At 44.6% G+C, this 72,089-nt stretch overlaps 1 protein-coding gene across 1 annotated transcript; it reads right to left on the bottom strand.

The window, feature by feature from the left end:
* Nucleotides 1–43,355: 43,355 nt before the first annotated feature.
* Nucleotides 43,356–69,981, bottom strand: STEEP1 (STING1 ER exit protein 1). Its single transcript, XM_071089294.1, has 7 exons — nt 69,801–69,981; nt 65,099–65,216; nt 50,622–50,663; nt 49,487–49,625; nt 47,022–47,111; nt 45,845–45,937; nt 43,356–45,269 (listed from the first exon to the last, which is right to left on the bottom strand). The coding sequence occupies exons 1-7, from the start codon at nt 69,922–69,924 to the stop codon at nt 45,207–45,209; spliced, it is 669 nt and encodes a 222-aa protein (XP_070945395.1). The 5' UTR covers nt 69,925–69,981; the 3' UTR covers nt 43,356–45,206.
* Nucleotides 69,982–72,089: the final 2,108 nt, after the last annotated feature.

Raw genomic sequence — 72,089 nt, 5'->3', positions numbered from 1 at the left:
TACATGCTATTTATTTATTTATTATTTTCATTTTATTTTATTTTATTTTATTTTTGAGATGGAGTCTCACGCTGTTGTCCAGGGTGGAGTGCAATGGTGCAATCTCAGCTCACTGCAACCTCCACCTCCTGGGTTCAAGCAATTCTCCTGCCTCAGCCTCCCAAGTAGCTGGGACTACAGGTGCCCACCACCATGCCTGGCTAATTTTTGCATTTTTAGTAGAGACAGGGTTTCACCATGTTGGCCAAAAACTTCTGACCTCAGTTGATCTATCTGCCTCGGCCTCCTAAAGTGCTGGGATTACAGGCGTGAGCCACTGCGCCCGGCCTACACATGCTTTTTAAACAAAACGAAAAATGTCCATGTCAGTGGTTCCTGTATTAGATGCATGTCCCTCTATTCCCTGGCTATAAGTTTCAAGGTTTTCACTTACTGATCTTGGGCCCTTTGGTGCGTTTTTTTTTTCCTATTGGGAAAAAGCTAAATGTTGTCTTGTATGGTGCATTTCTTACACAGAAAGGAAAAACTAAAAAATAGCCTGTATCTAGGCTAAAATTCCTGTGTAAAGGCAAGATTGTGTCATCCAAAGTTCTTACTACACTTTTTCCTGGTGCTGCTCTTGGGGCCCCCACTCTGCCCCGAGAGGGCTGGTAAGAGTCCACAGGGGAGCTTCCCCCGCCCGGGCCGTCTAGGAAGAGTTGCTGTGGCTACTGAGCTGATCAAAGGTCTCAGCCTCCACAGAGAAGCATGTGCTGCTGTGGCAATGGGCCTGAGGATACGGGGCCCCGGGGTTGCAGAGCAAGACAACGATCCAGAATCCAGCTGTTGTCTCAGCCATCATCTGAGGTCATTCTGCCAGATTGGCAGGCTGTGCCCTAGACCACAGAGGTGGCCTCTGCTCTTCAAAGGGCTGGATTGTCAGCCCAGCCCCTCCTAGGCCTTCTCTCCAGCCTTCTTCTTTGTACATTATCCCAACACAAACAGCTTGACTTGCAAGTGACATTGCACCAGAAAGACTTCCAAAGTCAGCTCACCTAGCCTAGGGATCTAGCTTTGCCAGGGGCTCCTATGAGGGATTCCGTAGGAGGAGCCAGAAACTGTCATCTAGGAAAGCTTCAGAACTTCAGAATAGGTCCTGGGCAACCCTTGATCACCCTCAGAGACTCACTCAGGTTTTGGTGTGCCTCAATTACGGAAACCCTCCTGACCCTAATCACATTGCAACTGCATTTCCTTCCTGTGCCTCGGGCTCAGTCAGGGTTGGGCCCTGGCATGCCAGAACAGCAGGAGTTCAAAGAGCACATCGCCTGCTTCTCAGATCTTGCTCACTAACAGTTCAGTGCAGTTCTATGCAAAGGAAAAAAAAGTGTACCCTTAACAACCAATATGCACATACAGACTCATTCAGTAAACATTTGTTGAGTTCCTGTACCTTATGAACAAGGTCCCGTACCAAGTACCAAGGGGAGGGGAAGAGGATGCAAAGTCGATTTAAGCATAGTCCTTTCCCTTAAGGACTTTGTCCTCTGCCAGAGAAGCCAGTCACACATATATAAATGGAATTCGTTTATTAGTTTAATAAAGTGGAATTAAAACGAGCTGTACCATAAGATCAAACTATTTATTGACTTGACATTTGCTGAACAGATAATGTGGGCCAGGCACTGTACTAGGAGCAAGGGATACACAGCAAAGAAGAAGAGAGAAAAAATCCTACCCTTGTGGAGCTTATATCCCAGTGAAGCAGGCAGAGAAGTAAGAATTAAAATATAGTGTTGGCCGGGCGTGGTGGCTCACGCCTGTAATCCCAGCACTTTAGGAGGCCGAGGCGGGCGGATTACGAGGTCAGGAGATTGAGACCATCCTGGCTAACACAGTGAAATTTTGTATACTAAAGAATACAAAAAATTAGCCGGGGTTAATGGCGAGCGCCTATAGTCCCAGCTACTCAGGAGGCTGAGGCAGGAGAATGGCGTGAACCCAGGAGGCGGAGGTTGCAGTGAGCCAAGATTGCACCACTGCACTCCAACCTGGGCGACAGAGCAAGACTCTATCTCAAAAAACAAACAAACAAACAAAAAATAATTACAATATAGTGTGACAAGAGTGTTAAGAGGGGTCAGCAGTCTGAGATTTCAGAGCAAAGAAGGAAGAATGTTTAACTAACTGACATCTGGGGAATCTGGGAACACTTCCGAGAGGAAGCTCCATCTCGGCCGGGCGCGGTGGCTCATGCCTGTAATCCCAGCACTTTCAGACGCCAAAGCGGGCAGATCACTTGAGGCCAGGAGTTCGAGACCAGCCTGGGCAACATGGCAAAACCCTGTCTCTACTAAAAATACAGAAATTAGCTGGGTGTGGTGGCACACACCTGTAATCCCAGCTACTCGGGAGGCTGAGACAGGAGAATTGCTAGAACCTGGGAAGCGGAGGTGGCAGTGAGTCAAGATCTCACTACTGTACTCTAGTCTGGTTGACAGAGCAAGACTGTGTCTCAAGAAAAAAAGGAAGTGCCATCTCAACCACAGCTGCCATGTGGCATGGCTACAATGTGAATGTTGTGCATTACCAATTGTAACAGTCCAGGCTGAAGGATAAATAGGAGTTAGCCAATAGTACTTAGCAGGTGTGGAGAACCAAAAATGGTTCAATATGGCTAGAGTGCAAGGGCCAACTGGCAAATGTGGATGGAGGGAGCATGAGAGTTAGAAACACATCATTTTGCAAATATCATTATAAAGATCGGATGAGCCAGATGTGGTGGCTCACGCCTGTAATCCCAGGCATGAGATTTAGGAAGCTTAGGTGGGAGGATCACTTGAGGCCGGGGGTTTCAAGACCAGCCTGGGCAACACAGCGAGACTCTGTCTCTACAAAAAATTAAAAAGATAAGCTGGGCAAGGCGGTGCAAGCCTGTAGTCCTAGCTACGCAGGAGGCTGAGGTGGGAGGATCACTTGAGCCCAGGAGTCAGAGGCTGCAGTGAGCTATGATTGTGCCACTGCACTCCATCCTGGGGGACATAATGAGACCCTGTCTCGAAAAGACAAAAATATCAGATGAAACACAACATGCCAAGTTTATACCAATAAGCAACTATATCAAAAAAGTATAATGATTTCAAATAAACAACCTAACGAGGCATCTCAGAAAACTAGAAAAGCGGCTGGGCGCGGTGGCTCACGCCTGTAATCCCAGCACTTTGGGAGGCTGAGGTGGGTGGATCACTTGAGGTCAGGAGTTCGGGACCAGCCTGGCCAACATGGTGAAACCCCGTCACTACTTAAAAAAAAAAAAAAAGTCGGGCAGTAGTGGCGCATGCCTGTAATCCCAGCTATCAGGAGGCTGAGGCAGGAGAATCACTTGAGCCCGGGAGGTGGAGGTTGCAGTGAGCCGAGATCATGCCACTGCACTCCAGTCTGGGCGACAGAGTGAGACCCTGTCTCAAAAAAACAAAACAAAAAAGGGAAATACTTTTTCTTTCTGGGAGACTCTAAAACCTCTCAGAGAATGAGGTGTACGTGAAGGATATGGCAAGGATGCCCACCTAGACATCTACGAAGGAAGCTCAGCACTTTACCTGAGATACAAATTAAACCCCTAGGAATAATGAATGCATTCCTTAGGACATGAATTTATGCCTGAGATGGGCTCAGTAGGGTGAGTACAAGTAAACTCCCATGGCTGCAGATAAAAGAAGATTACCGGAAGTGATACTGAGGCTCCTGGGAATGAAACTAACTCTTACCATGCAACTAACTTTTCCCATACAGATTATGCTAAAGGAAATGCTAAATCATCTTTCTATTCTTTTCGTAGGAAATGGTCTACAAATTATTATGGTATGAAGAGAATTTCAAAGAATAAAGAACAAAACAGAATAGCAAAAGCATAGCAGTATATCAGGCAGTCAATAAAAACCTTATGTGTGTAGATTTTTGAGATGTTTGTGATATATGTCAGTTTTTCAGGTTGTAATTTGTTGTGATATATTTTCTTATTCAAATAAATAGTCACCTTTGTTAAAAAAAATTTGAATCAGACAGGAATTATCAATGGATGCTAGATCTAGGAGGGATTTTGTTTTGTTTTGTTTTGAGACGGAATCTTACTCTGTCACCCAGGCTGGAGTGCAGTGGTGCAATCTCGGCTCACTGCAACGTCTAGGAGGGATTTTAAATGAGAAGCAGAATATGTGCATGATTTTAAAGTATCTCCCACAGCCTGCTTATTACCTGCAAGGGAGGAAAAGATGTAGCCATACAGTAGAGAAATTGGGCACCACCTTTAGTGATCAAAATTAACATCACTGATGAAAGACAGATGTATATCAAGTGCCTGTAGATAAGATATCGTATTTACCTGTGCAGTGTGCCAGCAGACATGCATGTCCCCAATCTAATCAGGAGGAAATATCAGGCAATGCTCTGTTAAAAAATGCTAGCAGGAGAAAGAACTGTATTCTTCAAAACTATCAAGGTCATAAAACACACACACACACACACACACACACACACACACACAAATGCTGTGGGCCAGGCGTGGCGGTTTATGCCTGTAATCCCAGCACTTTGGGAGGCCGAGACGGTTGGATCACCTGAGGTCAGGAGTTTGAGACCAGCCTGGCCAACATGGTGAAACCCCGTCACTACTAAAAATACAAAAAAAAAAAAAAAAGATTAGCTGGGCATGGTAGCGGACGCCTGTAATCCCAGCTACTTGTGAGGCTGAGGGAGAAGAATTGCTTGAACGTGGGAGGCAGAGGTTGCAGTGAACCAAGACCGTGCCGTTGCGCTCCAGCCTGTGTGACAGAGCGAGACTCCATAAAAAAAAAATGCTGTGGGAATGTTCTTTAGAACACTTTTTTTCCTCTCAAGTACAGGAGCTACTCTAGGGTCAGGTATTTCATTTAGCTTTTTTTAAATCTGGAACAGGATATCTCTATTGTTACGAAATGTACACTGAAGTGTAGTAGTAAAGGACCATGATATATACAACTTATTCTCAAATGGTTCAGAAAAAGCGTGTGTGTTTATAGTATGCATATAAAATGTATATACATAATGCGTATATATTATGTGTGTATGTGTATACGTGTATACATAGTGTGCATGTATAAAATGTATATACATAATGTGTGTGTGTATCTGTATGGAGAAAGAGCGAGAAAGAGAGAGAACACAAATGATAAAGGAAATGAGATAAAATGTTAAAAGCAGATGAATCTGGGTAAAGAGTATACAAATGTTCCTCGTGCTCTTTTTATTTTTGCACATTTTATAAATTTGAATTATTATTATTTTTTTTGATGGAGTTTCACTCTTGCCCAGGCTGGAGTGCAGTGGTGCAATCTTAGCTCACTGCAACCTCCACCTCTCAGGTTCAAGTGATCCTCCTGCTGGCTCCTTTTTTTTTTTTTTTTTGGCATTTTTAGTAGAGACGGGGTTTCACCATGTTGGCCAGGCTGGCCTTGAACTACTGAGCTCAGGCGATCCACCCGCCTCGGCCTCCCAAAGTGCTGGGATTACAGACGTGGACCACTGCACCCGGCCTGAAATTACTTCCAAATAAGGAGTTTTTTAAGTATAGGACGGGAGTGGTGGCTCACACCTGTAGTCTCAGCACTTTGGGAGGCCCGGGCGGGGGGATCACAAGGTCAAGAGATCGAGACCATCCTGGCCAACATGGTGAAACCCCATCTCTACTAAAAATGCAAAAATTAGCTGGGCATGGTGGCACGCGCCTGTAGTCCCAGCTACTCAGGAGGCTGAGGCAGGAGAGTCGCTTGAACCCGGGAGGCAGAGGTTGAAGTGAGCCAAGATCATGCCACTGTACTCCAGCCTGGTGATAGGGTGAGACTCTGTCCCAAAATAAAAATAAATAAATAAATAAATAAAAGTATGGCAAGACACAGAGTACCAAGGATTAGGGAGGGAGCGGTGAGAAATGAAAGCAGAAGCTAGATCTTGAAGAGACCTGCTCACCATGGTCAGAATCGGACTTTGGGGCAATAAAAGGTGTATTCTCAAAGGAGTCAGGCATGGTGGCTCATGCCTGTAATCCCAGCATTTTGGGAGGCCGAGGTAGGAAGAGCTCTTGAGGCCATGAGTTCAAGACCAGCCTGGGCAACATAGAGAGACCACCCCCCCGTCCCTACAAAAAAATACAAAAATTAGCCAGGTGTGGTGGCACGCACCTGTAGTCCCAGCTACTCAGGAGGCTGAGGTGAGAGGATCAACTGAGCCCAGGAGGTCAAGTTTCAGTGAGCCATGATCACACCACTGCACTCCAGTCTGGGCAACAGAGCAAGACCCTGTCTCCAAAAAGCAAACACAAGACAAAAAACAAAAAGGGTGTAGGGAAAGGGGTTGACCTTGGAGGAAGTACCAGGATGCAGAAAAGATGGGCATTTTGCAGGCTGAGTAGCAGGATGCATGGTGGTCATCTTCTTAGCTCTGGTTGTGTTTGAGCAACACATCACAGTACAGACACAAAGATGAATGAGGCACGGTGGGCTCTTCCCAAGAAGTCTGGTGGTGTCACATCCTGGAGGACTGGTTGGGGCAGTGTCCTGGAGATGTCAGAGGCAGCCACGGAAGAGCGTGGGCGTCAATGTCACCTTGCAGGACTGGAGAGGGGTTGGTGCAAGCTATATCTTATAGGGGGCTGTCTCTCCAGCTGGCCTAGAGGATGGGGGTTAAGAAGAGACTTGAGTTTTGTAAGAGAAAAAGCCTCCCTCAGACTCTGAGGAGGATCAGGATCTGCCCACCCAAAGGAAGAAATGTGTGGCTCTGTCAGTTTTTCAGAGAGCTATTTGCTGGCTCTCCCCACAGAAAGACCTTGGGAGGGGAGGACAGTCACCTGTCATGGCAGGAGCTGGCAAGCTGAGACCTCTCCCTTCCACCGGCCCTGCCTTCTTCGGGGTTGGGCTTCCTCATGGGCTGTCCCTTCAGAACCCAGCCCACACCTTTTCAGGAAGCCACTCCCCAAAAATCCCCTCTGGTCCTATGAACATGCGCATATCCTTCTCTGGGCCTTCCCCTGACTTCCTCATTGGTGTCAAAACTTTTTTTTTTTTTTTTTTTTTTTTTTGAGATGGAGTCTCGCTCTTGTTGCCCAGGCTGGAGTGCAGTGGCACGATCTCGGCTCACTGCAACCTCCACCTCTTGGGTTCAAGCAATTCTCCTGCCTCAGCCTCCTGAGTAGCTGGGACTACTCCTGAGTAGCTGGGAGGCACGCACCACCATGCCCAGCTAATTTTGTATTTTTAGTAGAGACGAGGTTTCACCATGTTGGTCAGGCTGGTCTCAAACTCCTGACCTCAGGTATTCCGCCCGCTTCAGCCTCCCAAAGTGCTGGGATTACAGGCATGAGCCACCGCGCCCAGTCTCAAAACTTTCTTCTCAGTTCACATTTCTTCCTTTCTGCCAATGCCAATGCCAGTAGGGTGAATCAGATAACCTAGAGTGGTGAGCTAGCTAATACGGCAGCGCTGTCCCCAGAAACTACTGGAATAAGGGGGAACATCAGGCACCTACAATCTGGAGAGAAAGACTTGTTTGTCAGGCAGGTCTGCTTCCTGCTGCCTTGGGCACTTCCTTTGGGACTGGTTGGTTGAGAATGGATTGGAGGGTGGGGTGGGGATACCAGGGGAACTGGAGGCAGGAAAGCTCATCAGGAGGCGTTGCTGCACTTCTACATAGATGGAGGCCTGACCTGAAGACTAGGCCTATGGGGGTGTGAGACGAGTGTGTGCCCAGATTTCCTGCTTGGCCAGATGGGTGAGTGGCAGTGCCACTCATTGAGAAAGGGATCATCAGGCAGGACAAACTGTGAGTTTGAGGGGCAAGGAAAGGATGACAAGTTGTGTTGGGTAGATTCAATCTGAGTTGCCTATAGGACATGTAAGTGGGGCTGTCCAGGAGGCCCTTGGATGGAAGTGTGTGTGTTTCGAGCACAGGAGCAAAGTCTGGTCTGGAAACAAGAGTATTAATTTTCTCTGTCTCTCACTGTCTCTCTCGCTTTCCTTCACACACACACACACACACACACACACACACACACACACACGTGCAAACATCAGAACTTTCAAAGCTGGGTGCACTCAGAGGGTCATAAAGCCCAGGACATGTTGACAAGGGTGTGGAGGTGTAATCCTCGGGGACATGCAGGGAGGGTTCCTGGACAGTGGTTTTTACATCGCCTCCTTAATTGTCCGTAACCATAACCATGACCCATAGCCATAAGGACAACAGGAATTGTGGTCCCCCAGAGATTTTTTTCCTACTGAAACTCCATAGTCACACCTCTTTGCAGACTTTATGGCAGGCCTTCCCTTTTTTCCAAACCCCTGTGAATAGTGTCAGACAGCATCTGCTGGAGGATGTGTGTGAATGCTGGGATGCAGGCGGCATGGCAGGGAGTGGCACACTTGTAATTCTGTTGAGGTTGGAGCCCTCCCCTTTCAGAGCGCATTGAGTTCTTAGTGTCTGCACCCTCGCCCCAATCAATTCCCAATCCCTGTGTTGCAGGGAGGGCAGCACCACCCTCTTAGTCGCACAGGATGTTCTCAGGCTGGTGCCAAGAGCAAATCGCTCCCAGCCAGCACACTTCTGCCAGCCCTGGTAGGCACAGCGCGTAGCGGTGCACGTGTGAGTGGGGACAGAGGTGACTTTTCTCATAGATTGGGAGAAAAAAATGGCATCTGAACTTCCTGGTTACAGAACATTTGGCTAGTAGAAACCTTTGTGTGTGTGTATGTGTTGGGCACGGGGGGATTAGTGAGGTTCCCCTCCCCCCAAGTGTTAGCAGTAATGAAGGACACTCTTTGTACAAGACGCCAACACGAGCACTTCCACACAGGATTCCACGCTGTGCTTCTGTTTCACCAGGAAGAAATCCTGAATGTCAGCCAGGCTTGTACTCATCAATTCATTCAGCCAGTCTCTGAGGGCTGGTCCTTCTACTGAGTGCTGCCTAGGGTGGGGCTGAGGACTGTGCCCCTGGAGAGCTGCCAGCCTAGGTGCAAACACAGAACCTTCATTCATGCAATGACATCAGAGCAGCCCATCACAACACTGCCCCAACTGCATCAGAGCAGTTGCACCTGATAAGTTTCCCAGGGGTTACCTGAGGAGCAAAGACAAGTGTGTGCGGCCCAAAGGAGACAGCATATAGGGCCTGCACGCTGAGGACCGCCCCAAATGCTGGCCCAGCTTTCTTCACCAGGGAGGGTCAGATTCCAAAGCTGACTAAGCCAGTCAGCATGAGGCCCAGACCCAAATCCCACTGCCAGCCACTTCTGCTGCTGAAAAGGAAATAGGACCGAAAATGTAGACTTCAAGGGCAAACACTGGATCACCCTTGGGAGTAGCTTCCAGAGCTCTGGGTAACATCCTGGAGGCAGAAGAGAAAGGTTTGCCCTGCCCCCCAGCCCACAGTCTCCAGCATCACCAGCCTTTCTGGAAAGCCTTCCAAAATCAATTTCAGCCCAGCCAGGAGCAGGGCCAAGTTGACAGAGGGCTGAGCCAGAGCTCCCGTGCACTCACACCTTTATCTTTCTCTTCCTCTTAGACTTGAGTGCTTGCCAGGTGTGCATTCCAGAGTCAGTGCAAGTGTCCCTGGCTCTCTTTCATCCCTTCCCAGGCAAAAAGAGGCCACCCACCCATGGAAAAGCCACTGTTGTCAATCTGTCCCCAGAACTCTTGCTCAAGGTGGCAGTGAGGCTTTGGTGCCAGCCAGGGTTTGCTTTGGAATCCGGGAGCTCCCATCAAAGGTGGTGGGCTATGGGGCCCTAAATGAATGGCAGAGGGGCATGGGAGTAGCGATAAGGGTCGTTCAGGACTTGGAAATATAGTTGGCCCCGGGTATGCGCTGGAGCTGGCTCCTTCTGGCCCATTAGCACCAGATGCTATATTTTCAGAAGTTTTGTGAGTCAGTCATTAAGCATAGCACTTATTTTAAAATATATAAAATTACAATTAAATAAATTATATTGAAAACTAAGGTAATCAATGTCCCAAAACTCATCATATCCTAATCATTTTTGTTTTTGTTTTTGTTTGAGACAGAGTTTCGCTCTTGTTGGCCAGGCTGGAGTGCAGTGGCACGATCTCAGTTCACCACAACCTCTGCCTCCCGGGTTCAAGCGATTCTCCTGCCTCAGCTTCCCAAGTAGCTAGGATTACAGGCATGTGCCACCACGCCCGGCTAATTTTTTTGTATTTTTAGTAGAGACGGGGTTTCTCCATGTTGGTCAGGCTGATCTCGAACTCCCAGCCTCTGGTGATCCTCCCGCCTCGGCCTCCCAAAGTGCTGAAATTACAGGCGTGAGCCACCGCGACCAGCCTTCATTTTACTATTACCTGTGCTCTTCAGATTATTTATGTCTACAGTATCTGTAGAGTTGAAATACTGTATAATAGTGTGCAGTTGCGTCTCTTCCCAACATCACATTGAAGTTAAGTGCTTGAAATCAGCCATGGTGGGAACACTTACAACTCAGAAATCAGCAAATGCTATAAATCAGGCTTGATCTATTCTTTTGTTGTCTATCTACAGGAAAGAAAGCAATAGAAACAATGTTAATAATGCAGATAAAACTCAAAGGTGTGCCATATCTATAGCTGTTAGATTGTGAGTCATACCAAAAAATGAGAAAACAGTCTTCCAGAGTTTGAAAACCACTAACCTATTCAGCAAAGAAATCGGCCACGCACGGTGGCTCACATCTGTAATCCCAGCACTTTGGGAGGCCGAGGCTGGCGGATCACTTGAGGCCAGGAGTTCAAGACCAGTCTGGCCAACATGGCCAAACCCTGTCTCTACTAAAAATACAAAACAGCCAGGTGTGGTGCCGTGCGCCTGTAATCCCAGCTACTCAGGACACTTAGGCATGAGAATCACCTGAACCCGGGAGGTGGAGGTTGCAGTGAGCCGAGATCACACCCCTGCACTCCAGCCTGGGCAAACAGAGTGAGACTCCATTAGAAAAAAAATAGAAATCACTCACATTGTGGACAAATGAATGCAGTTCTGACATCATTGTTTCTCACTTAAATGAAAATATGAACCAACATTCATGTCAGAATTACATTTGTTCAGCCAGGCACGGTGGCTCATGTTTGTAATCCCAGCACTTTGGGAGGCCAAGGCGGTTGGATAATTTGAGGTCAGGAGTTCGTTAGGCTGGCCAACATGGTGAAACTTCGTCTCTACTAAACATACAAAAAATTAGCTGGGCATGGTGGCACACCCCTGTAATCCCAGCTACTCGGGAGGCTAAGGCACGAGAATCGCTTGAACCTGGGAGGCAGAGGTTGCAGTGAGCCGAGATCATGCTACTGCACTCCAGCCTGGGCAACAGAGTGAGACTCTGTCTCAAAAAAATAAAATAATAATAATAATAATAATAATAATAATAATAATAATAATAGTAAAGTTCTGGGTAACAGTAGATTAAATGTTTATTTAATCCATTCATCCAACTAATATTTACTGAGCATCTACTATGTTTACTGAGTGTTGATTAGGTGCCAACCTGTAATAGCTGCTCAGGGGGCTGAGGCAGGAGAATTGCTTGAACCCAGGAGGCGGAGGTTACAGTGAGCCGAGATCGTGCCACTGCACTCCAGCCTGGGCAACAAGAGCAAAAATTCTGTCTCAAAAAAAAAAAAAAAAAAAAAAGAACAAAAAAGAACTACATTTGTTCAAGTGCAACAAGAGTTGGGCAACAATCGATGAAAGCATTCTGTGAGAATCACTTGGCTATATTGTATTTACAACAAATAATATTGTATATTTTATTGTTATGGATAATTCGTGTACTACATATCCTTTACATCAGTAAAATTTGTAATTAATTAGCTTATGTACATAAACATACACAAACATACACATACCTTACCCCACCCAGAGAGCTGGTCATTAAACATTTACAAACACACCACTGGTTAAGCCCAAGGTTCACAACTACTTTGGCACCAGAAACACAAGGTTCAAAGGTCCCAGAGGTACTCCAACCCTGACCAGAACATGATGGAGTACAGACAACGTGGCTAGAAAAAATCTACGTGTTAAAAAAGCAAAGCAAACAAAAACTTTTTTTTTTTTTTTTTTTTTTGCTCTCACTAGGCCATAAACTCCATGAAGGTAGGAACTTCATCTCTGTCATTCATAGTGGTATCTTTGGTACCTAGTCAGCTCAATCAGTTTTTGTTTTTTGGTTTTTTTTTTGGTGTGTTTTGTTTTGTTTTGTTTGAGATGGCGTCTCACTCTGTTGCCCAGGCTGGAATACAGTGGCCTGATCTCGGCTCACCATAACCTCCGCCTCCCAGGTTGAAACAATTCTCCTGCCTCAGCCTCCAGAGTAGCTGGGGTTACAGGCATGTGCCACCATGCCCAGCTAATTTTTGTGTTTTTTAGTAAAGAAAGGGGTTTCACTATGTTGGCCAGGCTGGTCTCGAACTCCTGACCTCGTGATCCACCTGCCTCGGCCTCCCAAAGTGCTGGGATTACAGGCGTGAGACACCGCGCCCAGCCAAAAGCCCATTACTGTTTTTTTGTTTTTTGGTTTTGTTTTGTTTTGTTTTGTTTTGTTTTTGAAACAGAGTCTCACTCTATTGCCCAGGCTGGAGTGCAGTGATGCAATCTTGGCTCACTGCAACCTCCGCCTCCCAGGTTCAATTGATTCTCCTGCCTCAGCCTCCTGAGTAGCTGGGATTACAGGCGCATGCCACCATGCCCGTCTAACCTTTTTTTTTTTTCTATTTTTGGTAGAGACGGGGTTTTGCCATGTTGGCCAGGCTGGTCTCCAACTCCTGGGCTCATGTGATCCACCCACCTTGGCCTCCCAAAGTGCTGGGATTACAGGCGTAAGCCACCGTGCCCGGACAGTTTTTGTTTTTGAGACAGACTCCCACTCTGTCACCCAGGCTGGAGTGCAGTGGTGTGATCTCAGCTCACTGCAACCTCTGCCTCACAGGTTCCAACAATCCTCCCGCCTCAGCCTCCTGAGTAGCTGGGATTACAGGTGTGCACCACCACACCCGGCTAATTTTTGTATTTTTTGGTAGAGATGGGGTTTCACCATGTTGGCCAGGCTGGTCTCAAACTCCTGACCTCAAATGATCCACCCACCTCAGTCTCCCAAAGTGCTGGGATTACAGGCGTGAGCCACCGCGCCCGGCCGGGAATTCTTATATACCAGAAGGAGGGCATCACTTGACGTTTGGGAAAGGTGTGTTTTGCGGTAAGTTGGAAAGAGGTTGTTTGTTGATTGGTTTATTTTTTAGAGATGGGGTCTCGCTATGTCACCTAGGTTGACCTCGAACTCCTGGGCTCAAATAATCCTCCGCCCTCAGCCTCCTGAGTATCTAGGACTATAGGCATGCACCACCACACCTAGCTTGGACAGGTGTGGTTTTATTTTCATTTTTTCACATTTTTTAATTTTTTTAATTCTTTTTATTTCAGTGGCTTTTGGCATACAAGTGGTTTTTGGCTACATGGATGGATTATATAGTGGTGAATTCTGAGATTTTAGTGCACCCATCACCCAAGTAGTGTACATTGTATCCATTTTACAGTTTTTTTATCCTTCACCCACTCCCACCCTCCCTTTCTGAGTCTCTAGTGTCCATCATACCGCTCCGTATGCCTTTGTGTATTGATAGCTTAGCTCTCACTTCTGAGAACATACAGTATTTGGTTTTCCATTCCTGAGTTACTTTACTTAGAATCACAGCCTCCAGCTCCATCCAAGTTGCTGCAAAAGACATAATTTCATTCTTTTTCTTTTTTTTGTTTGGAGATGGAGTTTTTCTCTTGTCGCCCAAGTTGGAGTGCAATGGCTCGATCTCAGCTCACTGCAACCTCCACCTCCCAGGTTCAAGTGATTCTCCTGCCTCAGCCTCCCAAGTAGCTGGGATTACACATACTTGCCACCACACCTGGCTAATTTTTGTATTATTAGTAGAGATGGGGTTTCACCACATTGGCCAGGCTGGTCTCGAACTCCTGACCTCAGGTGATCCACACACCTCAGCCTCGGGAGAATCGCTTGAACCCGGGAGGCGGAGGGTGCACTGAGCCGAGATCATGCCACTGCACTCCAGCCTGGAGGACAAGAGCAAAACTCTATCTCAATAATAATAATAATAATGGCCATTCTGGCTGGGGTAAGGTGGTATCTCATTCTGGTTTTAATTTGCATTTCCCTGATGATTAGTGATGTTGAGCATTTTTTATGTGTGTGTTGGCCGTTTGTATATCTTCTTTTAAGAAATATCTCTTCATGTCATTTGCCCCCTTTTTAATGGGATTATTTGTTTGTTCGTTTTTTCTTGCTGATTTGAGTTCCTTGTAGATTCTGGATATTACTCGTTTGTTGGATGCATAGTTTGCAAATATTTTCTTCCATTTTGTGGGTTCTGTTTACTCTGATGATTATTTCTTTTGCTGTGCAAGAAGCTTTTTAGTTTAATTAGGTCCCATTTATTTTTGTTTTTGTGGCATTTGCTTTTGGGGTCTTAGTCATAAATTCTTTGCCTGCCTAGGCAAAGAATGTCCAGAAGAGTTTTTCTTAGGTTTTCTTCTATAATATTTTATGATTTGAGGTCTTAGATTTAAGTCTTTGATCCATCTCAAGTTGATTTTTGCATAAGGTGAGAGATAGGGATCCAGTTTCATTCTTCTACATGGGATTAGCCAGTTTGCCCAGCACCATTTACTGAATAGCGTATCCTTTCCCCAACTCATGTTTTCGTATGCTTTGTCAAAGATCAGTTGGTTATAAGTATTTGGCTTTATTTCTGGGTTCTCTATTCTGTTCCATTGGTCTAATATAACTACTTTTATTTTATGTTTATTATTTGAGACAGAGTCTCTCCCTGTCGCCCAGGCTGGAGTGCAGCGGCGTGATCTCGACCCACCGCAACCTCCGCCTCCCAGGCTCAAGTGATTCTCCTGCCTCAGCCTCCTGAGTAGCTGGGATTACAGGCACGCACCACCACGCCCGGCTAATTTTCATATTTTCAGTAGAGATGAGGTTTCACCATGTTGACCAGCCTAGTCTCGAACTCCTGATCTCAGGTGATCCACACGCCTCGGCCTCCCAAAGTGGTGGGATTACAGATGTGAGCCACTGTGCCCAGCTAATGTAGCTACTTTTATATCAGTACTATTTTGTTTTGGTAACTATAGCCTTGTAGTATAATTTCAAGTCCGGTAATGTGATACCTCCAGATTTGTTCTTTTTGCTTAGGATTGCTTTGGCTATTCTGGCTCTTTTTTAGTTCCATATGAATTTTAGGATTTTTTTTTTTCTGATTCTGTGAAAAATGATGTTGGTATTTTGATGGGAATTGCATTGAATCTGTAGATTGCTTTTGGCAGTATGGTCATTTTCACGATATTGACTCTACCCATCCATGAGCATGGAATGTGTTTCCATTTGTTTGTGTCATCTACGATTTCTTTCAGCAGTGTTTTGTAGTTCTCCTGCTAGAGTTCTTCCAGAGAGGTATGTTTCTAATAAAATAACTTATCTTTAAATGGAAGCAAAAACGTGTAGAAAACATCCCAATTGGTGAGTCGGACTGAAAAGAAATACTGCAATTTCTGAAAGCTTTGGATTAATTCACACCTGATAGTTTACCAAAAGACTCAAAGATGACATTTGGGTCTTCATGTCCCATGATGACCTTGTCTGAGTCAGAGGAATCCATGGCTCAGCCACAGGGTGGCATTTTATGTTCTTGTGTTCTCACATCCTTCAAACGTCCTCACTGCTGCATATGCACACCCACACCTTCTTCACACATCCTGAAACCACTGCCCGAAGACAGGCCAGGTGATCGGCAAAATGAAGCCTCTCAGCTTCCAGTGAGCAGACAGAAGGCTACTTCTCAGCCCCTCCTTCCCCTTGCTACTTCCCAGGGGAGACACAGGCTGTGGCCCTGTGATTTTTAGGAGCAGTCCCTGTCCCCAGTTGCAGTATGGGTTCAACTCCCAACGATTTGTTAGTCTTAGGCCTCTTGCTCTGCCTGTATTTTATGATGTTCAGAACAACTCTATGAAAATGATAAGGCTGGCATTTTTCAATCCTGCCTCTGCACTGCAGGTAGGGGTGAAACCTCTTCAATAGTGTTTTCCTGCTGGGCATGGTGGCTCATGCCTGTAATCCTAGCACTTCGGAAGGCTGAGGCAGGAGGATTGCTTGAACCTAAGAGGTCAAAGCTGCAGTGAGCCATGATTGTTCCATTGCACTCCAGCCTGGGCAACAGCGTGAGACCCTGCCTGAAAAAGAAAAAAAAAAAAAAAAACAATGTAGTGTTTTTTTCTTACTACTTCTCTTTTCAGAATGCTTTCAGCTGGCTGCTATTTTGAGTCCAAATTCATGGCATGACCTTCAAAAACATGTTATCATTAATTCAGCACTTACTATGTGCCAGACGTTGAATCTCTTGTATCCCCTGAACCTAGTAACAACTGTAGGACAGGTATGCCACTGTCTTTCAAATGAGTGAGCAAATCCTCAGAACAGCCAGAAAAGCAGGTATTATGATTCCCCATTCTATTAATGAGAAGACTGAGGCCTAGAGAAGTTAAGCCATTTGCCTGAGGTCACAGTTAATAAGAAGAAAAATCAAGATTCAAACCCAGGTCTGTCTGATTCTAAATCTTGGGGATGCTATATATATAGATCTTTTTATTTTATTTTATTGTGAGATGGAGTCTTGCTCTGTCACCCAGGCTGGAGTCAGTGGCACAATCTCTGCTCACTGCAACCTCTGCCTCCCAGGTTCAAGTGATTTTCGTGCCTCAGCCTCCCTAGTAGCTGAAACTACAGGCGTGCATCACCACACCCAGCTAATTTTTGTCTTTTTTGGTAGAGACGGGGTTTCACCATGTTGCCTAGGCTGGTCTCAAACTCCTGGCCTCAACTGATCCACCCACTTCGGCCTCCCAAAGTGCTGGGATTACAGGCGTGAGCCACAGTGCCCGGTCATACATGGCTTTTTAAGTCTTCACCCTCAGCCTCCAGAGAGCAGGCAGACAGGAACGTTCTGGCCTAGCAGACACAGCCCTGTGATATTTTTGGTTCCAGTTATTACCGTGGAGATGGTCGCAGCTTTCCAGGCAGACGGAAGCACGCCAGCTGCCCCATCTAGACACCGCCCTCCACAAATCATACTCTGAGGATTGCCATATAATAAAGCAGCTGCCCCTGGGAACTCCCACAGCCTTCCCAGGATAAACACACCGTTGGCCAGCCCCAACCGCTGGTCCACCCCTGGAAGAAGGACTTCTCGGAAAACCTGGTGGTAGAAGGATTTCCTTCTAGGGAGCTGCTGTGCAGCCAGTAACCAGGGCTGCTCTCAGGGAGGATGGCTCCACCTTTCACTGTGAGGGCCTCCCTGTAGCCAGCTCTGTTCCTGTGGAACCTACTGACCTCTTGTGGGCAGAGTGTAAATGCGCTGCAGCTGGACAGCCTCAGAGGGTGCCGGCTTCAGCCAGCTCCTCGGTTTGATTTATCTCTGACAATGCTGGAGTGTGCTGGTCTCTTGACCTCGCTACGCCTTGGTTTCCTCACCTGTACAATGGGGATAAACAAAGATCCCTGTCCTACCTGAAAACATGAGAAAATACTTTTTTTTTTTTTTTTTTGAGACAGAGTCTCGCTCTGTTGCCCAGGCTGGAGTGCAGTGGCGCGATCTTGGCTCACAGCAACCTCCGCCTCCTGGGTTCAAGCGATTCTCCTACCTCAGCCTCCTGAATAGCTGGGACTACAGGCATGCGCCACCATTACCAGCTAATTTTTGTATTTTTAGTAGAGGCGGGGGTTTCACCATGCTGGTCAGGCTGGTCTCGAACTCCTGACCTCGTGATCCACCCGCCTCAGCCTCCCAAAGTGCTGGGATTACAGGTGTAAGCCACTGTGCCTGGCCAAGAAAAGGCTTTAATTTAAAGGAGGGAAATATATGAGTAAATTCAAGATGCCAAGGTCCCAGGTGGACACTCACAAAATTGCAGTACCTGACCAGAATGATTAGATATTATCCAACAGTGCTCATTAACCTTTTTCAGTTTGCAGCACACATAGAAAATGATATTTGTCTTGCACAAAGAAGGAGCCTTCTTGTGGCCAGAGCTGCCCCAGGGTCAGCCCAGCTTCCCCAAAGGCTGAGAGCCGCAACATCTCAGGATTCCTGGAATCCTTTTGCAGCCCGTGGGGTTGACAGATGTGACTGTATTATACAAGCAGCTGCAGAAGCAGTGAGCCTTGTCAGGATTCTCTTTCTCCTCTTTCCATATAAGTCAGTTAGCAAAACGTTTGGGTGGGTGGCCCTGCCTCTTAGACACCCACAGAGTCCATAGACACAGGTAGGAATCGTCATTGCACAGTTGGGCAAGGGTCTTATATGCCTGGCCCAGGCACAAGGCAGGGTTCCGCAGGCTCTGCATCCTTTGTGCTTCTTTTGTAATGCAGAGAAATTAAGAGATCACAGCAGATTGCATTTTGGGATAATCTAGGTCTGTCAGAGACCAAAGAGCCTCCTGCCTCCCCTCAAACCTCGTTTCCTTTTCTCCTGCTGCCTACTTGCACTTCATTGACTCATTCATCCGACAAGCACTTAATGAGTGGCAACCAAGAGCCAAACCCTGTGCCCGGTCATGGGATTACAGGATGAAACTGTTGCCTTCAAGGAACTCAGTCTCGTAGAAAGAAAGACACAGAAAGAGAGGCACTGGGTAGGCTGCAAGAGGTCCAGTGGATGTCTGTAAAGAGGAGAGGACGTGCAAGGGCCTAAGTCAACCTCAGAGAGTCGGGGACACTTGTGAAGACACCTGAAGATTAAATAAGGGGTGGGGGAGGGAAGAGTAACCAGGGAGGAACAAGGCAGCTTTGCAGAGAGAACATGTGCAAAGGAGGCCCCAAGACATGACAGAATGAAGCATGTTCAAAGCACTTCAAGTAGCCCAGTTGTGCTAGAATATAAAGTGTTAGATGGGGCAGGGGCGATGGAACCAGACAGGCAAGGGCCACATGAGAGGGGTGCCAGTTGAAGGGGTTTTTATTCAATACTTCATCATTTATTAAATAGTTCAGCCACAGGCACGGTGGCTTACGCCTGTAATACCAGCACTTTGGGAGGCTGAGGTGAGTGGATCGTCTGAGGCCAGGAGTTTGAGAGCAGCCTGGTCAACATGGCGAAACGACTCCCTACAAAAATACAAAAATTATCGGGGCATGGTGGTGGGCTCCTGTCGTCCCAGCTACTCAGGTGGCTGACGCACGTGAATCACTTGAACCCGGGAGACAGAGGTTGCAGTGAGCCGAGATCGCACCACTGCACTCCAGCCTGGGCAACGAAGTGAGACTCCATCTCAAAAATAAATAAATAGATAGATAGATAAATAAATAAAGGCAATAGGGGGCCACTGGGGCATCTTAAACAGAAGAGTGCCATGATCCAAATTAAATTTTTTTTTTTGTTTTTTTGAGATGGAGTCTGCTCTGTCGCCCAGGCTGGAGTGCAGTGGCGCAACCTCTGCTCACTGCAGGCTCCGCCTCCTGGGTTCAGGCCATTCTCCTGCCTCAGGCTCCCGAGTAGCTGGGACTACAGGCACCTGCCACCACACCCGGCTAATTTTTTGTATTTTTAGTAGAGACGGGGTTTCACCGTGTAAGCCAGGATGGTCTCCATCTCCTGACCTCGTGATCTGCCCATCTCGGCCTCCCAAAGTGCTGGGATTACAGGTGTGAGCCATCGCGCCCGGCCTTACATTTTGTTTGAGATGGAGTCTTGCTATGTTGCTCAGGTTGGCCTTGGCCTCCTGGGCTCAAGAGATCCTCCTGCCTCAGCCTCCTGAGTAGCTGGAATTACAGGCACGTGCCACCAAATTACTCTGGTTGTTGGGAAGTAAGTACTAAGGGAGAGAGACTGTGCTGAGGCAAATGTTTTCTCACTTGAGTAACCAGATACACAGTAGCATTCACTGAATCTGGGAACATAGGGAGGATCCAGTTCGAAGCAGGGAATGAAGACAAGAATCATTGTGAATACATTAGGTTTGAGATACCTGGAAGACATGAACGTAGGGGCTTCTAATGGTCACTTGGATATAAAAGTGTTTCATGGGTAGACACAGTGGCTCACACCTGTAATCCCAGTGCTTTGGGAGGCAGAGCGGGGAGGATTGCTTGAAGCCAGAAGTTTGAGGCTGTAGTGGGCAATGATCACACCACTGCACTCCAGCCTCTGCGCTCCAACCTGAGCAACAGAGTGAGACCCTGTCTTAAATACATAAATAAATAAAGTAAGTAAAATTAAAAAATAAAGTGGGAGAGGGCCAGATGCAGTGGTTCACTCCTGTAATCCCAGCACTTTGGGAGGCCAAGGCAGGTGGATCACCTGAGGTCAGGAGTTTGAGACCAGCATGGCCAATATGGTGAAACCCCATCTCTACCAAAAAATACAAAAATTGGCCAGGCGTGGTGACGGATGCCTGTAGTCCCAGCTACTCAGGAGGCTGAGGCAGGAGAAGCACTTGAACCTAGGAGGTGGAGGCTGCAATGAGCCGAGATTGCGCCACTGCACTCCAGCCTGGACAATAGAGTGAGGAGACAAGAAAGAAAGAGAAAAGAAAAGAGAGAAAGGGAGGGAGGGAGGGAGGGAGGGAGGGAGGGAGGAAGGAAGGAAGGAAGGAAGGAAGGAAGGAAGGAAGGAAGGAAGGAAGGAAGGAAGGAAGGAAGGAAGGAAGGAAGGAAGGAAGGAAGGAGGGATAGAAAGAAAAAGAAAGTGGGAGAGGGCCAAGTGTCCTAGAAATGAAGGGAAGAGGGGATGGACATCAGAGCCACACTCACACAGAAGTCAAATAAGACAGGGCTGAAAAAGGAGAACCATTTCAGCAGTGATGGAGACTGAAGCAAGACCGCAGTGGGCTTCTTCAAGAAGCTTAGACTGTGAAGGGGAGGAAAGAATGAAAGCTAGAAGTAGGCTCTGTGTCAAAGGAGGTTTTTGTTGAAGGCATTAGTTCAAATGTACATGCTGAGGAGGAGAGATGAAGAGGGAAAGGTTGAGGCTGCAGGAAAGAGAAGAGGTAAGTAATAGAGCTAAGTCCAAGGGGAAGTGAGGAGGACTGAACTGAACACATAGGTGAGGTGGGTGTCAGCCTGGGGCAGGAGGAGGGAGTTAGGGGAGGGGGAGAGGATGGTGCAGGTTGGATTTGCTGAGCAGACTCTGAGATGGAGATTAGCATGCAGGAGGTTTCTTAGGGAGTGCTCTTGGGATCATCAAGCGTGGAAAGGAAGAAATGGAAGCAGGATCGGAGAAAGGAGACATTGGGCTGCAGTGCAGATTCAACAAAGCCCTCAGCCAGACCTATGGGAAGCTCTGAAGCTGAGAGTGGGGACAAGCGGGCCAGGCCTTTATATCCCCGCATCAGTCATTCAATGGACACAGGCTGCCCTGGGAAGGAGGCATGCCCTTGGGCAAAGTGGGTCTCTTCAGCTGAGGCTGTCCCCAAAGGGGTCCACCAGCTGAGGGCTGTCTACTCTTAGGCACTGAGTCTTTCCGTTGTGATCAGGGAAGCACATTGCAGTGTCTCTTACAGAGAGGAAGAGGGCGCTATTGCATTTGAGTTGAATCTGCAGCCCAGTTGGTGTGAAGCTGAAGTTCATGCTGTTGGCTTGAATTTTGCTCCGTGAAAATGGAAATCAATCTTTCGGATGAAAAGGGGGCTAGCTTGGGTTGGGGGCTAGAGGAGAGTGAAATGATGATGAAATGGCTGCTTCAAGACACTGAAGATGTGCTGACCAGGGACATACAATAGGATTGCCAAGTGATGTTAGGGTCTTAGTTGAAACTAAAAAAATCATTTTAGCAGGCCCTAACAGTGTTGCGATTTCAAGGCTCTGTCATTCTTGGTCACTTGGATATCTGTCCTTCCTCCTGTGGATTTTGTTAGTTTTTATGAGGAAATGTCTATATTATTTAGAAGAGAACATTTTGTGAGAATCTGTTCCTAAATTCTGCAACTTTTTACCTAAACTACTTCCTGAACCAGGCCTAAATTCAAGGCCTTCAGTATATAATTATAATTTTCGCTACAACAATCTTTGCTGATGCTAATCTTGCTAGTGGCAAACAAAACTGTATGGATATTAAAATATTATAAACCAATTAGAAAATGACTTCAGGCCTGACAATAAAGAAGATAAACATTTGTCTACAAGTAGATGAATAAAAAATCAGGATTAAATCTAATTAGTAGACAAATACAAAATGTAGAAAATTACAAAGGAAAACGAAATTTGAAGCTTCAAGAAAAAAACGCTGCTATAATAACAAAATATGGAACAGGTGGTTCATCAGGTACTAAAGTGACAATAGCCAAGTACACCGTCCAATTAAACAATCAGCTTTTAAAATCCATACAGGAATTATGTGGATGATCATTCAAAAACAATGTCTCGCTGTTCTGTGAAGAAAGGGTCCCTTACATGAGGGGGAGCAGTTACAATGAGAATTCACTAGGCCTAAAGTGTAGGCTAGGTAAACAACCGTGCCTTGCTCACGAAACCAGCTTGTTATTCCTGAGTAACTATGAGCAAGCAACAAACATGTTCATAGTAGCAGTAGCAATACAGTTCTTTCGTTTTGTTTTTTTGAGACGGAGTTTCACTCTTGCCACCCAGGCTGGAGTGCAATGGCGCGATCTTGGCTCACTGCAACCTCCGCCTCCTGGGTTCAAGCAATTCTCGTGCCTCAGCCTCCCGAGAAGCCGGGATTTCAGGTGTCTGCCACCACGCCCAGCTAAGTTTTGTATTTTTAGCAGAGACAGGGTTTCAGCATGTTGGCCAGGCTGGTCTCGAACTCCTGACCTCAGATGATCTGCCTGCCTCAGCCTCCCAAAGTGCTGGGATTACGGGCATAAGCCACCACGCCCGGCCAGCAATACAGTTCTTAGGGAAAAGAATGAAATGTCCAGTTCAAGAATAAAATCAACATTCATGATGGGGCCTCACTCAGCCTCCCTGCACAGATTTGTCACCGAACATACATTGCAACAAAGGCTTTGGTGCCCAAGCGACTCCAATAGTAGAAATTTTAGGACATAAAAGATGGGAGACCCATAGGGAAACTCTTTAGGAGGAATTAACCAGATGTACCTTAAAATCAGTCTAGGGCCGGGCGCGGTGGCTCACGCCTGTAATTCCAACACTTTGGGAGGCCGACACGGGCAGATCACTTGAGGCCAGGAGTTTAAGACCAGCCTGGCCAACATGGCGAAACTCCATCTCTACTAAAACTATAAAAATCAGCCAGGCGTGGTGGTTTACTCAGGAGGCTGAAGCAGGAGAATCGCTTGAACCCAGAAGGCAGAGGTTGCAGTGAGTCAAAATCATGCTACTCATTAGGAGATATACCTAATGTAAATGACGAGTTAATGGGTGCAGCACAGCAACATGGCATATGTATACATATGTAACAAACCTGCAGGTTGTGCACATGTACCCTAGAACTTAAAGTATGATAATAATAATAATAAAAATCATGCTACTGCACTCCAGCCTGGACTACAGAGTGAGACTGTCTCAAAAAAAAAAAAAAAAATCACTCTAGATATGAGGAGAGTCAGTAGTCTTTCCAGCCCAACTTTAGAGAAGAGCTGGAGATACCCACAGCCTCCAAGGGTGGAACACTCCCAGCAAGTATAATCTTATAGCTCTTTTCTACCAGCCTGCCTGACCACTAGGCACTAATCCCAGGAGCTCCATCTACTGTTCCCCAATCCTATACCCCCTAATCTCAGAAAGACACACACGTACTGTCAACTTAAATAACAGAGAGAGACTAATAGAAAATGACATTTATTCGAGAATAGGGCATTGCATTGGGAATAATAATGCCATAGTAAACTATGTGCATATTCAGGGAGGTAAAGGAAGACAAAGGCTTTTAAAGGAAAAATGGGCCAGGCGTGATGGCTCACGCCTGTAATCCCAACACTTTGGGAGGCCAAGGCAGGCGGATCACCTGAGGTCAGGAGTTCAAGACCAGCCTGACCAACATGGAGAAACCCCGTGTCTACTAAAAATACAAAATTAGCAGGGCCTGGTGGCACATGCTTGTAATCCCAGCTACTCGGTAGGCTGAGGCAGGAGAATCGCTTAAATCCAGGAGGCGGAGGTTGTGATGAGCCAAGATCACGCCATTGTACTCCAGCCTGGACAACAAGAGCAACACTCCATCTCAAAAAAAAAAAAAAAGGAAAAATGAGGATTATATAATTGTTTTTGAAATTATTATCCTTGGCTACAAAGATCAATAACAAGGGTGATGCCAGTCTGAGGCTGGACAGGCAGTTGCTGGGCAGATGTCCTTGCAGAAGCTTTTTTGGGGTGTGTGTGTTTTGTTTTTGTTTTTGTTTTTTTTTGAGATGGAGTTTTGCTCTTGTTGCCCAGGCTAGAGTACAATGGCATGAGCTCGGCTCGCTGCAACTTCCACCTCCCAGTTCAAGTGATTCTCCTGCCTCAGCCTCCTGAGTAGCTGGGATTACAGGCATGCGCCACCATGCCCGGCTAATTTTGTATTTTTAGTAGAGACGGGGTTTCTCCATGTTGTTCAGGCTGGTCTCGAACTCCCGACCTCAGGTGATCCACCTGCCTAAGCCTCCCAAAATGCTGGAATTACAGGCGTGAGCCACTGCGCCCGGCCACAAGTTTTTTGGTTTTTTTTTTGTTTTTTGTTTTTTTTTGATACAGAGTCTTGCTCTGTCACCCAGACTGGAGTGCAGTGGCCGGATCTCAGCTCACTGCAAGCTCCGCCTCCCGGGTTTACGCCATTCTCCTGCCTCAGCCTCCCGAGTAGCTGGGACTACAGGCGCCCGCCACCACGCCCGGCTAGTTTTTTTTTTTGTATTTTTAGTAGAGACGGGGTTTCACCGTGTTAGCCAGGATGGTCTCGATCTCCTGACCTCGTGATCCGCCCGCCTCGGCCTCCCAAAGTGCTGGGATTACAGGCTTGAGCCACCGCGCCCAGCCAAAAGTGACTCCATTTTGATTCTGACAACTTTCACAGTACACATGCACAGAAAAAGTACTGATGAGCTTGGTGATCTTCTGAATCTCCAAGGATACCTACCTTACCATGTTCCAGACAATCTACTAAGGGCTTTGTGCTCATATTACCCCCCTTTCTTCCTCTCAAGAACTCTATAAAGCAGGTACTTCTATTATCCCCATTTTATAGATGAGGACATGGATGCACAAAGAGGTAACATGACTTACTTAAGATCGCAGCCAGTAAGTGACAGAGCCAGGACACAAACCTAGGCGATCTGATAGTAAGGCTGTACATTTCCCATAATGCTATGATGCCTCCCACATTTTGAGGACTAGACCAGTGATTCCTAACCATTCTTTTTTCATTGGTCCCACTGAAAAGTGGGTGAAATCAATGAATCCTCTCCCCAGAAAAATGCCCATCTGTTCACAAGCACACAGAACATATTTAATGTCAAGGAGCCTGGGGAATCCCTGAAGCTCATCCCTGAAGCCCGTGGAGCCCAGGTTAAGAGCTTCTATTGTGTAGGCTAGTCCACTCCCGGGAAGCAGCTTGGCCTAGACCCCACCCAGCTCATCATACCCCTTGCTTCCTCTGGGACAGCTCACCCCCTGTGCTTTAGGCTACTCATAGCTGAAGTTCAGAATGCTCTAGGGCTTTGTAACCTGACATTTGTGACCTCACATTTGCCCCAACGTACTATGTCCATGCCATCTCCTGCTGCAACAGGATGAGGTCCCTACCGGGCTAGCCCAGCCCTGGTCCAGAGAAGATAAACTCAAAGATTATTCACAAAGAGAGCAGGGCATAGTGCTTCAACTCCAGAAACAGAGAGGGAGGGAAATCAGGTTCCCTGGCAGAGCAAATGAAAACTGGTAATGCCCAACAGCTAAGATTTGGAAGCAACCTAAGTGTCCATCAGCAGGCGAATGGATAAAGAAAACGTGGTACATATACACAATGGAGTACTATGCGGCCATAAAAGAGTGAGATCCTGTCAGTTCAATAACATGATGGAACTGGAGGGCATTATGTTAAGTGAAATAAGCCAGGCACAGAAAGACAAATTTTACATGTTCTCACTCATTTGTAGGAGCTAGAAATGAATCCATGGAGAGAGAGACAGTAACAGGATAGTTACCAGAGGCTGGGAATGGTAGTGGGGAGTTGTGGGGTGGGAAGTGTGGATGGTTAATGAGTACAAAAAATAGAATAAGATCTAGTATTTGATAGCACAACAGTGTGACTATAGCCAATAATTTAATTGTACATTTTAAAATAACTAAGAGTGTCATTAGATTGTAACACAAAGGATAAACGCTTGAGGTAATGGAGACCCTATTTACCCTGATGTGATTATTATACATTGTATGCCTATATCAAAATATCCCATATGACCCATAAATACATACACCTACTATGTACCCACAAAAATAAAAAGAAAACTAGTGATGCCAAGGGCTCCCCAAACAATGGCCAGAACTGGAAGTACAGTCAGGAAAGGATACAAGTGGACACAGGTGGAAACGTACTCTGTGGGTGCTGTGGTTTGGCCTCCCCCACCAGACATTCAGTAGGTTTGAGCTGCTCCAGAGTGCTCAGCAGGAAAGATATGTGAGATTCACATCTGAACTCAGAACAGGTCGGGGGCAACCACATTTGCAGTTCATTCATTCTGTCAACAGATGGTATTTAGCATTTGTTTTTTGTTGCTGGTTTTTGTTTTGTTTTGTTTTGTTTTTTGAGATGGAGTCTTGCTTTGTTGTCCAGGCTGGAGTGGAGGGGCATGATCTCGGCTCACCACAACCTCCACCTGCCGGATTCAAGCAATTCTCCTGCCTCAGTCTCCCGAGTAGCTGGGACTACAGGCGTGCGCCACCATGCCTGGCTAATTTTTGTATTTTTCGTAGAGACGGGGTTTCACTATGTTGGCCAGGCTGGTTTCGAACTCCTGACCTCGTGATCCGCCTGCCTCGGCCTCCCAAAGTGCTGGGATTACAGCCGTGAGCCACCGTGCCCGGCGTGTTTTTTTGCTATTGTTGTTGTCGTTGTTTTTGAGACCAAGTCTCATTCTGTTGCCCAGGCTGGAGTGCAGAGGTATGGTCTTATCTCACTGCAACCTCTGCCTCCCAAGTTCAAGCGATTCTTGTGCCTCAGACTCCCGAGTAGCTGGGATCACAGGCACCCGCCACCACACCCGGCTAATTTTTGTATTTTTCGTACAGACAGGGTTTCACCATGTTGGCCAGTCTGGTCTCCAACTCCTGACCTCAGGTGATCCACCCGCCTTGGCCTCCCAAAGTGCTGGGATTATAGGTGTGAGCCACTGCGCCTGGACAGTATTTAGCATTTGTTTCCTTACCAAGAGGTTATCATCTGCCAGGCACTGTACTGAGTTAGCATTTTACAAATATAAACTCACTTAATTTTCATAAAACCACAATGAGATGAGTACTACTATTGTCTCCATTTTAGACACAGGGAACCTGAAGCACAAGAGAGATTAAGTGACTTGGCCAGAGTTACACAGCTAGTAAGTGACAGAGCCAGAACAGAAACCTAGGTGATCTGATAGTAAGGATGTACATTTCCCATAATGCTATGATGCCTCCCACATTTTCAGGACCAGATCTGTGATTCCTAACCATTCTTTTTTCATCGGCAGAGCTGGGACTCAAACTCAGGCAGTCTGGCCTATAGCACCCATGCCCTGAACCACCATCCTCTACAGCTACTGTGATCCAGAAGCTTGGCTAGTTACTGGCAATAGAGCAGTGAACAGGCCAGAAATGGTCTCTGCCTTCAAGGTGTTTACATTCTAGAGTGGCCCCTGAGTAGTGAACAGGCAATTCCATCAAGTTATGATGAGTTCCATGATGGGGGTCCGGGAGGCTGTGAATGGGCTCCATATCGGGCTGGGTTCCGGGCTCCAGAGCAGAAGCCAACAGGTTGTAGGGACATCTTTCTTGGGTTCAGGATCAAAAAGGCCAAACAGGAGTAGGGGAGCCATTTCTGATTGTGGGGCCTGCCTTTCAGCTCCCATTCTGAAGCTGGGAAACCAAACAACTGTGAGTGAGTCTCACATCAGGAACAGCAGAAGCACAGGAACCAAACAAGCGTGGTCACTCCTGCCAGGGGTATCAGAACAGTAGATCCTACAGACCTGTTTCCTCATCAATCTCTCCTTGCAGAGATTGTAAGCTCACTGAGGGTAAGACCTAGGCCTGCCTTTCTCCATCATTCTCTCAGTGCCCAGCACAAGGTTGGCACCTAATCAACACTCAGTAAACACAGTAGATGCTCAATAAATATTAGTTGGATGAATGGATTAAATAAACATTTAATCTACTGTTACCCAGAACTTTACTATTATTATTATATTTTATTTATTTATTTATTTTTTGAGGCAGAGTCTCACTCTATCACCCAGGCTGGAGTGCAGTAGCATGATCTCGGCTCACTGCAACCTCTGCCTCCCAGGTTCAAGTGATTCTCGTGCCTCAGCCTCCTGAGTAGCTGGGACTACAGGCATGCGCCACCACACCCGGCTAATTTTTTGTATGTTTAGTAGAGACAAGGTTTTACCATATTGGCCAGGCTGGTCTCGAACTCCTGACCTCAAGTGATTCACCCATCTCAGCCTCCCAAAGTGCTGGGATTACAAGCGTGAGCCACCATGCCCGACCCAGAACTCTAATAGACTCTGGGGTATAGCAGTGAACAACAACAGAAAAAATCCCTGTCCCCACTAAACTTTTAGCTTATAGTGGAAGCACCAGACAATAAGCAAAATGAGCAAATATTTATATAGGGTTTTAGCGGAAAACTATAGAAGGAGAGGGGGATAGGAAGTATGGGAGGTGATGAAATTTTAGATACAAAGGTCAGCAAAATCAAGACCTGAAGGATGTGAGAGGGCAGGATGTTTGCAGATACCCGAGGAAAAAATGTCAAGGCAGGAACATGCCTGGCATGTCTGAGGGCCAGGGAGGAGACCACTGTGGCTGGAGCAGAGTGAGCTGATAGGGACTGGAGTAGGAGTTGAGGTCAGAATGAATGAACAAGTAGAGATTGGGCATGGTACCAAGAAGCAGGAGAACCAAACCAGTTCCACAGCCAGAAGCCCTCCAAGTCCTAATTGGCCCCACGGGGAAAGGGAGAGGAGAGCCCCCACAAGAGTGCCTATTAACTCACACTCCTCCAGCTCCATTCCAAAGGCATGACTTGAGTCCCTACCCCATGCCCAGCCCTAAGACTCCTGGAAAAAAAGCAGGGTATTCCTTGAACCTCCTCTTTCTCCTCAATTAGGAATAAGGGCTGAGCTGGCAAGAACAAGCTGAGATTGAGAATTGACCTGTAGAGCTAACACAGTCCACCCTTCCTCCAGAATATTCCATTTGTCCTTGGAGACAGCATGACGGAGGGCATGATGGGCTCTGGCCATCTGTTCCCTCTGGTCCTTCTGAAAGAAAACACTTTCAGACCAGGCACCGTGGCTCACGCCTGTAATCCCAGCACGTTGGGAGGCTGAAAAGGATCACTTGAGGCCTGGAGTTTAAGACCAGCATGGGCAACATGGAGAAACCCTGTCACTACAAAAAATATATATATATTCACCATACTATATATATATTATATCTAGTATATAAATATATTCACCATACTATACTGTATATATACTATAGATACTATAGAGACTATACATATAAAGTATCTGTAGTATATAGTACATATACTATCTATAGTATAGATACTATAGATACTATATATACTATATACTATATAACATATATAATATATACTATATAATATATAAACTATATACAATAATATATAAACTATATACATATATAATATATACTATATAATATATAGTATCTATAGTATATACTATAGATACTATAAATACCATATATGCTATATACTATATACTATATACAGTATACTATACACAATATCTACTATACTCAGTATCTATACTATAGATACTGTATATATTATATATACTATACTGTATATATTATATATACTATAGATACTGTATATATTGTATATACTATAGATACTGTATATATTGTATATACTATAGATACTGTATATATAAGATTGGTGCAAAAGTAATTGCGGTTTTTGTAAAGTGATGGCAAAAGCCACAATCACTTTTGTACCAACTTAATATAATTAATATAAATATAATTATATATATAATGTTTATACTTAAATATATAAAAGCCAGACATGGTGGCACATGCCGGTTGTCCCAGCTACTTGGGAGGCTGAGGTTGGAAGGATCACTTGAGCCCAGGAGGTGGAGGCTGCTGTGAGCCAGCATCACGCCACTGCACCCTAGCGTGGGCAACAGAGTGAGACCTTGTCACAAAAACAAAAAACACCTTCAATTAGAGTCTTTAGACAGCACATTTCTTTGAAAGTTCCACTTTTCCACCTTCCTCCCTCACTCTGGCCCCACCACCAGAGACAAAAAGAGTCACTGGCACTGCCCTCCTTTCGGGATCCCTGAGTCCAAGGATGTGGGCCTGCACTGGCCTCAAAGAGCCCAAAGTCAAACCCTCGGTTATCTAAAAGATGGTTTGGGCCGAGCACGGTGGCTCACGCCTGTAACCCCAGCACTTTGGGAGGCTGAGGTGGGCAGATTGCCTGAGGTCAGGAATTCAAGACCAGCCTGGCCAACATGGTGAAACTCCGTCTCTACTAAAAATAAAAAATTAGCCAGGCGTGGTGGTGGGTACCTGTAGTCCCAGCTACTCGGGAGGCTGAGGCAGGAGAATCGCTTGAATCGGGTGGCAGAGGTTGCAGTGAGTTGAGATCGCGCCACTGCACTCCAGCCTGGGCGACAGAGCAAGACTCCATCTCAATTTAAAAAAAAAAAAAAATGGTTAGAAGGAACTCTTTAGACGCTTTGGACACAAGCCCTTCACGATTTTTGTCTTACAAGTATCTTCACCTTCTCTGTAGCTTTTCTACCCTCGGTAGCATCTTTTGATGAGCAGGTGCTTTTTTTTTTTTTTTTTTTTTTTCTTGAGACGGAGTCTTGCTCTGTCACCCAGGCTGGCTGGAGTGCAGTGGCACAATCTCGGCTCACTGCAACCTCCTCCTCCCGGGTTCAAGCGATTCTCCTGCCTCAGCCTTCCGAGTAGCTGAGACTACAGGCACGCACTACTACGCCCATCTAATTTTTGTATTTTCAGTAGAGACGGAGTTTAGTAGTGGTCAGGCTGGTCTCGAACTCCTGACCTCGTGATCCACCCACCTCGGCTTCCCAACTGCTGGGATTACAGGCGTGAGCCACCGAAACCAGCCAACTTTTCTAAATTCATTTATCAATTCAAATATGTATTCTTCAGTTATTTTGGATATTCTATATACACAATCATGTTTTCTACAAATAATGATGGCGTTATTTCATCCAAGTCTTTAAACTTTTTGTTTCCTTGTCTTTTCATTGCACTGGCTAGGATTCCCAGTACCATGGTAATAAAAGGAATCTTTGTCTCATTTCCAATTTCAGGAGGCAAGCTTTTAAGTATGCTTGCTGTAGGATTTTTTAATAGATGCCATTAGTCATAATTTAAAAGTTTTCTTCTACTCCTAGTTCATTTCCATGTGTATCCTTACAATTAATCCCTCTCATTTAATACTCAAGGTAACGTGAGTATTGTTTCTAACATTCAAAAGAGCCTAATTAAAACAATGATAAATGTGTCACTTTCTTTTAAATATTAGTACCTCATATTTTTTTTTAAAAAAACATTTTTTTAATAGAGACAGGGTCTCCCCGTGTTGCCAAGGCTGGTCTCGAACTCCTGGGCTCAAGTGATCCTCCTGCCTTGGCCTCCCAAAGTGCTAGGATTACAGGTATGAACCAGCCTGCCTGGCTCCCACACTTTTCTTAATTTTTAATCGACACATTATAATAATTGTACATATTATGGGATACAATGTGATATTCTGATATATGTATACCATGTGTTAATGATCAAATCAGGGTAGTGAACATATCCATCACCTCAAATATTTATCATTTGTATGTGATAACACTCAAAATCCTTTCTTCTAGCTATTTTGAAATACACGTTATTGTTAACAATAATCATCCTACTGTGTAATAGAACATCAGAACTTATTCCTCCTAATTGTAACTTTGTACCTATTGACCAACCTCTGCCATCCCTCCTTCCCCCTCCCCAGGCAATAGTAACCACTGTTCTATCCTCTACTTCTATAAAATCAACCTTATTTACATTCAACATATGAGTGAGATTATGGGGTATTTCCCTTTTTGCATCTGGCTAATTTCACTTAACATAATGTCCTCTAGGTTCATCCATGTTACAAATGATGGGATTTCATTTCTTTTTATGGTTGAATAATTTTCCATTGTGTATATGTATATGTATGTGCGTGTGTATGTATATATGTGCATATACATGTATATGTATATAGACACATATATACACACATATATTATATGTATATATATGAACTAGGATTGCTGTATCTTATGGTAGTTCTATTTTTAATTTTCTGAGGAACATCCCATACTGTGTTCCATAATGGCTGTAGTAATTTACATTTCCACCAGCAGTGTGTAAGGGTTCCCTTTTCTCCACATCCTCGCCAACCCTTACCTTTTGTCTTTTTGATAATAGCCATTCTAACTAAAGTGAGGTGATAACTCCCTCACATCACCTCACTTTGATTTGCATTTTCCTGATTAGTGATGTTCAGCATTTTTTCATGTACCTGTTGGCCATTCTGTATGCCTTCTTTTCAGAAATGTCTATACAGGTATTTTGCCCGTTTAAAAATCAGATTGAGGCCGGGTACAGTGGCTCATGCCTGTAATCCCAGTACTTTGGGAGGCTGAGGCAGATGGATCGTTTGAGGTCAGAAGTTCAAGACCAGCCTGGCCAACATATCCTATCCCTACTAAAAATACAAACATTAGCCAGGCAGTGGTGGTATGCACCTGTAATCCCAGCTACTTGGGAGGCTGAGGCCTAAGAATCACTTGAGCCTGGGTGGTGCAGGTTGTGGTGAGCTGAGATCACACCACTGCACTCCAGTCTGGGTGACAGAGTGAGACCCTGTCTCAAAAAATAAATAAATAAATAAACCAGATTGAGGCCAAGCACGGTGGCTCACGCCTGTAATCCCAGTACTTTGGGAGGCCCAGGCAGGCGGATCACCTGAGCTCAGGAGTTCAAGACCAGCCTGGCCAACATGGTGAAACCCTGTCTGTATTAAAAATAGAAAAATTAGCTGGGCGTGGTGGCGGGCACCCGTAATCCCAGCTACTTGGGAGGCTGAGGCAGGAGAATCACTTGAACCTGGGAGGGTGAGGTTGCAGTGAGCTGAGACCATGCCATTGCACTCCAGCCTGGGCAACAAGTATAAAACTCCATCTCAAAAAAAAAACAAAAACAAAAATCAGATTGAGTTTTTGCTATTGAGTTGTTTGAATTCCTTATACAGTCTGGATATTAACCCCTTGTCAGATGTAGAATTTGCAAATATTTTCTCCCATTCTGTAGGTTGTATCTTCACTCTGTGGACTGTTTCCTTTGGTGGACAGCTTTTTAGTTTGATGTAATCCCACTTGTCTATTTTTGCTTTTGTTGCCTGTGCTTTTGAGTTCATATGAAAAAAAAAAAAAAACCCCAATGTCATAAAGCATTTCCCTTTTCTTCTAGTTGTTTCAGTTTCATATCCTACATTTAAGCCTTTAATCGATTGAGTTAGTTTTTGTATATGGTGAGGGAGAGGGGTCTGGTTTTATTCTTCTGCATATAGATATGCAGTTTTCCCAGTATCATTTATTGAAGAGACTGTCCTTTCCCTAATATGTGTTATTAGTGCTTTTGTTGAAAATTTGTTGGCTATAGATGCGTGGATTTATTTCTGGGCTCACTATTCTGTTTCATTGATCAATGCATCTGTTTTTATGCCAGTACCATGCTGTTTTGGTTACAATACTTTTGTAGTATACTTGAAATCAGGTAGTGATATGGTTTGGCTCTGTGTCCCCACCCAAATCTCATCTCAAATTGTAATTCCTACATGTTGAGGGAGGGAGGTGATTGGATCATGGGGGTGGTTTCTCCCATGCTATTCTCATGATAGTGAGTTCTCACGACATCAGATGGTTTTATAAGTGTTTGACAGTTCCCCTTTCACATGCTCACTCTTCTCTCTCTTGCCACCTTGTGAAGAAGGTGCCTATTTCCCCTTCCAACATGAGTGTAAGTTTCCTGAGGCCTTCCCAGGAAATGAAAATGCCTCTAGAATTTTTTCTAAAAAGTTTTTATTGAAACAAGACCTTGCCCTGTTTCTGAGGCTGGAGTACAGTGGCACAATCATAGCTCATTACAGCCTCAACCCTCTGGGCTCAAGTGATCTTCCCACCTCAGCCTCCCTAGTAGCTGGGACTACAGACACACACCACCATGCCCAGCTAATTTTTTGTTTTTCTGTAGAGATGGGGTCTTACTATGTTGCCCAGACTGGTCTCAAACTCCTGGGCTCAAGCGATCCTCCCACCTGAGTCTCCCAAAGTGCTGCGATTACAGGTGTGAGCCACTGTGCCTGACCTAGAATTACATCCGAATTCTGTTTAACACTTTTACATCTATATTCAGTATTTTTATATATAAATTTGGTTGACTGGTCCATGTATTTCCTTTTCCTGCCATCACCATTAGGTTTTGGTATCAGTTGCCATATTTTCATATAAAGAATTAGGGAAAGTTATCTTTTTTCTATTCTCTGAAACAGTTTAAGAACTACCTGTTCATTAAAGTTCTGCTAGAACTCAATGCCACATTCCCACTACCCAGAGATCACTGCTTTTAACCCATTAATGCACATCCACCCGTATCTCTCTCCCCACCCCCATGTATGTATATATACACACAAATAGACATATAATAAATAACTCTACACACTGTCCTGCAAACTGCTTTATTCAGTGAACAATCTCTACAATTTTAAAAAATTTTCATCTCATCTAATAACCTATATTTATATTTTTCCAATTGACCCTAAAATGACCCTCACAGTTGGCTTGTTCAAACCATAACCCAATTCAGAACAAAGCACTGATTCTAGGCTGGGTGTGGTGGCTCATACCTGTAATCCCAGCACTTTGAAAGGCCGAGGCAGGCAGATCACCTGAGGTCAGGGGTTCAAGACCAGCCTAGCCAACATGGTGAAACCCTGTCTCTACTAAAAATACACAAATTAGCTGGGCATGGTGGCACACCCCTGTAATCCCAGCTACTCGGGAGGCTAAAACTTGAGAGTTTCTTCAGCCTGGGAGGCAGAGGTTGCGGTGAGCTGAGATCGCACCAATGCACTCCAGCACGGGAGACAGAGTGAAACTGTCAAAAAAAAAATAAAAAAATAGAAAAGAAAAGAAAAGCACCGATTCCATCTGGTTGTTTTCAAAAGGAAAAATTAATTGTATTTCTCTTAAAATGAAAATGACTGTTTTGGGAAACTCTAAGTTTACCATCCCTAGAGACTTTAAAGCAAAGGCTGGACCAATATGTGTCTCGGAAGCTACACAGGAAATTCCTGCACACAAGAGAAGGTTAGAGGGTATGACATTTAAGGTCTTTTCTAAACTTGAGTGATGAAGATCCTGTGACTCTGAGTTTCTATAAATCCTATTATTGGGCCGGGCACAGTGACTCATGCCTGTAATCCCAGCACTTTGGGAGGCCGAGGCAGGCAAATCACCTGAGGTCAGGAGTTTGAGACCAGCCTGGCCAACATGGTGAAACCCCATGTCTACTAAAAATACAAAAATTAGCCGGGGGTGGTGGCACGCACCTGTAATCCCAGTTACTCGGAAGGGTGAGGCAGGAGAATCACTTATACTCAGGAGGCGGAGGTTGTGGTGAGCCCAGATCGTGCCACTGCACTCCAGCCTGGGTGAGAGTGAGACTCCGTCTCCAAAAAAAAAAAAAAAAAAAAAAAATCCTATTATTGTCCTGCCTACTCAAGTATATTGCTTCAGTTATTTTCTCTCTCCTGCATTCTCAGTTTTTACTTCTCTCTTGGATTTTTCCTCATCAGCATTCAAATATGCTATTATTTCTCCTATCTTGAAAATACTGTTAATTTTACTTCCCCCTCCAAATACCTCCCCCTTTTTCTTCTTCCCTTTCATAGCAAAACTCCAACAAAAAGTATTCACTGCCTCCAATTCCTCTTCTCTCATTGTCTCTTGAACTCAGTCCTGCTAGGCTTTCGCTTATGCCACTCCATTCAAACAGCTTGTAAAAGTCACCAATGACCTCCCCATTGCTAAATGCACTGGTCATTTCCAAGTCCTCACCTTGTATGTGGCATTGGGCGCATGATCATCTCCTCCTCCTTTAAACACAGGCTGGTCATTTGTCTATTTGCTCTCAGACCCATTCCCCGCTTCTCAAACTCCCGACCTCAAGTGATCCACTTGCCTCGGCCTCCCAAAGTTGCTGGGATTACAGGCGTGAGCCACCGTGCCTGGCCCCATTCCACTCTTCCCTGCTCTGTTATGTGCAGCAGACAACATTTCCCAGGCTACTTTCCCTCCTGACTTCCTGAGAGGTTTGGCCTATAGATGGGAATCTTTGGCAGAAGATTGGAGAGCAAGAGAAGGGTTCGGAGAAGCCAGGGTATTTCCTCCCTTTCTCTCCGTTTTGAGTGTCATCTCCAGCACGGACTGTTATCTCTTCTGTGTCTCCCACTGGAGAGTCACTCCCTCCATGGACCAAGCTCCTGCTGGGCTGGCGTTCCTGCTTTTGCTGGGTGGTCCTTGATCCCAGACTTGGGTAATACCACCTTCTGCTTTTGTCCCTCCAGCCCTAGAGGTGAAGTAGCTTCCTGCTGTTGTTAAATCTCTGGATCAATTCATCATCCCTTCCTGGGATTCTAAGGTCTTTCATCCCTGAGTACCAGTTCCTCATGTTAAATTCTGTTGACAGTTCTGAGTATGTTTTGTTTTCTTTTCTTTTTTTTCTTTTCTGAGATGGTCATTTGCTCTTGTTGCCCAGGCTGGAGTGCAATGGCTTGATCTTGGCTCACTACAAACTCCGCCTCCCGGGTTCAAGCAATTCTCCTGCCTCATCCTCCCGAGTAGCTGGGATTACAGGCATGCTCTACCACGCCCGGCTAATTTTGTATTTTTAGTAGAGACGGGGTTTCTCCATGTTGGTCAGGCTGGTCTCGAACTCCCGACCTCAGGTGATCCACCTGCCTTGGCCTCCCGAAGTTGTTTTCTGTTTTCTTAACTGGATCTTGAGTCATGTAAAACAATTGCTTCTCTTCGCTCTCAGTTTTACTCTGTCTTCATCCAGCCTTAGTAGCCATTCCTTTGCAGTCTTTTCTGCTGAATTCTCTTCCTCTCTTGACCATTAAATGATGCCCCAGGACTCAATCCCTGGACTTATTCCCTTTGCTATCTGTATTTAGATCTTTGGCAATTTCATCCTGTCTCACGGCTTTAAGTAACATCTATATACTGACAACTCCCAAATTTCTATTTCTAGCTAGACCTTCCCAGTTGAGCTGACTACATATCCAACTGCCTACCTGACAACTCCACTTAGTCAACAGACATTTCAAACATAACATGTTCAAAATGGTACTTAGCTTTCCCTTGAAAGCTGTTCTTCCCCATCTCAGTAAATGACACGTCAATTTGCCCAGTTATTCTAGCCACAATTGAGGAGTTATCCTTGATTCCCCTCTTCCCTTCACTTCCCACACCAAATCTATCAGCCAGTCCTGATAAGAAAACCTCCAAAACACATCTCAAATCCATTCACTTTCTCCAATTCTTCTTTTACTACCCTGATCCAACCACTCTCACCTCTCACCTGGACTACTGCCATGGTCTCCTAATTGGTCTCTCTGCTTCCATTCTTCCTCCCAACAAGCCACTCTCCATGTAGTAGCTAGAATGGCTTTAAGTGCTACTTTTTGTTTGTTTGTTTTGTTTTTTTGAGACAGAGCCTTGCTCTGTTGCCCAGGCTGGAGTGCAGTGGCACAATGTTGACTCACTGCAGCCTCTGCCTCCCGGGTTCAAGCGATTCTCGTGCCTCAGCCCCAGAGTGGGTAGGACTACATACAGGAGTGTGCCACCACACCCGGCTAATTTTTGTATTTTTAGTAGAGGCAGGGTTTCACCATGTTGCCCAGGCTGGTCTTGAACTCCTGACCTCAAGTGATCTGCCTGCCTCAACCTTCCAAAGTGCTGAGATTACAAGTGTGAGCCACCGCACCCAGCCTAGAAAGACTTTAAAACATAAATTGGCTGGGCACGGTGGCATATGTCTATAATCCAGCACTTTGAGAGGCCAAGGCAGGAGGATCACTTGAGCCCAGGAGTTCAAGACCAGTCAGGGTAACCTAGTGAGAAAAAAAGGACAGGAGAGGACAGGACACGACAGGAAAAAGGAAAGGACAGGAAAAAGAAAAAGGAAAGGAGGAATTTCTTTCTACAAAAAATAGAAAAAATTAGCCAGGCATGGAAGCACGAGCCTGTAGTCCCAGCTACTACTTGGGAGGCTGAGGCAGGAGGATTGCTTGAGCCCAGGAAGTTGGGGGTACAGTGAGCTATGATGGTGCCACTGTACTCCAGCCTGGGCAACAGAGACCCTATCTCAAAAAAAAGAAGAAAAAAAAAACCATAAATCATATCATGTTACTCCTCTGCTTAAAAGCCTTGAATCAATAACTTCTCACTGTATTTTTAAGATCCAAAATCCTTATTCAGGCCTGCAAGGCCCTTCATGGCCTGGTTTCTGCTCACTCCTCTGACTTTGCCTCCTTGCACTTGCTTGCTTTCTTCTTACTCACTACAACCTAGTCACACTGGCCTCATTTCTGTTCCTCCAACATGTAAACTTATTCCCTTTGTAGGGCCTTTGTCCTTTCTAATGCCATCATCACCTGGAATGCTTTCCCCTGATCCTTATATGGCTGGTTCATTCAGATCCTTCAGGTCTTATATGGCTCATGTATCCCCTCCTCAGAGCCCATCCTTGATTACTCATCACTCTCTATCATATCACACTATTTTCATGGATAATTTTCTTGTTCACTTGTTCATCTGTCACCCCTGCCCTCAGAATGTGAGCTGCTTTGTTCTCTACTATGCCCCCAGCTCCTAGTGCAATATCTGGCATATAATAGATACTCAATGTATACTAGTTGAATGACTAAAAGGTAGTAGATTCGCCTTAAGTAGGAAGAGGGGGATCCCCTCCTCTGAGATTTGAAAGAGAAAAAGATGGAGGCGATGCAACTAAGTGTGCCCTTAAGTTGTTGGTGCTTTGGAGATCTCTCTCTGATCATCTGCCAAGAGAGAGAGCTTGCAGGGAGAGGCTTGAACAAAGCAGCTGTAAACTGTTCCTTAGGGAAACAGGAGAGTTGCTGACCCAAAACATACAGAAGGATTGACTAGCTGTGGTGAGAACCCATCTGACATTGGAACCATAAATTCACGGTGCCAAATATCCACTCATTGACAAGACATGAACACTCAACTATTTGGGTAAGAGATCAGACAAAACATACTGTAGGACTGATTCTAAATTGAGAGTTTGTAGGACAGATGTTATAGTTTTAAAAGAAGGTAAGATTTACAATAGCACTGGAAAAATGAAGTACTTAGGTATAAATTTAAGCAAAATATCTGCAGGATCTATACACGAAAAAAAAACACTGATGAAAGAAATCAAAGATCTAAACAAATGGAAAGACACACTTTGCTCATGGGTTGGAAAATGTAATATTATTAAGATGTCAGTTCTCCCCAACGTGATTTTTAGATTTTACACAATCCCAATCAAAATCCCAGAAAGAATACTGGAGATACCAACAAGCCAATTCTAAAATTTATACTGGAGGCCGGGAGCAGTGGCTCACACATGTAATCCCAGCACTTTGGGAGGCTGAGGTGGGTGGATCACTTGAGGTCAGTTCGAGACCAGCCTGGCCAACATGGTGAAACTCCGTCTCTACTAAAACTATAAAAATTAGCCAGGTGTGGTAGCATACACCTGTAGTCCCAGCTACTCGGGAGGCTGAGGCAGAAGAATCGCTTGAACCTGGCAGGCAGACATTGTAGTGAGCCAAGATCATGCCACTGCACTCCAGCCTGGGTGACAGAGTGAGACTCTGTCTCAAAAAAAAAAAAAAAAAAAAAAAAATTAACCACCACAAAAAATCAAATAATCCAATTTTAAAATGATCAAAAGAACTTGAATAGACATTTCTCTAAAGATGATATACAAATGGCCAACAAACATATGAAAAAATGCTCAACAGCACTAATCATTAGAGAAATGAAAAAAAAAAAAAAGAACCTACAATGAGATATCACCTCACATCCATTAGGATGATTACTACTAAAAAATTAAAAATAAAAAAAAACAACAAGTGTTGGTGAGGATGTGGAGAAATTAGAGCCTTTGTGTATTGCTGATAACATTGTAAAATGTGGCCGGGCACAGTGGTTCATGCCTGTAATCCCAGCACTCTGGGAGGCTGAGGCCGGCAGATCACTTGAGGTCAGGAGTCTGAGACCAGCCTGGCCAACATGGTGAAACTCCATCTCTACTAAAAATACAAAAATGAGCTGGGCATGGTGGCACACCCCTGTAATCCCAGCTACTTGGGAGGCTGAGGTGAGAGAATCACTTGAGCCCAGGAGGCAGAGGTTTCAGTGAGCTGAGATTGCACCACTGCACTCCAGCTTGGGTGATAGAGTGAGACTCTGTCTCAAAAACAAACAAAAAAAGATTGTAAAATGGTACAAGTGCTGTGGAAAAGAGTATGTATGGAGGCACCTCAAAAAATTAAAAATAGAACTACCAACAATTTCACTTTTGGGTATATATCAGAATTGAAAGCAGGGTCTCAGAGATATTTGCACACTCATGTTCATAGTGCTACTATTCCACAATAGCAAGGGGTGGAAGCAATCCCAATGTCCAGTGACGGATGAATGGATAAACAAAATGTGGTATATACATACAAGGGAACATTACTCAGCCTTAGAAAGGAAGGCGTTCTTGTCACATACAACATGATTTAACATTGAGGACATTATGCTAAGTGAAATAAGCCAGTCACAAAAAGATAAATGTTATATGATTCCCCTTATATGAGATATCTAAAGTAGTCAAACTCATAAAAACACAGAGTAGAATGGTGGTTACCAGGGGTTGTGGGGAGAGAGAAAGGGAGAGCTGTTACTTAATAGGTATAGAGTTTCAGATTTACAACATGAAAAAGTTCCGGAAATCTGTATCACAATAATGCAAATATACTTAACACTATTGAACTGCACAATTAAAAATGGTTAAGATGGGCCAAGCACAGTGGCTCACGCCTGTGATCCCAGCACTTTGGGAGGCCGAGGCAGGCAGATCACAGGGTCAGGAGTTGGAGACCAGCCTGGCCAACATGGTGAAACACCATCTCTACTAAAAATACAAAAATTAGCCGGGCATAGTGGCAGGCGCCTGTAGTCCCAGCTACTTGGGAGGCTGAGGCAGGAGAATCACTTGAACCCGGGAGGCAGAGGTTGCAGTGAGCCGAGATTGCACCATTTTACTCCAGCCTGGACTACGAGAACAAAACTCCGTCTCAAAAAAAAAAAAAAAAAAAGGTTAAGATGGTAAACCTTATGTGCTTTTTACCACAGTTAAAAAAAAAAAAAAAAGGAAAACAATATGTTCAACACCATCTGCCATTAGGGAAATGCAAATTAAAATTACGAGATGCCATGAAGAAACTTACAAATTAGAGACTGAGGAGACATGGGCAGAGTGACAAGGAACCTAAAATGGCCCAGGCAACCTAGTTTTTTAAAAAGCTTTTCAATTTATTTTAAACAATAAAGTGACAATTCCAAATGCCACTAATTAATAGAGAACATTTTGCAACATTTTAATGTTTTGTCATAGTTGATAATTTGCAAAAACAAAAAAAAAAAGAATAAGACTCTCCCAAATGTCAACATGGCTCTTCATATCAACAGTAAAATGCTGTATTTCCTGTTAAAATACAAGTTAATAAAGAAAATAGAGAAACTAAAGACTAACATATCATGTTATTTTAATAACTATTTCAATATGAAATAGTAAAACATAATGAAGAGCATACGCTTGCTTGGTGCTAATGACGTTTTACAGTCCTATAGATGAAGCAACATGCATAATTTCAACCAGATGTTGAAATGGTTTACGATTAGTATCTAAAGACAAGTATTTCAGAAAATATGTAGAAAGGTAATCACATGTTTGCTACAGGCGTTCCTCTAAGCAAGTGTCTTGTCTTTGCACTTCACTTGATTTTTCAAAATGAAATTATAATCTGTTCTGAATAATGTGTATGTTTTAAATTCACAGAGGGAGTTCAGCATAGTTAAGAGCTCAGGTTTTAGAGTCAGATTTTTGGCTTTATTTCTTACTGGCTATGGGGTCTTGAGAAACTTAAACTCTCTAAGCCTGGGAGCACTCATTTCTAAAACAAGGATGGTAACAGTTAATCCTGTCTCATAGGATGTCGCGTTGTTTAGACTAAGATAATACCTGTAAAGTGCTTTCCATGGCATCCAACACATAGTAAGTGCTCAATAAAAGGTAGCTAGTATTATTGTTGCTATTCTTACTACTATTTTTTCATTATTACTGTTAATAAAATAATCACCCTTCAAATCTAAAAACAAAATAAAATAGGTTTAGAGGAAGTGAGCACATGAGAGCAAGGATAGGTTGTGGTCAGAGAGCAGAGTACTGGATTTCGGAGGCGGAATGGATGACATCCAGGCTGTGGTATGGGAGTTTGTGGCTAAAGTGCAGGAAAGGTAAAGGTCACTGTCTGGAGTAGAGGTTAAGGAACTGTAAGGAGGTTATGGTTTGTCATCCATATGACGGTTAATTATCTCTCAGAATGAGAACAGGAAACAAGGTGAAGAGGAAGAATTTGTTGCAAAGACTTCATTGGATACAGGAAAATAACCGGGAAGACGGTAACACAGCCCTATCCTGGGCCTTCCCGGGACCCCCACCCCTCTTTTTCCCAGTTCTTGCTAGCTTACATCTAACCTACTTTGCCTTGCAAATAAGATCAGAAAAAAAGCAAAACAAACAACAACAACAACAAAAACCTGACCTACTATCCTACTATCATCTCCCCGTAGCACCTCACAAACCGCCTTGGGCACCTACTAAGTGCAACTTTTTGTAGATAACACAAGAAGGTTAACACAACTCCTGTCCCAACACCTTTTAATACAGTTGAATGGATACAAACATGGATACAAACATGGATATAGGTATCACTGAAGCAGTGTGACATAAAATAATATCTATATATACAACACTCCTCTGCAAACAGCAAACGTAAAGTAAAAGATACCCAACAGATCATTTTGTTTATCTCGCTATCATTTCTTAATCTATAACATCTCCCTCCCATGTATCCATGCAAAGCAGCAGTACTAGCTGCCCGACTAGATGGTAGCTCCCTCCCTTGGGTTACTTTTTTTTTTTTTGTAGAGACAGAGTCTCACTCTGTCGTCCAGGCTGGAGTGCTGGAGTACAGTGGCGCAATCTCAGCTCACTGCAACCTCCACCTCCCGAGTTCAAGCAATTCTCCTGCCTCAGCCTCCCGAGTAGCCGGGACTACAGGCGCATGCTGCCACACCTGGCTAATTTCTTTTGTAGTTCAGTAGAGACAGGGTTTCACCATGTTGCCCAGGCTGGTCTCGAACTCCTGAGCTCAGGCAATCTGCCCGCCTCAGCCTCCCAAAGTGCTAGGATTACAGGTGTGAGCCACCCGGTCTTGGGTTACTTGAGACCCTACTTTCATTTGGATCTGAGCTGTCCTACCCGCTCACTGCAATCTGGCTTTTCCTTCTTCGAGTATACAATCAATATGGGATGGCTCACCTACAGCTTCAGTGTTTGAAGTAAAGAAAGCCTTATGAAGACTTTGGCTTTTAATGGGGTTCCTCTGACAGTAGAAAGATTCAAACCACAGCCAATTCCAAGAACCCTTCTAAGAACAGAGACAGAGTCACTTCAAAGGATCTGACTTGCTATACCTAAATATAATTCATAGTGCTTTTTCTATGACACACCATAATATTTTTTCCAAAAATCATCTGGAGACACTAAAGCACTGATCTATTCATAAAGTTTCTACACAGCTTAAGAAGTTTGCATCAAATGGACAAAAAATAGTACAGAAAACCTAAATACAGAAAAATTCAGAAAACTCCATCTCCTAGAAAGCAGGTCAAGGCTGGGCATGGTGGCTCACGCCTGTAATCCCAGCACTTTGGGAGGCTAAGGTGGGTGGATCATTTGAGGTCAGGAGTTCGAGACCAGTCTGGCCAACATGGTGAAACCCGTCTCTACTAAAAATACAAAAAGTAGCCGGGTGTGGTGGCAGGTGCCTGTAGTCCCAGCTACTCGGGAGGTTGAGGCAGGAGAATCTCTTGAACCCAGGAGGCAGAGGTTGCAGTGAGCCGAGATCATGCCACTGCACTCCAGATTGGGGGGCCGAGTGAGACTCCATCTCAGAAACTAAACTAAAATGAAATAACAACAACAACAAAAGGGAAATTACACAAGAGAATGGATTTGTGGCCGGGGCAGTGGTTCACGTCTGTAATCCCAGCACTTTGGGAGGCCGAGGGCGGATCACGAGGTGAGGAGTTCAAGACCAGCCTGACCAACATGGTGAAACCCTGTCTCTATTAAAAATACAAAAATTAGCCAGGTGTGGTAGCACACGCCTGTAATCCCAGCTACTCGGGAAGCTAAGGCAGAAGAATCGCTTGAACCCAGGAGGCGGAGGTTGCAGTGAGCCGAAATCGTGCCGCTGCACTCCAGCCTGGGCGACAGAGCAAGACTCTGTCTCAAAAAAAAAGAAAGAAAGTCAAATGGACTCAGTTAAAGACCTCACTGAATGTAGGAGAACCAATGGGAAACAACGTAAAGCCTTCTGCTAGGACACAAATAAGAGTCCATCTATATAATCAAGAAATTACTTTGCCTCCTGATCTAAATGCTTGCCTCCAGTCTAGGGCTCAGAAAAAGGCCTGGTTATTTGAACTGGTTGTCAATCAAGGTCCCCTTCATTTTCGCTTTCTTGGCTTCCAGTTCAGCCTAGAAAGAAAAAAAAAAAGTGTATGTCTTGATACATGACACAAAATTATCTTCCTTCCTTATTCTAACCAACCCAAACACTTTCCCTTAATGTTTATTTAGTGTACAAACTAGAATCACAGTTCCCAAATCATTATATACCTCTAACATCTACCTTCCAACCTTTCTGATGTTATAGCACACACACAAAAAATGCTATTTGTAGGCAAAATGGGCAAAAAGAAGGCTGTGGCCATAGGAAATCAGCACAGCTCAGACTGCGCCACGGCATTCCAGCCCGGGCGACAGTGAGATTCCATCTCCAAAATATATAAAATAAAATAAAACAAATAAAATAAAATATCATCCTAGTTAGGGCCATAACAAGTATCATGATTTAGGGCCCAGATCCTGGGGTCACTACTACAGAGTAGGGTACACTGACAGTCACAGACCAGGGTTATAAAACTGGCAGCCAACTACTCTAGAAACTCCCAACAGATTTCCTAAAAGATTTCCCTGCCTGCTGGAAGGTCTTTCAGACCAAGACATCCAAACGACTGGGCCCCAGCACCTTGCTACCCCCTGCTACTCACCAGCTCTTGCAGTCGCCTCTTGCTCATGCCTTTGCGCTCCAGCTGTTTTTCAATCACTTTGGCATTCTGTGCATATGAGTCAGCAACTTCCCTCTGAAGGAAAAAAGGAGCATCCTTAAACCAGAAGTCTCACCAAGGAATAACAACAAAGACCTTAAGTCATAATGTATACTACTCAAATCATGAAATCATGACTAAAATGGCAGGACTCTGTTCCTTTTCCATTCTCCATCTTTTCAGTAATCCAGGAGCATTTAGGGTATTTTTTTGGGGGGAGGGAGGCGGATTTGGTTATTTTGTTTTTTGTTTTTATTTTTTTTGAGACGGAAACTGACTCTGTTGCCCAGGATGGAGTGCAGTGACACAATCTCAGCTCACTGCAACCTCCACTTCCTGGGTTCAAGTAATTCTTCAGTAGCATTTACATTTTAACCGAAACATTTGTAAAACAGCAGATGACATCTCGCCATCAATATTATACTGAAGAACCATGAAGGTAATTGCTACTACTACTGAGGACAGACTCACAAACCATCAGAGTTGGACTGGAAGGAACCTGAAATCATTCAGTCCAGTAGTTTCTCAAATTAAGAGGGATGAGGACTTTGCCCTCTAAGGCGTCTCTAAAAATAGTATGTGGGAAAAAAAATCACTGATCTCATCCAACTCCTTCGTTTTCATTTTACAGATGTCTCTGAGATTCAAGGAAACAGGAATGAGCTCACTGTCATAGTTTCTCTTCCTTTTTTTTTTTTTGAGACAGAGACCTGCTCTGTCCCCAGGCTGGAGTGCAGTGGCGCAATCTCGGCTCACTGCAGCCTCCACCTCCTGGGTTCAAGCGATTCTCATGCCTCAGCCTCCTGAGTAGCTTGGATTACAGTCACACACCACCACGCCCAGCTAATTTTTTTGTATTTTTAGTAGAAACGGAGTTTCACCATGCTGGCCAGGCTGGTCTTGATCTCCTGACCTCATGATCCACCCGTCTCAGCCTCCCAAACTGCTGGGATTACAGATGTCAGCCACCGCGCCCAGCCCACAGTTTCTTATCAGCAAAGCAGGGTCTCAAAGTGAAGTCTCTAATATTTCCACTACTCCAAGGCTCCAACTCCAGAGTCCCCTTTCCTCGCACCCTTCCCCCCCAAATTCCGGTTTCCTTAAGACCAGAGACACTTACGGCCTCAATCTCCTCTTCCTCTTCATCAATGGTAGACACAGTGACAGAACTGAACTTGCCCATGTCTTTGGTCCGTTTGGTCATCATCACCTGGAGTGGCAGGCAAGAAGTCAGTCCGGTTCATCAAAACAGGATCCATGAGCCGTGAGTGTGTGCGCACACGCCTGCGTGAGGGGCTGTGGGTACTGGGGGAAACACTACCTCTTTGGGACAGGCTGACCTATTTAAAAGTGCCAATGTTTTTATTTACATATTTTTCTAACATTTGCCATCAAAGGCTCTTTTTTTTATTATTACTTTATTTTTTTGAAACAGGGTCTCACTCTGTTGCCCAGGCTGGAATACAGTGGTGCAATCATAGCTCACTGCAACCTCAAACTCCTGGGCTCAAGTGATCTTCCTGCCTCAGCCTCACACTTAGCTAGGATTACAGGCATATGCCACCACACCTGGCTAATTTTACATTTTTTGTAGAGACTGGGTCTCGCAAAAAAAAAAAAAAAAAAAGGACGGAAGGTATAAAAAAGCATCCTTAACGCTTAATGTCTCAAGCTTGTATCCAACTCCTGGCCTCAGGCAATCCTGCTGCCTCAGCCTCCCAAAGTGCTAGGATTACAGGCAAGAGACACTATGCATGGTCCATCATGGGTTCTTAAAATTTATTTTTAATTACTTTTTTTTTTTTTTGAGATGGAGTCTCACTCTTGTTGCCCAGCCTGGAGTGCAATGGCGCGATCTTAGCTCCGTAACCTCCACTTCCTGGGTTCAAGCGATTCTCCTGCCTCAGCCTCCTAAGTAGCTGGGATTACAGGCATGCACCACCGCGCCCAGCTAATTCTGCATTTTTTAGTAGAGACGGGGTTTCTCCATGTTGGTCAGGCTGGTCTCAAACTCCTGACCTCAGGCGATCTGCCCACCTTGGCCTCTCAGAGTGCTGGGATTACAGGCGTGAGCCACTGCACCCATCCAATTAATTTTTTTTTTTTTTTTTTTTTTTGAGACGGAGTCTCGCTCTGTCACCCAGGCTGGAGTGCAGTGGCCGGATCTCAGCTCACTGCAAGCTCCGCCTCCCGGGTTTACGCCATTCTCCTGCCTCAGCCTCCCGAGTAGCTGGGACTACAGGCGCCCACCACCTCGCCCGGCTAGTTTTTTATATTTTTTAGTAGAGACGGGGTTTCACCGTGTTAGCCAGGATGGTCTCGATCTCCTGACCTCATGATCCGCCTGTCTCGGCCTCCCAAAGTGCTGGGATTACAGGCTTGAGCCACCGTGCCCGGCAATTAATTTTTTTTTAAGAGACAGGGTCTTACTGTCACCCAGGCTGGAGTGCAGTGGCACAATCATAACTGAAGGTAACCTCAAACTCCTGGGCTAAAGTGATCCTCCCACCTCAGTCTCCTGAGTAGCTAGAACTATAGGTGAACACCATCACACCTAGCCAATTTACTTTCTATTTTTTGTAGAGATAGGGTCTCGCCATGCTGCCCAGGCTGGTCTCAAACTCCTGGCCTCAAGTGATCCTCCCACTTCTGCCTCCCAAAGTGCTGGGATTACAGGCATGAGCCACCATGCCCAGCTTGGAACATAGTTTTTAATTAGCCTAATTCACTGTTTTTAATTGTTCAAAAAAACCATATGTAAAATAACAGATGACATCTCTCCATAAGAGGAGGAAAATTTGAAGGAAAATAATGTGAGTAAAAACCATACAATTTCTTTTTTTTTTTTTGAGACAGAGTCTTGCTCTGTCGCCCAGGCTGGGGTGCAATGGCCGGATCTCAGCTCACTGCAAGCTCCGCCTCCCGGGTTTAGACCATTCTCCTGCCTCAGCCTCCCGAGTAGCTGGGACTACAGGCGCCCGCCACCTCGCCCGGCTATTTTTTTGTATTTTTTAGTAGAGACGGGGTTTCACCGTGTTAGCCAGGATGGTCTCGATCTCCTGACCTCGTGATCCGCCCGTCTCGGCCTCCCAAAGTGCTGGGATTACAGGCTTGAGCCACCGCACCCGGCCAAAACCATACAATTTCTAACCTTATTCATGAGGCAACTGTAGAAAACAGAAAACACATAACAGGTGTTACAATTACATAGCGTCTGTTTATACACAAAAATGGCACCCAATTAATAAAGAATGCATCCATATACATGCTTGAGGGGACGAATACCCCATTTTCCATGATGTGATTACACACTGCATACCCGTATCAAAATATCTCATGTACCCCATAAATATGTGCATCTATGCACCCCTCAAATTGTTTTTAACTTTTAAAAAATAAAAATAAAGTATAAGAATATATCCATAAAGAAAAAAGAAAAAGAAATAAAAGCAAGAAAAAGACAAAAAAAAGAAATAAAAAGAATACATCCATAAAGAGCAGTTTCTCGTGCACTATAATCTTATTTCAAAACATGAGCTAAATCTAGAGCTATATTAAGCAGTCTCTCTTTCAATGGTTAATTACCTTCTTAGGAGGCTCTTGTTTCTGAGTATATATGTTCGTCTTCCCAAAGCCCTGGCCAAACTTGACTACCGCTCCATCCACAATGAAGGTAACGGGAGCATTCTTCGGCTGGGATTGGTAGAAGAGCGGCAGTCCACACCTGCAATGGCACAGTGAATTTCTGCGAAATCTCATAATCCAAATTCCCAAAACAGCAATTTGCAAAGTGTGCTTAGACTCTGGGAATATTTCTGTTGGTGGCATAAACTAATGATTGGCTCTTCTCAGTGTTTCCTAAAACTACCTCTACCTGATAAGAATCACTTAGGCCAGGCGTGTTGGCTCACGCCTGTAATCTCAGCACTTTGGGAGGCTGAGGCGGGTGGATCACCTGAGATCAGGAGTTCGAGACCAGCCTGGCCAACATGGCAAAACCCCGTCTCTACTCAAAATACAAAAATTAGCCAGGCGTGGTGGCGGGTGCCTGTAATCCCAGCTACTTGGGAGGCTGACACAGGAGAATTGCTTGAACCTGGGAGGTGGAGGTTGCAGTGAGTGGAGGTCGTGCCACTGCACTCCAGCCTGGGCAACAAGAGCAAGACTCTGTCTCAAAAAAAAAAAAAAAAAAAAAAAAAAAAAAATTCCTTTTTCTGGTCATCTGGTCAAAGATATAACTTTGACTAGCCTCTTTGGGGAACATATTGGTATTTGTACTTAGTTGAAGTCTGAAGGCAGTTGAGATTATAAGGATAAAGACACAATGGGGGCCGGGCGAGGTGGCTCAGGCCTGTAATCCCAGCAGTTTTGGAGGCCGAGGTGGGCGGATCAACTGAGGTCAGGAGTTCGAGACCAGCCTGACCAACATGTCAAAACCCTGTCTCTACTAAAAATATAAAAATTAGCCAGGCATGGTGGCACGTGACTGTAATCCCGGCTACTAGAGAGGCTGAGGCAGGATAATCACTTAAACACAGGAGGCAGAGGTTGCGGTGACCCGAGATGGCACCACTGCACTGCAGCCCGGGTGACAGAGCAAGACTCCATCTCAAAAAAAAAAAAAAGACATAATGGAGAGTTGTATCCAAATAATTATTTTCCTAACACATTATGCCTCTACTTGCCTATGCTTGGAGAAACCCACATTGTTAATACTTACTTTGCACATTTCTTCCTGTACTGTCGTTCAATGCCTTCAGGTCTGCACAGAAAATGGAAGTTAAAAAATAAAAAGATATGAACAAATCTCATAATGTATCAACTTTACTATCCCATTTCTTCAAACGCTAAGAGGGCCTTTAAAAGGTTTTCATTTTATAGGTCAACTCATTGGTTCAACATTCCTCCCTTCCTGTAACATTTATGGAAGCCCCTGAAATGGGTCAGGTATCTCCCTGACAAAGGAAGAGGAAGAGGAGGAGCAGCATAGTCATAATCACAGGTAGCAATAGTAGTTGCAGTAATAACAACAACAATAATAGCAGCAACCATTTATAAACCCTTTACTATGTGCCAAGAGCTATTCTAAAGCATACATGTATTAACTTGGCTGGGCACGGTGGCTCACGCCTGCAATCCTAGCACTTTGGGAGGCCCAGGTAGGTGGATCACTTGAGTTTGAGACCAGCCTGGCCAACATGGGGAAACCCTGTCTCTACTAAAAATATAAAAATTAGCCGGGCATGGTGGTGAGTGCCTGTAATCCCAGCTACTCAGGAGGCTGAGGCAGGAGAATCACCTGAACCTGGAAGGCAGAGGTTGCAGTGAGCCGAGTTCACGCCACTGCACTCCAGCCTGGGTGACAGAACAAGGTTCCATCTCAAAAAAAAAAAAAAGTATACATGTATTAACTCATTTAATCCTTACAACAACTCTGTGAGGTAGGTCATATTATTATTCCCACTTTACAAATGAGGAACCTAGGCCCACAGAGCATTACATGGCTTGCCCAAAGTTGTGGAGCTAGGAAGCAGAGGTTGAATTTAAGCCCAGGCAGTCAAGCTCAAGAGTCCACACAATACCACCTTAGACACCAAGTCATATACACAAGGACTCAATTCCACCCACACGGCTGCTTAACAGAAACCTGGGACTCATCCTTGATTCTTCTCTTCCCCTCATCTCCCACACCTACTTCATCAGCAAATCCTACGGACTTTATCTCCAAGAAAAGACCTTGAATCTGTCTGCTTGTCTCCACGTTCCTGCCACTATCTTAGCCTACACCACCATTATCAACTCCCTGGACGACTGTAACAGCTCGTCCTGACTGGTCTCCTCACTTCCCCTCCCCTTGTTTCAACTTTGTAATAGGCAATATATGCATATGGTATACATAAGAGTATAAAACAAAAAATATCGGCCGGGCGCGGTGGCTCAAGCCTGTAATCCCAGCACTTTGGGAGGCCGAGACGGGCGGATCACGAGGTCAGGAGATCGAGACCATCCTGGCTAACACGGTGAAACCCCGTCTCTACTAAAAAATACAAAAAACTAGCCGGGCGCGGTGGCGGGCGCCTGTAGTCCCAGCTACTCGGGAGGCGGAGGCAGGAGAATGGCGTGAACCCGGGAGGCGGAGCTTGCAGTGAGCTGAGATCCGGCCACTGCACTCCAGCCTGGGCGGCAGAGCGAGACTCCGTCTCAAAAAAAAAAAAAAAAAAATCTTCCCCACTCATCCTCCACCCACCCAGTTCCCTTCCCCAGAGGCAAATACTGTTTCTGGTTTTTTCTGCTCATCCTAGAGATAGCTGATGCATATATAAGCAAAGAACTCTGAATGGTACATAAAGAAAATATTTTTTTTTTCCTTTTTTAAACAAATATACAGTGTTCTCTACTTTCGTTCACTTAAAAATATAACTTGGTTAAAAAATATATATATATATGTGTATATATATATTCCTATCAATAGATAAAGAGCTACTTCATTCTTTACAAGGACCACATTGTATTCCTTTGTATAGATGAACCAAAATGTTTTTTACGTGTTGGATGAATTCCTAGAAGTGTGTACATTTTAAATTCTGGTAGATGCTGCCAAATTTCTCTCTATAGAAGTTGAACCAATTTAGACTCACACTACCAATATACTGAGAGTTCCTGTTTCCTTACAGTCTCATCAACACTGTATGCCATTAAATTGCATCACTGCCATTCTCACATGTGAAAAATGGAATCTTTTAATTTGTATTTCTTTTTTTAGGAGTAAAGTTACACATCTTTTCATATATTTAATAGTCATTTGCATTTTCTTTGTTTTGAACTGTTAGTTCATGTCCTTTGTTTATTCAGCTACCTTTTAATTTTACATTAAGGAAACTTGTAAATAATGAAGGGGCCTTGGTTATTCTCTAGTTTGTCATTTGTCTTTGACTTTTTCCACCATGTGGAAATTTTAGGTTTTTCTGTGGTCAAACCAATCTTCTTTTCTCACATAATAATTCATATAACTCAATAGCAAATAAATAATTAACCTGATTTTTTAAATGGGCAATGACCTGAATAGACATTTCTCCAAGACATATAAATGGCCAACAGGTATATGAAAAGACTAATCATCAGGGAAATGCAAATCAAAACCATAATGAGGGCTGGACGTGGTGGCTCACGCCTGGAATGCCAGCACTTTCAGAGGCCAAGATGGGCAGATCACTTGAGGCCAGGAGTTCGAGACCAGCCTGGTCAACATGGTGAAACCCTGTCTCTACTCAAAATACAAAAATTAGCCGGGTGTTGTGGCACACGCCTGTAATCCCAGCTACTTGGGAGGCTGAGGCAGGAGAATCACTTGAACCTGGGAAGCAGAGGTTGCAGTGAGCCAAGCTTGCACCACTGCACTTCAGCCTGGGCAACAGAGTGAGACCCTGTCTCAAAAAAAAAAAAAAAAAAAACATAATGAGATATCCCTTCACTCCAGTAGTTAGAATGGCTATTATCAAAAAGACAAGGCTGGGCGCAGTGGCTCATGCCTGTAATCCCAGCACTGTGGGAGGCCAAAGCAGACGGATCACAAGGTCAGGAGATCGAGACCATCCTGGCCAACATGGTGAAACTCCGTCTCTACTAAAATACAAAAAATTAGCCAGGCATGTTGGCATGCGCCTGTAGTCCCAGCTACTAGGGAGGATGAGGCAGGGGAATCACGTGAACCCGGGAGGTGGAGGTTGCAGTGAGCCGAGATTGCACCACTGCACTCCAGCCTGGTGACAGAGTAAGACTCCGTCTCAGAAAAAAAAAAAAAAGACAAAAGTTAAGTGTTAGGGAGGATGTGGAGAAAAGGGAACCCTTACACACTGCTGGTGTGCTGGTGAAAACGTAAATTAGTACAGCCATTATAGAACACAGTATGGGAGATTCCTCAGAAAATTATAGAACTACCCTATGATCCAGCAATCCCACTTCTTGGTATACATCCAAAGGAAATGAGTTCAGTATCTCAAAGAGATATGTGCATTCCCATGCTCATTGCAGCATTATTCACAATAGCCAAGATATGGAAGCAACCTAAATGTCTATCAATGGCTAAGTGGATAAAGAAAAGGTGGCACGCACGCACACATGCACACACAACAGAACATTATTCAGCCTTACGAAAAGAAGGAAATCCTGCCATTTGTGATAATATGGATGGACTTGGAGGACATTATGCTAAGTGAAATAAGCAAAACACAGAACGACAAATACTGCATGACCTCACTTGTTTGTGGAATCTAAAATAGTCAAACTCAATAGAAGCAGAGAGTAGAATGGTGATTGCCAGGGGCTGAAGGTGAAGGAAATGGGAGGTTGTTGTTCAACAGGTATAAAGTTTCTGTTATACAAGACAAGTAAGTTTTGGAGATCTAATGTACAGCATCATAACTATAGTTAACAATACTGTATTGTACATTCTAAATTTTTTAAGTATTCTCACTACCTACACACACAAAGAAAATGGTAACTGTGAGGTGACAGATACATGAATTAGCTTAATTGTGGTGATATTTCACAATGTACATGTATATCAAAATATCAAGCTGTATCCCTTAAACACATACAATTTTTGTCAATTATACCTCAATAAAGCTAAAAAGAATTTAACACATCATATTGATAGAATGAAAGAGAAAAACATAATCATTTCAACAGACACATAGAAAAAATGCTTGACAAAATTCAAAATCCCTTCAATATACTAAGAATAGAAGGGAACTTCCTCTACCTAATAAAGGACATCTCTGAAAAACCCACATCTGTTTACCCACGTCTTAGTGCATTTTCTGTTGCTGTAAGATAATACCACAGACTGGATAATTTATAAATAAAAGAAATTGATTTCTCACAGTTCTGAAAGCTGGGAAGCATAAGAGCATGGCTCCAGCATTGGGCAAGGGCCTTCATGCTGCATCATAACATGGCGGAAGGGCAAGTGAGTGTGAGAAAGCTTGGTTTTAAAACAAAGCCGCTCCTGCAATAACAGACCTACTCACATGCCAGCAACATTAATCCATGCATAAGAGCAGAGCCTCATTAATTCATTCATAGGGCAGACAGATTAAGTTTCCAACACATGAACTTTTGGGGAACACATTCAAATCATAACACCACATAAACTAACATCATACTTTATGGTGAAAGACTGAAAGCTTTCCCCCTAAAATCAGGAACAAGATAAATATGCCACTCTCACTACTTCTATTCAACACTTACAATAAATTTAACAAAAGAAGTGCAAGAAATGTACACTGAAAACTAAAAAGTATTACCAAAAGAAATTAAAGAAGACCTAAATAAATGTAAACACATTTTGATGTTCATGGATTGGAAGACTTAATATTGTTAAGGTGGCAATATTCCTCGAAAGAATTTCCAGATTCAACACAGTCCCTTTCAAAATCCCAGCTGGCTTTTTCACAGAAATTTAAGCTGATCCTAAAATTAATATGGAATTGGAAGAAATCCAGTACAGCCAAAGCAATCTTGAAAAACAAAAACAAAGTTGGAGAACTCACACTTCCCAATTTCAAAACTGACTAAAAAGCTACAGTAATAAAGACAGGGTGGTACTGGCATAAGGACAGACATACAGGTCAATGGAATAGAAACTGAGAGTCTAAAATAAACCCATACATATATGGTTAACTGATTTTCAACAAGGGTGCCAAGACCATTAAGGGAGAAAAACCCAGTCTTTTTAACAAAAGGTCCTGGGACAACTAGATAGCCACATGCAAAAGGATGAATTTAGCCCCCTACTATACACAAAAATTAACTCAAAATGAATGAAAGACCTACATGTAAGTAGTAAAATTATAAAACTCTTAGAAGAAAACACAGCTGCAAATCTTCATATGCTTGGATTAGGCAAACATTTCTTCTTTATTTTTGAAATAGATTCAGGCTGTGTCACCCAGTCTGGAGTACAGTGGTACGATCTCGGCTGGCTCACTACAACCTCCACCTACCTACCGGGTTCAAGCGATTCTCTTCTACCTCAGCCCCAAGTAGCTGAGACTACAGGTGTGCACCACCACGCCTAGTTAATTTTTGTATTTTTAGTAGAGATGGGGTTTCGCCATGTTGGCCAGGCTAGTTTCAAACTCCTGGCCTCAAATGATTCACCCACCTTGGCCTCCGAAAGTGCTGGGATTACAAGCGTGAGCCACCATGCCTGGCCATTTCTTAGAAATGACGCCCAAAGCACAAACAATGGAAGAAAAAAATCAGATAAACAGGATGATAAAAATTTAAAACTTGTGTGCTTCAAAGAATATCATCAAAAAAGTGAGAAAACAATTCACAGAATGAAATAAAATATTTACAAATCATATATATGATAAGGGACTAGTATGCGTAATATAGAATTCTTACAACTAAACAACAGAAAGACAAATACACCAATTTAAAAATGGGGGCCGGGCGCGGTGGCTCACACTCCCAGCACTCTGGGAGGCCAAGGCGGGTGAATCACTGAGGTCAGGAGCTCGAGACCAGACTGACCAACATGGTGAAACCCCATCTCTACCAAATACAAAAAATTAGCCAGGCATGGTGGTACGTGCCTGTACTCCCAGCTACTCAGGAGGCTGAGGCAGGAGAATCGCTTGAACCCAGGAGGCGGAGATTGCAGTGAGCCGAGATTGCAACACTGCATTCCAGCCTGGGCAACAAGAGTAAAACTCCGTCTCAAAAAAAAAAAAAAGAATTTCTATCTACTTCCTCTGTTTCCCCGTCCTTCCTAAGGTTCCCTTCCAACTTGACTGGCCAGGGCAGAGAGGAGGGAGGAACGATGAAGCAGGCAGGCAGGCAGTACAACTGAGGCAGATGGTCTATTGGTGAATGCCAGCTGTTTGGGAAAAACTCTGTCAAATTGGGTTTTTCCTCTGATCTCATACCACAACAACCCTCAACACAGAAGACGACTTCTGTGACCAAATGTGTGTGGGGAAAACCCCACACTCCAATAAATGGATGCCAGCTAGGTGTCCTCCAATTCAGTTCTGACACTGTCTACTCGGACAGTGTCAGATGCCACAGGTTGAGGGCTTGGACCCCAAGACCGGCCACCAACCAGATACCAGTCGCAAGTCCAGGCTTCCAAAACTTTTTTTTTTTTTTTTTTTTAAGACTGAGTCTCGCTCTGTGACCCAGGTTGGAGTGCAACGGCACATCTCGGCAAATTGCAACCTCCGCCTCCCAGGTTCAAGCGATTCTCCTGCCTCAGCCTCCCGAGTAGCTGGGACTCCAGGTGTGTGCCACCACACCCGGCTAATTTTTTTTATTTTTAGTAGAGACGAGGTTTCACCGTGTTAGTCAGGATGGTCTCAATCTCCAGACCTCATGATCCAACTGCCTCAGCCTCCCAAAGTGCTGGGATTACAGGCATAAGCCACCGCACCCGGCCGCCTGACTAATTTTTGTAATTTTTTTTGTAGGGACAGGGTTTCGCCATGTTGGCCAGGCTGGTCTTGAACCCCTGACCTCAAGTGATCTGCCCCCTTCAGCCTCCCAAAGTTCTGGGATTACTGGCGTGAGCTGCCATGCCAAGCCAGGCCTCCAGAACTTCTGACCAACTAGCTTCAAGTTGGGGTTCTCACGACCCCCTCTTTGGGTTCGATTAATTTGCTAGTGTGGCTCACAGAACTCAGGGAAATAGTTAATGTTTATCAGTTAACTATAGAGGATACCACAAAGGACACAGAGAAGAGATGTGCAGGGTGAGGTAAGGGGCAAGTGGTTTGGAGCTTCCATGCCCTCCCTGGGCACACCACCCTTCAGGAACCTCCACGTATTCAGCCACCCAGAAGCTTCCTAAACCCTGCCCTCCTGGGTTTTATGGTAGCTTTGTTAGAGACATGATTGACAACCATGTAGAAATGTGATTGGATGAAAAGCACATGATCTAAACCCAGCAAGGCCTGTCTGTTCAGACTTTTCTTGGCCTCTGTGCAGCATTCCTTTCTCTAGGGCAGAGGTGTCCAATCTTTTGCACAACCTTGCAAACATACTAAAACCACTGAATCATACACTTTAAAATGGTGACTTTTATGGTATGTAGATTATAACTCAATTTAAAAGAAACTAAATCTCAGCTGGGTGCAGTGGCTCACGCCAGTAATCCCAGCACTTTGGGAGGCTGAGGTAGGCAGATCACCTGAGGTCAGGAGTTCAAGACCAGCCTGGCCAACATGGTGAAACCCTGTCTCTACAAAAATTAACCAGGCATGACGGTGGGTGCCTGTAATCCCAGCTACTCAGGAGGCTGAAGTGGAAGAATTGCTTGAACCCGGGAGGCGGAGGTTGCAGTGAACAGAGATCGTGCCATTGTATTCCAGCCTGGGTAACAGAGTAAGATTCTGTCTCAGAAAAAAAAAACGAAAACAGAAACGAAATCTCTGAGTCTCTGAGGGTAAAGCTGAGGCATCCGAATTAAAAAACAAAACAAGGCCGGGCGCGGTGGCTCAAGCCTGTAATCCCAGCACTTTGGGAGGCCGAGACGGGTGGATCACAAGGTCAGGAGATCGAGACCATCCTGGCTAACCCAGTGAAACCCCGTCTCTACTAAAAAATACAAAAAACTAGCCGGGCGAGGTGGCGGGCGCCTGTAGTCCCAGCTACTCGGGAGGCTGAGGCAGGAGAATGGCGTGAACCCGGGAGGCGGAGCTTGCAGTGAGCTGAGATCCGGCCACTGCACTCCAGCCTGGGTGACAGAGCGAGACCCCGTCTCAAAAACAAAACAAAACAAAACAAAACAAAACAAAAACTCCTCCAGATGATTCTGGCACACAGCGAAGGTTGAGAATCACTTTGCTAAGGTGTACATGAAAAGTAGAGTTGCTAAGGCATACATTATATGCATCTTTAGCTATACTGGATGTTGCCAAAGTGCTCTCCAAAGTCATTATAACTATTTACGGTCTTTCTGGTACTGTAGGAGACTTCCAGTTGCTCTTTGACAACACATGGGTATTATTTTCCCAATTGAAGGATAAGGAAATTGGGGGCCTAAAAGATTACTCACCCAAAGTCACAAAGTGGTACTGCTTGGGATATAACTATACAGACTGTGCTGACCATCATCTTTAACATTCTGCCTCTCCATTTACAAGTATTACTTATGTCGAAGGTGCTCCAATTCACTGATATCACGGGACCAGGGCACTAACAATATTATTGGTTCTGTATACCCTGTCTGGTCCCACTGGGACTAAATTCAACCCCATACTAAAGGGAGAGATTCACCACACGGAGAATGAACTTCTCCTAGAATCCTGAAGTCAGCCAATCCCATAAGTTCAAGCTTTCAAAACGCATAGAAATATCAAATAAATGGGGCTGCATATTTCTCAATGAGTTAATCTTCAAGTACCAATGACAAACTGGATTTTGTCAAGTTTATAAAAATGTATCTATTTCTAACTATGTGCCAAGAAGCAGGCAAGATGTCTGTCCTAAGGGTTTCAGAAAAATAGGCAGGGTTCCTGCTCTCAAAAAGTTCATCTTATTGAAATGAGACTTTAATGTAAATGAGGTAAGAATTTCAAGTGGTATGACTATAAAGAAGTGATTAACATGAGCTAGATGTTTGGGATAATTGACCTTGATTTTCTTTCCTATCCTGAATCTCAAGGAATATATGAGATAGGGAAGACTCAGTGACCAAAAACAAAACAAAAAAAAACAAAACATTCTCGGCTGGGCACAGTGGCTCACGCCTGTAATCCCAGCACTTTGGGAGGCCAAAGCGGGTGGATCATTTGAGGTCAGGAGTTCGAGATCAGCCTGGCCAACATGGTGAAACCCCGTCTCTACTGAAAATACAAAAATTAGCCAGGTATGGTGGTGCGTGCCTATAATCCCAGCTACTCAGGAGGCTGAGGCAGGAGAATCACTTCAACCCAGGAGGTGGAGGTTGCAGTGAACCGAGATTGCACCACTGCACTCCAGCCTGGGCAACAGAGTGAGACTTCATCTCAAGAAAAAACAAATTCTCCATTCTGGCTGTGGTAGCTAGCCTCTAAGGTGGCCCCCAATGATCCTTGTCCCTGGTACTAACACCCTTGTACAGTCACCTCCCACAATGAATAGCGCTGACTTGTGACACCAAAAGGACATCACAGAAACAACTGTGCATGCCTTCTGAGTCATAGCCATAAAACACACTGCGGCTTTTGCCTTGCTCTCCTGAATTACTTACATTGTGGGAATCCAGCTTCCATATCATGAGGATACTCAAGCAGCCTTATGGAAAGATCCCTGTGGTAAGAAACTGAGGCTTCTTGCCAACAGTTAGCACTCAGCTGCCTACCATGGTAGGAAGAGGAATCTCCAGCCCTAATCAAGATTTCAGGCCAGGCATGGTGGCTCACACCTGTAATCCCAGCATTGTGGGAGGACAAGGCAGGGGGATTGCTTGAGCCTAGGAGTTCAGGAACAGCCTGGGCAACATAGGAAGACCCTGTCTTTACAAAAAAAATTAAAAATTAGCCAGGCATGGTGGCACATGCCCATAGTCCCAGCTACTCAGGAGGCTGAGGTGGGAGGATCACTTGAGCCCAGGAGATCGAGGCTGCAGTGAGCTGTGATTGTGCCACTGCACTCTAGCCTGGGTGACAGAGTGAGACCCTGTCTCAAAAAAAAAAAAAAAAAGACTTCAGATGACTGTTTACATGGTCATCTTCTTAATCGCAGCTTCATGAGACCAGAACAACCTAGCTAAACTTGCTCTTGAATTGCTGAAAAGATATAAAATGATAAATGTTTGTTCTTTAAAAAAAAAAAAAAATCAAGAGAGTACTAGAAGATGAGGATGGACAGATCATAGAGTGCATTCAGGCTTAGATTTTTATCCAGCCAACTAGGAGTGTTTTCCTTGTACTCCACAATGACCCCTAAATGAAATCAGATGGGGAGGAAGGAGGAGTCCTTAATGGATTGGGCTAGACTCCTCCCTACTCAGAACAGCTTTCTGCTTATCAGTCTTATTTATTTATACTTCTGGGTAAGAATTTAATTAAAGAAAGGATTTTTCATCTAAAAATGTTTGAAAGGCATTGCTATAAGTGATGAAGAGTCACTAACAGATTTGAAGCAGGTGACTTGACATAATGTGTATTTCAGATAATTCAAGCAGTAGAGGATAGACTGAAGAAGAGCAAAACTATAGACCAAAAGACCAGGTAAGAGGCCACTTCAGTAGTCTAAGCAAGTGATTCTGGGTACTGGAATAACGGCAGTGCAGCAGGGCTGAACAGGAGGAGGCAGCCACAAAAGAGACTAGAAGGCAGAATCGACAGTACGTGGTGAGTGACTAGATGTATGCAGGGGATGGTGGGATGGTGGGCACAGGTGAGACAAAGAGAGACTGACTCCTAGATTTCTCGCTGGGGCCACTGCACGAATCCTTGTGTCATCATAAGAAGAAGGAAAAGAAGGACTAGTATTTGGCTAATAGTAACAGAGACCTGACTGCAATGGCTTCAACAAAAGAGCTTGTTCTCTCATGTAAAAGACATCAGGAGGAAGGCAGTTCTGAGCACTGGTTGAGACCCAAGGATAGCAGGGCAAAGGCTCTGCAATTCTTGTGGCCTCTCCTTCCCAGTCTCAGACTGGCTGCTAGTACTCCAATTATCATGTCCATTTCCTAAGAAGCAGGATGGAATAAGGATAAAAGGGTAAAAAAGGCTTGAGGTCACCCATCAACTGACATCTACTTCCATCTCTTTTGCTTGGCCAAAGCTAAGTCATATTCAGAATCTTAGTTGTTGTGGGGAAGGGGACTGGAATATGCACCCTAACTTTACAGACACTCATGTATAGGAGGGTGTAGCAGAAGAGTGTCAGAGTGGTGCTGAGTGAATCAATCTGTGGTATTGTCCACAGTAGAGAAATGATGAGTTTGGCCTTCATCATGTTGGATCTGAAAGGTAGGACATCAGGTAAAGAGGTAGAGTAGGCAACTGGCTATACAGTTCTGGGATACAGGAAGGCACAGTAGGCAGATTTAGATTTTATCATCAGCATAAGTGTAACTAATGCCATGTAAGGTGACAAGAATGCCCAAGGAAGGCATAAAGAGAGCAGGGACAAAAGCAAGATCAGAACCGTGTGGAATACCAATACTTGAGGGGCAGGCAGAAGAAAAAGAATCCAAAGGATTGAGAAGGCCAAAGAAGGAGAAGGAGGCTCACAAGAGCAGTTTCACATGGTGAAACCCTGTCTCTACTAAAAATACAAAAAGTAGCCAGGCATGGTGGTACACAACCGTAATCCTAGCTACATGGGTGGCTGAGGCAGGAGGATTACTTGAATCCAGGAGGCAGAGGTTGCAGTGAGCTGAGATCGCGTCACTGCACTCCAGCTTGGGCGACAGAGCGAGACTCCATCTCAAAAAAAAAAGAAAGAAGGAAAGAAAACACGTAGCTAGATGTCAGCCTATAGCTTTTTCTGGTTCAACACTAAAGTTTCATAAGGGCAGGATTCTTTGCTGTTTACTGGTTGTACTGGATTAGATAGTGACCCTTAAAAATTCACATTCTGGCCGAGCACAGTGTCTCATGCCTGTGATCCCAGCACTTTAGGAGACCGAGGTGGGAGGATCACTTGGGTCCAAGAGTTTGAGACCAGCCTGGCCAACATGGTGAAAACCCGTATCTACTAAAAATACAAAAACTAGCCAGGCATGGTAGCATGCACCATCTCAAAAAAAAAAAAAAAGAAAGAAAAAAGAAAAAAAATTCACATCCATCCAGGAACCTCGGAATGTGACCTTATTTGGAAATAGTGATGTTGCAGATACAGTTAGTTAAGTTAAAATGATGTCATACTGGAGGAGGATGGGCCCTTAATCCAATATGATTGGTGCCCTTCTAAGAAAAGAATAGGCAAAGGGACAATACCATGTGATGATACAAGCACTGACTGGAGTGATGCATTTACATTACAAGCCAAGGAATGCCAAGGATTGCTGGTAAACGCCAAAAACCAGGAATGAGGCAAGGAAGGATTCTCCCCTACAATCCTGAGAGACAGCATGGACTTACCAACACCTTGATTTCAGACTTCTAGCCTCTACAACTATTAAACAATTTCTATTGTTTTAGGCCACCCAGTTTGTAGTACTTTATTTTTTTTATTTTTTGAGACAGAGTCTTACTCTGTCACCCAGGCTGGAGTACAGTGGCACAATCTCAGCTCACTGCAACCTCTGCCTCCCCATTCAAGCAATCCTCCTATCCCAGCATCCCGAGTAACTGGGATTACAGGCACACGCACCATCATGCCCAACTAAATTTTGTATTTCTAGTAGAGATGGGAGTTCACTACGAACTCCCGGTCTCAAGTGATCCACCCACCTCAGCCTCCCAAAGTGCTGGGATTACAGGCATGAGCCACCACACCCAGGCTGTAGTACTTTATTATGGCAGCTCTAGAAAACTAATACACTGGAATATTCCAGACTTCTAGGATAGTATCTGGAACACAGTAGGAACTCAGTAAATGAAATATTTGTTGCATGAATAGATGGATATTTTAATTCCTAGGATTGACCTTTCCATGACTTCTAGCACCTGCTGGTAACCATTCCCTAGTCACACCCGCACACACTTCTTGATACTCTCTCCTCTGTTTTCCACATCACCAGGTTCTTCTGGTTCTGTTCCAATTCTTTTGTCTGCCTTTTAAATATTCAGTCCTCTCTGCTTGCTCCACACTCTGTAATTTTATCCCTTCCCAGGTTTCAATTTCCCATATATACCAAGGACTCCCAAATCTAAAACAGAGCTAACCACATCACACTGCTGCTTAAAAAACAGAGATGGGCCGGGTGCAGTGGCTCACGCCTCTAATCCCAGCACTCTGGGAGGCACAGGCAGGTGCATCGTCTGAGGTCAGAATTTCGAGACCAGCCTGGCCAACATAGTGAAACCCCATCTCTACTAAAAATACAAAAAATTAGCCAGGCGTGGTGGCAGGTGCCTGTAATCCCAGCTACTCGGGAGGCTGAGGCAGGAGAATCACTTGAACCTGGGAGGTGGAGGTTGCAGTGAGCCAAGATCACACCATTGCACTCCAGCCTGGGCAACAAGAGCAAAACTCTGTCCAAAAAAAAAAAAAAACAAAAACGGAGATGGCTCTTCATTGCTTACAGATTAAGGCCAAACTTGACCACTTCAGTACTTTACTCTGTCCTCACCCTAGTATGCATCAACCCCTTCCTGTAAAGTAACCTGTGCTCCAGTCACAAAGGACAATTCAGGTTTCTAAAGCACATCATGTTTGATGTTTTTAATGCTTCCATATTCCTTCCACCCGGAATGCTCTTCATTCCCTTCATCTACTTGGTGAAATCCTAGTTCAGGCTAAACACAAATGCCATCATCTTTTGAAGACTTTCCTGGCCACCATTCAGGACAAATGACCCACTCCCACCTGTTTTTCCTTGTGTTCAGAAGACCATCACAACAGGAGTCATTCCCTCAAAGTCACGAGCTCTTTAATGGTAAAAATCATACCTTATTCATCTTCACAGATCCAGTACCTAGCTCAGTGCCTGGCACATGGTATGCTCCACAAGATTACAGGTTGAATGAACTCATTCAAACCTGTACATTGTAAACAAACTACAGCTATCAAATGGCAATGGAGGGGCCGGGCACAGTGGCTTACGCCTGTAAACCCAGCACTTTGGGAGGCCAAGGAAGGAGGATCACTTGAGGACAAGAGTTCGAGACCAGCCTGGCCAACATGGTGACACCTGGTCTCTACTAAAAATACAAAAATTAGCTGGGCGTGGTGGTGCACGCCTGTCATTCCAGCTATCAGGGAGGCTGAGGTAACAGAGTTGCTTGAATCTGGGAGGTGGAGGTTGCGGTAAACCGAGGTCACACCACTGCACTCCAGCCTGAGCAACAGAGTGAGCGAGACTCTATCTCAAAAAAAAAAAAAAAAAAAAAAAGCAATGGAATCACATCTGAGCACCATTTCAACAAAGCACAATAAAGATATTACTACATCAACAGAAGTTAGAAAACCACCACAAATGTCAAAGTATTGGACCCAACTGACCTGTTCAACAATAGATGTGATATTTATATTATTCAGAAACAGACTCCAACACAATAGGGAAATCCTAAACAGGGAGCATCAACCTCTTACCTCCGCAGATACATAGTCTCCTCGTCTTCTGTGTTACAAAACTTATGGGCATGTTTGGCAGCATCAATCACACGGGACCGGTCCCGGGGCCTCATGGGCAATTTCTCTAACTGGCAGTCTGAAGGAATGGAGAGATTTGGTCACTAGAGTCACGGCAAAATATAGCAAATGAGTCACTGCAAAATATCCTGAGAAGTTTTGAATGGGGTCTCTAGCACTAGAATTTTCTACTGCAATTACTATGCTTATTGAAACCTATTACTGAATGTTCCGACTAAAACTGACTTTCTGTCAGGAGACCTTGGTATTTGGTCCCAGCTCTGCTACTACCCTGGTGATCTTTGGCAAATCACTTCCTCCTTCAGAGACTTTTGCCTCATTTGAAAGATGAGTAGATGATATTATCTCAAAAGTCCTTCCCAGTACTGCAATTCAGGTTTCTATGAGGATTTCTGTGATCATAGTACACTTGGTTTGTGTTATAATGCATTAGAATCAGAAGACACAATCAAGCATACTGGAATGCCTACGAGGAAGCACTGGGAAAAGTGGGTGTGTGCTAAGAAAAGGAGAGAGGCTGGGCGTGGTGGCATGCACCTACAGTCCCAGCTACTGAGAAGAATGAGGCAGGGCAATTACTTGAGACCAGGGGTGCAATGCTGTCATGTCCCATTATTCTGCCTGTGAATAGCCACTGTACTCCTGCCTGGGCAACACAGCGAGACCCTGTCTCTGTTTAAAAAAAAAAAAAAGAGGCCAGGCAAGGTGGCTCACACCTGTAATCCCAGCACTTTGGGAGGCCAAGACGGGCAGATCACCTGAGGTCAGTAGTTCAAGACCAGCCTGGCACAGCTACTTGGGAGGCTGAGGCAAGAGAATCGCTTGAACCCAGGAGGCAGAGGTTGCTGTGAGCCAATATCACGCCATTGCACTCCAGCCTGGGCAACAGAGCGAGACTCCGTCCAAAAAAAAAAAGGTGGGGGAGAGAGAGGGTAAGTGATTATATAGTATACAAATGATCCATCCTAGTTGGAGGAATTTTAATCTGAAAACAATGAAAACACAGTAAACAAATTAGGTACAGTTGTAAAACAGATTGAAAATTGATATAATGGGTCAGGCGCGGTGGCTCACGCCTGTAATCCAGCACTTTGGGAGGCCGAGGTGGCAGTGGATCACCTGAGGTCAGGAGCTCGAGACCAGCCTGACCAATATATAGTGAAACCCTGTCTCTACTAAAACATACAAAAATTAGCGGGGCATGGTGGCACACACCTGTAGTCTCAGCTACTTGGGAAGCTGAGGCAGAAGAATCACTTGAACCCAGGAGGCAGAGGGTTGCAGTGAGCTGGGATCACACCACTGCACTCCTGCCTGGGCAACAGAGCAAGACTCCGTCGCTCAAAAAAAAAAAAAGAAAAAAAAGAAAATTTATGTAACGCAAATTAAATACCTAAAGGATAACAGAGAAAGTCAAGTGGTCAGAGTAATTCAAGATGAATAGAGGAGATGAAGAGAGGAGTTAGAGAACGTTACGCAGTTTACGTGTCAGCTCATTTACTCTTCACAATGAATGGTTAAAGTAGAGATTTGTTGTTCCTGTTTTAAAGATGAAGGAACTGAAGTTAAAAAGGGTAAGAGATACACCATGCATCTAATAAGAAGCAGAACAAGAATTCAGATCCAACTCTAAGTGATTCAAAAGCCCATGCTGTTTTCACCACACCTCCTTACCAAGAATTAATTTCTTGGATAAATATGTGAGGGCCCTCTAGGTAGCAGGCACTATTCTAACACTGTGCTGAAGATTCAGCAAACAACAAAGCAGATAAAGTCTCCCCCCTGGCCAGGCACGGTGGCTCACGCCTGTAATCCCAGCACTTTGGGAGGCCGAGGCCGGCAGATCACCTGAGGTCAGGAGTTCAAGACTGGCCTGACCAACATGGAGAAATCCCGTCTCCACTAAAAAAATACAAAATTAGCTGGGCATGGTGGTGTATGCCTGTAATCCCAGCTACTTGGGAGGCTGAGGCAGGAGAATCGCTTGAATCCGGAAGATGGAGGTTACAGTGAGCTGAGATCACGCCACTGCACTCCAGCCTGGGCTACAAGAGCTAGACACTGTTTCAACAGAAAAAAAAAAAATCCCGGCCCTGATGCAGCTTCCATTCTAGTGGAAGAGGCAACATATTTTAAAATAATTATAATATGATCTTGGGCAATGGTTAAGTGCTAAATATTAAGCAGGGTAAGAGGACAAAGTGACAGGGATGCTGTTTTAGATAAGGTAATCAGGGAAGGGTTCTCTAAGGAAATGACATTTCAGCAGAGACCTGAATGAAGTAAGGAGGGACTGAGGGAAAAGTTTTTGGGGCAGAAGAAATACCAATTCCAAAGGCACTGGGGGGCCGGAACACTTTTGACATGATGGAGAAAAAGCAAAAAGGCCACTGTGGCTGAAGTGCAATGAGCAAGGGGAAGACTGTTAGGGGATGAAGCCTGAGAGGTAGCCACAGGCCTGATCAAGGGTCTTGGTATGGATGGACTTTGGTTTTATTCTCAGTCTTATATGAAACCATTGGTTTTGAACAGGACTCTGGCTACTATGTAGAAAACAGTGGAAGCAACGAGAGCAAGAGACTATGGTGCCAATCCAGGTGAAAGATGGTAGTAGCTTGGACTACAGTGTTAGAAGTGGAGGTGGTAGGCTGGCCACGGTGGCTCACACCTGTAATCCCAACACTTTGGGAGGCCTAGGTGGGTGGATCACTTGAGGTCAGGAGTTCAAGACCAGCCTGGCCAACATGGTGAAACCCCATCTCTACTAAAAATACCAAATTAGCCGGGCGTGGTGGCACATGCCTGTAATCCCAGCTAGTAGGGAGGCTAAGGCAGGAGAATCACTTGAACCTGGGAGGCGGAAGTTGCAGTGAGCTGAGATCGCGCCATTGCACTCCAGCCTGGGCAAGAAGAGTGAAACTCCGTCTCAAAAAAAAAAAAAATTTAGCCAGGCCTGGTGGCCCATACTACCTGAGAGGCTGAGGCAGGAGAATCGCTTGAACCCGGGAGGTGGAGGTTGCAGTGAGCTGAGACCGCGCCACAGCACTCCAGCCTGGGTGACAGAGTTGAGACTCTGTCTCAGAAAAAAAAAAAGAATGGAGGTGAAAAGAAGCAGTCAGATTCTGCATAATTTTCATGAAAGCACCTGTAGGATTTCCTTATGGACTGGACAGATGTAAGGTATGTGACAGAGAGAAGTCAAGACTGATTCCAGGTTTTGGTCTGAGATACTGGATGAATAGTGATACTACTGACTGCAATAGGGATGACTGTAAGAGAAACAATTGGAGAGCGGGTGTAGAGGGTCATGAATTCAATTTTCAGCACGATATGTTTGAGAGGCCCATTAGACATTCAAGTGGAGATGTTGAATAGGCAATTGAAGTCTGAGAAGAGGTGCAGGTTAAAGATGAACATCTGGGAGTTACCAGCACGTCGGTTGTATTTAAAGCTTAGGAATGAATGAGATCACCTAGGGGGTGGGTACAGAGTGAGAATAGGTGAGAGTACTGAGCTATATGGCCTTGGAATGCCTAAAAATCTGAGAGAGAAAAGGGAGCCAGACAAGAAGGGGAAAAATCTAAGGCCAGGCGTGGTGGCTCACGCCTGTAATCCCAGCACTTTGGGAGGCCAAGGCGGGTGGGTCACCTGAGGTCAGGAGTTCGAGACCAGTCTGGCCAACGTAGTGAAACCCTCTCTACTAAAAATACAAAAATTAGCCAGGCGTGGTGGCGGGCACCTGTAATCCCAGCTACTCGTGAGGCTGAGGCTGGAGAATCACTTGAATCCGGGAGGCAGAGGTTTCAGTGAGCCGAGACTGCGCCACTGCACTCCAGCCTGGGCGGCAGAGTGAGACTCCATCTCAAAAAAAAAGGAAGAAAAAAAAAAAAGAAGAAGAAGAAGGGGAAAAATCTGAGGTAGGAGGAAAATCAGGTGAGTATGGAGTCTTGGAAGCAAATAAAAAACGTGTTGCAAAAAGAATGAAATGATTACCTCTGTTAAATGCCACTGAGAGAAGAATTAAAATGAACATTGATAACTGACCACTAGAACTGTTAACACGGAGTTCAGTTAGTAATTCTGCCAAATACGGTTAAGATGATGAGGTGGGAAGGAAAGCCTACCTGAAGTGAGGCCAGGAGAGAATGAGAAGTCAGGATGCAGAGACAGCCAATATAGGCAACTCTTTTGAGAAACTTTGCTATAAAAGAAGCAACGAAATGGGGTTATAGCTGGAGGGGAATACAGGATCAAGGGAGGGTTTGATTTTTGTTTGCTGTAACGTAAGAGCAACTGCAGCATCTTGGTATCCAGCAGAAACATTATAAAGTTTCTAGAGGCAGTAGTTTTTGAAGACAGTGGATTAAGAGGGAAATACAATATGTTTGTGTTTCTATTTTTGTTTTCCTGAAGGAGTTTAGTTTTGAGGAAGGTCTGGATACAGAGTCACAAGGCTAAACAAAAAACAGGAAAAAAAAATGCCCTGGAGTGGGGCGGGGATGTGTAGGGAGGATTTCGTCGGAAAGAGAAAACCCACCAATCTTCGTTGAGAAGTGGTTCCCAGATCAGTCAGAGGAAATTTGCCTTCAAGAACCCGAAGTCTGGCTCCTGGCAGACGCCCCCGCAGTTCCCAGCTACTCACCCAGCACTAGGACCATCTGGCCGCACAAACAGTAGTAAACATGGAGGGGCTTCTCGCCGTCGTCATATTCCTCCCGGTCCCGAGTGTCAGAGCAGACTACTGACCGAGACACTACTTTCGGCATGGTTCCCAGGAGCAATCTGAAGACTCTACGCCAAGAAGAGGGTCGCGCCGAAATGACGTCACAAGCGCGCCTTGAACCTTTTCCCTGTGTCTGCGCTGGTCACGTGTTAGTAGAAGTCTTATAAACTTCCGGGCTGTCCTATCAGGATAAGATATACAGGGGTGCGCGTGGAGCTTCCCAGAACCTACTTTGTCTTGGCCAAGTTAGCTGGGACTCCTGTGATCTGGGAGTCGCTTCTCAATGAAGATTGGTGGGCACCCTTAATATTATATAAATTATTCACATTTATATAACGCATGAATTTATATGTATATATACACATATGTATGTATAAGACCAGCTAAATAAAGAACTATCATTATATAGTCTATATTATATATATATGATACTGACTTAGGTGTGTTTCTAAATATGATTTTGATTTTAATGACTATTCCGGATGAGCACCTAATTTTTTAGGTATCTTATTTTTTTAGTTGATATCATCCACATAACATAAAATTCACCTTTTAAAATGTGTTATTGAGTGGTTTTTAGTGTATTCACAAAGTTGTGTAACCATCACCACTAATTCCAGAACATTTCCATCATCTCAAAAAGAAATCTTATACCCATGAGTAGTCACCACCACCCCTACCCCCCAACTTCCCAGCCTGCGGCAACCACTAATCTACTTTTTATCTCTGTGGATTTGCCTATTCTGGACATTTCATATAAATGGAATCCTACAATATGTGGCCATTTGTCCGGCTTCTTTCATTTACCATAATGTTTTCAAGGTTCATCCATGTTACAGTACTGCTTTCCTTTTTATGGCTGAATAATATTTCATCATATGGATATGATGGATACATTTTGGATACATATGGATACATTTTGTTAATCCATTCATCAATTGTCGGACAACGGGGATGTTTTCACTTTTTGGTTATTATATAGATAATGCAGCTATGAACATTCATGTACAAGAATACTTCCGCCGCAAATTTGTGTGGGAATATAACTCTGGATTTTTAACTTTTGACAGCACGAGAAGTGATTAAAGCACCTTGACATTGTGATTCAAACAATGTTAAATGTCATTGAGTGACTTTACTGCGGTACAAGTTTCAGGTATAAACACTGTTCTGCCTTATAATTTTAGGTTAAATTCATTAAGGAACATTACTAAGTCTATGGCAAAAGCCATTTTTAAAAACTATTCATGTTCAATAATAGTGGTCAAAGGTGGGGTTCTTCTCATTTAGAAAATTTTCTAAAATTTTAGCCTCCCAAGTAGCTAGGATTACAGGCACGCAGCACCACACCCAGCTATTTATAGATGGGGTTTTGCCATGTTGGCCAGGCTGGTCTTGAACTCCTGGCCTCAACTAATCTGCCTGCCTCGACCTCCCAAAGTGCTGAGATTACAGGTGTAAGCCACTGCACCCGGCCTAGAAAATTTTCAATCTCAGCCCTGTGCTCAAGAAAGTCTCAAAACCTCACCGCTTTTGAATTGCTATTCATAGGGCAAGTCAGAAATATTTAACTTATGTTTCCGGAAAAAAAAAAAAAATGGAACTGACAATGGTTTAATCCATGAGAGTGAATGAACTTTGCGGTTTTGTTTTTTCTTTCTTTTTTTTTTTTTTTTTTTAGATGGAGTCTTGCTCTGTCACCCAGGCTGGAGTGCAGTAGCACCATCTCAGTTCACTGCAACCTCCGCCTCCTGGGTTCAAGCAATTCTCTGCCTCAGCCTCCTGAGTAGCTGGGATTATAGGCGCCCGCCACCATGCCCAGCTATTTTTTTTTTAGTTTTAGTAGAGATGGGGATTCATCATGTTGGCCAGACTGGTCTTGAACTGCTGACCTCATGATCCACCCGCCTTGGCCTCCCAAAGTGCTGGAATTACAGGTGTGAGCCACCGCACCCGGCTGAACTTCACTGTTGACACTGCTCTCAACAATAACACAAGATAGATTCAAGTTTTTTGTTTTATTTATTTTTTTTGCAAAGTACCCGCTGTTACTTTTTTTGCAAAGTACCCAATTAATAACTATAGGATAGGCCGGGCGCCGTGGCTCAAGCCTGTAATCCCAGCACTTTGGGAGGCCGAGACGGGCGGATCACGTGGTCGGGAGATCGAGACCATCCTGGCTAACACGGTGAAACCCCGTCTCTACTA

The sequence above is a fragment of the Macaca nemestrina genome, chromosome X, assembly GCF_043159975.1.
Source record: "Macaca nemestrina isolate mMacNem1 chromosome X, mMacNem.hap1, whole genome shotgun sequence".
NCBI classification, from domain to species: Eukaryota; Metazoa; Chordata; class Mammalia; order Primates; family Cercopithecidae; genus Macaca; species Macaca nemestrina.
This window is presented reverse-complemented; position numbering and strand designations above follow the sequence as displayed.

What these genes read in the sequence shown, in the direction of transcription:
- STEEP1 (XM_071089294.1), bottom strand. Translation starts at nt 69,924, where the DNA reads ATGCCGAAAGTAGTGTCTCGGTCAGTAGTCTGCTCTGACACTCGGGAC. An exon ending in GAGACTATGTATCTGCGGAG is followed by an intron (nt 50,664 to 65,098) that starts GTAAGAGGTTGA and finishes TTTTCTGTGCAG; the next exon opens with ACCTGAAGGCATTGAACGAC. An exon ending in AGGAAGAGGAGATTGAGGCC is followed by an intron (nt 45,938 to 47,021) that starts GTAAGTGTCTCT and finishes TTTTTCCTTCAG; the next exon opens with AGGGAAGTTGCTGACTCATA.